Below are 72,089 nucleotides of genomic sequence, written 5' to 3' on the forward strand. Positions count from 1 at the left end.
AACATGCGTTACATCCGTCTGCCAAAGCTGCAGGGCCTTTAGGCCTCTGGGGTTTACCCCCGATGGCAGAGGTGCCGCAAGTCCGTGGCAGTCAGCGCAAGCGCTGACAATGTCCCGAGCCTCAGTGGGCGTTAAGTGGAACTGTTTCTGCAGGGTATGTGCACTTTGATGGAAGAAATTATGCGATGCCTTGGCTTGTGCGATTTTATCAGGCTGAGGTGCTACCCATGCGGGGTTAGCTAGCATGTCAGCCCTGGCGTTGCCTTCCGTTATAAAGCCTGGCAAATTAGCATGACTATGGATATGCAGGATGTAATATGGGTGAACTCGATCTTGAATTGCACACCATAAGGTTTTTAACAGAGAAAACAGAGCCACATTATTCACTTCTTTCAGAAGTGAACAATCTAAGCGTTGCGTTATATCAGCCACATAAGCAGAATCTGTGACCAAATTCAAAGGTACCTGCGAGAACCGTTGAAAGGCCATGGCAACAGCCCTCAGTTCAACCAACTGGGCTGAGCCTGACTCATGGCCTTCCAGCACCTGCCACTCAGATTCCTCCTTCCAGGTAACAATAGCTTTCCCAGTTTTCCCGGACCCATCAGTGAAGACAGTGGGTCCTTGTACTGGCACTCGGCTATTTTTTGGCCGCAAGGTAAAGCTTGTCGATCTTGCCAATTGCAGCAATTTATGGCTAGGCAGATGGTATGCAATTTGTCCTGAGAATTTTTCCAGCGCACTTTGGAGAGGAGCACTGTTAGTAAGGCTCCACTCAAAGTATTCCTGCTGTACTGGCAGAACAATTATTGCAGGATCTGCTGCCATCAATTGTAGACAGCGCTGACGGCATTTGATTATCAGACAAGCAATTAATTCAAATAGCGTAGATGCTGTCTTTTTTGGTTGGTGCAGCAAAAAGACCCATTCCAGAATATGCAAGGGGTCAGACCACTGTTTGTTCCATTGGCCAATGATACCTGTTGGATGAGAATCTGGAGTGGTAATAAAAACAGTAATATCAATGGAGGGATCTATTCGGTAAACCTGACGAGCAGAAATGGCCTGTTGAACCTCCTCTAGTGCCCGTCGCGCTTCAGAAGTCAATTTTCGAGGTGAATTCAACTCAGGGTCCCCCTTTAAAATATTAAAGAGCAGCGCAAGTTGCGCCGTGGTTAGCCCTAGATAGGGACGTAACCAATTGATGACGCCCAACAGTTTCTGAGCGTCATTCAAGGTCTTAATAGAACTCGAGAATTGCACCTCTTGGTGTTGTATAGTTTGGTCCAAAATTTTGACTCCTAAATATCTCCAAGGAGGATGCTGTTGAACTTTCTCCGGAGCCACTTGCAATCCATAAGAATGCAGAGCAGCGAGTAGCCGAGGCTGTATCTTCAGCAGCTCGTCCTGGGTGGATGCTGCTACCAGGATATCATCCATGTAATGGTAGCAGTATGCTTCAGGGAACTGCTTACGGATTCCGGACAAAGCTTGAGCAACATACCATTGACAGATAGTCGGGCTGTTCTTCATGCCCTGAGGTAGGACCTTCCATTGATATCTCTTTGCAGGTTCAGTGTTGTTAACCGCAGGTACAGTAAAGGCAAATTTTGGTTTGTCATTAGGATGTAAGGGGATCATGAAAAAACAGTCCTTCAAGTCAATGATCAAGATTTCCCACCCTGCTGGAATCATGGTGGGTGAGGGCATACCAGGCTGCAATGCCCCCATGCTTTCCATTACTGCATTGATTTTTCGGAGATCTTGTAGCAATCTCCATTTTCCTGATTTCTTCTTAATTACCAAGACAGGCATATTCCACGGACTGGTAGAAGGTTCAAGGTGTCCCTGTTGTAATTGTTCCTTAACTAGGTGATGAAGGGCGACTAATTTTTCTTTTGGTAGGGGCCACTGGGGTTGCCAGATGGGTTTGTTTGCTAACCATCGCAAAGGCAACGTAGAATACTGTGCACCCTTCAGTACAGTGGCCCCCATCAAAAATTTGTCCCAATACGTACTCCCCAGGCCGTCAAGACATCCCGCCCCCAGAGGTTGAGTGGAGCTGTAGTGACATAGGGCTGAATTGTAGCTGTTTGACCCTCTGCGTTCTTTACCACCACAGGTCGTTCGCTTCGATAACTCTGTGTGGTTCCTCCCAGTCCTGCAATGGCTGACCCCGCGGGGGCTAAAGGCCATGTAGGAGGCCATGCAGAGAAGGAGACAATTGTCACATCAGCCCCTGTGTCAATCAAACCTCGGAGCTGAATCCTGGACGGCTGGGCGTTTTGCCTTAGGAACACTTGATTTGAAGGGTACAAGTTGAGCGATCCGAGTCTTTTCCGGTATTGTGACAGGGGGGTGGGCGTGGAAATCATCGCACAAATTTGTCCTGTGATGTCAGCGTCAATAACTCCTGGGTGAACAAAGATCCCTGGAATGGTGGTACTAGATCTTCCCACCAATAATGCACTTAGCCCATGTCCTAGAGGCCCAAATGCATCCAAGGGAACCTTATAGACCCGACAGGATTCTAAGACGACTGTTGTTGCGGTGCACACATCCACCCCGGCTGATCCCTTTGTGCTGGCTGAGTAAGCCTGGGTTGGTATCATGCCCTGGGGAAACATTTCTGTCTGAGCGCACATCCCCATTGCGCTCCTGGGGAAGTTTCCCAAACATGTCAGGGGTCGGCCATTGGCATGATACAAGGATTCACAATATCTCGCAGAATGGCCTGGCTTATCGCATCTTACGCAGCGAGCAGGTCTCCTGTTATCCTTGTTTCTTCTTTGTCTCGTCTGTCTTTGTCTATTGTCCCTCTTAGGTTGTCTTTTCAGTTCCGGGTCAGCATTTTTGGGTTGTATAGGCCGTAGAATTGTGGCCAGAGCAGACTTATAGCTTTCAGATTCTAGCTTAGAGCATGCTTCGATCATTTCTGTTAGTGTAGGCTCCCCTGGCATGGAATTTATGATTTTTCTACATTCTTCATTGGCATTGTCTTTTGCCAGCTGCTTACATAGTAGTTGTCTCAGGTTTTCATCTTCGACCTGTTTTTCAAGGGCTGCAGCAACTTTCTCTACGAAAGATAAAAAGTGTTCTTTCTGCCCCTGATAAATCTTCACATACCGTGTTTTTGGGGCAGCCATATCTATGCCCTTTAATAGAGCTCCCACACCGATCTTTTGGGCTTGCTCAAGAACTTGGGGGTGCCATGTAGCTTGAAAATCGGGGTCAGCGAAAGCATTGGCTCCCAGTAGAGCATCTGCTGGAGCTCCATATCTGGGGTCAGTTGGGGGTAATTGCATATTTCCGGCTGCAGCTCTCAGCCATTCTTCTCTAATTGGCCTCAAAGACAGTATATTGTACTGGTTGAAATAATACTTGACCTAGATGTTTAATGTCAAATGGGGAGAGTAGGTCAGTATTTAATATCCTGATGATCTGCATGACCTGAGGAGAGTCTAAGCCGTATTGTGCTACCTTGGTTTGCAGGTCTTGGACTACCTTCCAGGCGATGGTTTCGTGTTTGTCAATTTGACCTGAGTTAGGAAGCGCCTTTTGTACTGGGAAGGCTTAGATAAGATCCTCTGTTCGTTCATTACTTCCCTGAACAATCTGCTCAGACCCCTTTTCAGGCAACCCAACTTTTTCTATTAGATCCCAGTCGCCAGCTTCCAGAGCCCGCCTCTTGACTTCTTCCCAGAACCGTTTTGAATTTTTTGGACGCACAGTCACCTTGCATTCGGGAAGCATCCAGGGACGGTTGTGGGCCGGCCATGTTTGTTGTTGTCTGACTGTCGCCACGGCTTCCTGCAGTGATGAAACATTATCAGGCAGGGGTGTGTCCAATGGTTTCTGACAGGATGCAGACGCTGGGCCAACGGGTCGTGTAAAGGTGGAGGCTGTGGCCGGTTGTGGAACAGTCCACGGAGATGCAGTCTGGGTTGCGGAAACTTGTGTCGGCACCACTGTCTGTGAAGGTGCCACTGCTGTTGTCAGTGGCATGCTTGGCACCACTTCCGGGGTCGTTGCTGGGCCGGTTGGCACGGCCAGCCCAGGTTGTCCCAGTACAGATTCGGCAGCAGTAACCTGCCGCAACATTTCCATCAATGCCGTTAGTTGTTGCGACATTCCTTGCAAACCTGTCATAACCTGCTGTATTATGAAATGCGTTGTTCGGGGTTGCTCCATTTGTGCCCGTGGCAGATAGCTGGGCGCTATGGGTGATGCCGCAGGACATGAAGTTGCGGTAAACCAGGGTGCCATGCCCGGGAACTGTCCTTGTGGTGCCTGGTCTGGTTGAGGGGCCAATGGCGGAGCAGTAGGAAGAACACATTCTGCTGTAATGGCTGAAGTAGCCGGTTGAGATGCAGAAGAAGGGGAGGCTGTTGGGGCAAAGGGTGGGGGACGCTCCGATGCTTTGTCTTGTCCGGAGGAGTATTCCCGCAAAAAATAACAAGGAGGACACTTGGGTTGGACATAATCTCACAGGGAGGGGTAAAGCTTCTGTGCAGTCCCCACAACTTTCTCCATATCTGAGGACAGCGGGGGCACAACTGGTGCACTACCCGTGGTCAGTCCCCTTTCAGATAACTCATCGTCCCCTTCAGAAACTTCACTTGCGGATTCATCAGAATCTGGCAATACTTTTTCCTTCCTTTCTACTGTCCATGTCTGCATTACATCATATACAGTTCCCCAAATACGTAGCAGACTAGTCAGGTTCTTTCATCCAAATACTGTTTCATAGATTAGCTTATCCCCTAGCTGCTTCCACACTTCTGAGCTAAAGGGGGTTTTGAGGTCAGTCAGGCATTCATGCTCTGCCACCCAATCTAACAGCTCACAGAGAGCTTCATCACTTATTTTGGCACCTGCGATTGTCATTGCAGGTTTGAGAATGGAAAACATCATGCTTTCTTCTGTGGAGCTTTGTCCCATCATTCTAATTTGCAGTTCATCCCTTGGAGCCCCATGTACAGAAGCACGTACCCTCAGATCTTAGTTGTGGCTGGATCACATCGGGGTCACCAGTTGTCACAGCTGGAAGGCTTCAGGCAGCTCCAAGCAGACCAATGTTCTAATGCAAAGGCTTTAGGCTCTACTCTAAGGAAAGCCCACACTCCTCCAAGGCTCAGGAAAAAATGCCTCACCTTTAGGAGTAAATGCCCTGCCTTAAATAGTCAGGAGTCACATGGTTTGCCAGATGGGTCAAGGCTATTGGTCACTTGACCATCCATCTCCCAGAGTGATTGGCTGAATACTACAGCACCTGTTTCAAGGTAACTTTCCCAGTGTAACAAGCTACAGGTGTTTCTTAGTTAGCCTGCATAGGGAAAGAACTTTCACAGGATGCTGCAGCAGCCAAAAGGTTTCTCCACACCCTAAAATTCCTGTTTTGGCTGGGCTTGCAGAGCCAAACCGTTTCCCAGCCTGGCCTGGCCTTGAGTGGACACCTGGTTGTCTCCTACTTGTTATTGTTTGAAGACAAATGTTAGTTCTTGTTAGTCCTTATCTCTTCTCTTTGTCTGTTTTTCTCCCTATGGGTCACGAGTTACAACCTTGCCATCATTTATTTTGTCTCTCTTACCGGCCTTCTTTTCGGGTAGTTAGTGTTTCAAAGCAGGGATTAGTATTTGATAACTTCTAACAATTCACAGAGCTATTTCACAGAGCTATGTATTTCCCAGAGTCTTATGCAGTCTTATGCCTATTCTTATACCTATCCATAGAAATAATAGCTAATATAGTCTTATGTAGTCTTATGCCTACTCCTATACCTATCCCCCTATCAGTATGGCTTTTGATACTGTCCCTCACAACATTCTTCTGGACAAATTGTCCAACTGTGGGATGAGCAGGTTCACAGTGCACTGAGCGAAGAACTGGCTGAATGACAGAACTCAAAGGGATGTAACGAATGGGGCTACATCTGGCTAGCGACCGGTCACCAGCAGTGTTCCTCAGGGTTCAATTCTAGGGCCAATTTTGTTTATTAAATTTATCAACAATCTGGATGCAGGAGTCAAATGCACCATTATCAAGTTTGCTGATGATACCAAACTGAGAGGTGCTATTGACTTTCAAGGGACAAGAGGCCTTGCAGAGGGATCTAGATTGGAGCATTGGGCAATCATTAATGGGATGAAATTTAACAAGTCAAAATTCTGAATTCTGCAGCTAGGATGGAGTAACACCATGCACAAGTATAAATTGGGAGAGGAGTGGCTGGAGAGCAGCCCTGCAGAAAGGGATCTGGGGGTGCTGGCTGACAGCAGGCTCAATAGGAGTCAGCAGTGTGCCCTGGCAGCCAAGAGGGCAAACCGCATCCTGGGGTGCATCAAACACCGTATAACCAGCCGGTCAAAAGAGATGATTAACCCACTGTGTTTAGTGTTTGTGCGACCTCACCTTGAGTACTGTGTGCAGTTCTGGACCACAATTTAAGAAAGATGTGAAGGTCCTTATATGCGTCCAGAGGAGGGCAACAAAGCTGGTGCTGGAAGGAATGTCCTATGTAGTAGCTAAGAAGGAATGTCCTATGTAGTAGCTAAGAACTCTGGGTTCATCTAGTTTGGAGAAAAGAAGGCTGAGACATGACCTCATTGCTCTCTACAGCTTCTTGAGGAGGGGAAGTGGAGAGGGAGGTGCTGATCTCTTCTCCCTAGTATCAAGTGATAGGACACACAGGAATGGTTCAAAGCTGAGTCAGGGGAGGTTAGACTGGACATTAGGAAGCATTTCTTTACCGAGAGGGTGATCAAACACTGGAACAGGCTTCCTAGAGAGGTGGTCAAGGCCTGTCAGTGTTTGAGGCATTTGGACAATGCCCTTAATAACGTGCTTTAACTTGGTCAGCCCTGAAGTGTTCAGGCAGTTCGTCTAAATGATCGTTGTAGGTCCCTTCCAACTGAAATAGTCTGTTCTAAATGTATGATTTGCTGGTGGTCAAAATCAATTAATGGAGGAAAGAAAGCTTGAAGAGTTTGCAGAGCAGATATATATCCTCTTTAAATATAGATGAACTATCTACAGTCTGATGAAAGTAAAAATAAGTAGTTAATCTTACTGGTCGGAATGTCTCATCTACTAATATTTGTATTTTACAAGTTGTGGGCTTTTGTTAGGGGGGATATATATATAACTGCTCTTGGTATGCTCAGTTATACCAGTCTATATGACTTAATCAGCTCTTGTTCAGAGTGCAAAAACTACATTTGACATAGGTGCTGAAAAAGAGCAGTCTGTGGTGGAAAAATATTCATTAGTTTTCATGATATATCATATAGAAATGAATTATTTAGCAGTTCTGTGACTACTTTAAAAGACTTTATTTGGCAGTATATAAAAAAAAATTCATACTTAATTTTACTTTAAGCTCTTACTCACTAGGAACTCGGATGTTGCCTCTAGTTTTATCAACATATTTAGAGAAATTATCTGAGAGACAAATGGATGTTATTTGTAGATGATCTTATTAAACTTAGGTATTATCATTTTTTAATGTGCATGCCTGGTGTCTTTTGTGGTACACATCTATCTCTATTGTACAAAAATTTTTTTGTGATCTCAAAATCTTTATCTAGAAGCCACAGAAGAAGTTTCGTTGGACAGTCCAGAGAGGGATCCAGTACTTTCACCAGAACCTACTCCTGCAATCACTCCTGTAACACCTACTACATTAGTAGCTCCCAGAATTGAATCGAAAAGTGTAACAGCCCCTGTGATTTTTGATAGATACAGAGAAGAGGTACTGAGAAAAATGTTAAGTTATATTTTGATGACTATAGAAATGTCTTGTTGAGGGGAGGGGGGTGTGTAGTGCATGTTTGTTATTTTTTGGTTTTGTGGATTTTTTAATGCAGTTCCTAAATTGCTTACAGGATCATTCTTTGGTAAAGGGAAGTATGCAAGAGAACACAAGAGAACATCTATTCTGTTTATTTTGTGTATAATATGTATTTCATAGAATCATAGAATAGTTTGGGTTGGAAGGGGCCTTAAAGATCATCTAGTTCCAACCCCCCTGCCATGGACAGGGACACCTTCCCCTAGATCACTCAAAGCCTCATCCAATCTGGCCTTGAACACCTCCAGGGATGGGGCAGCCACAATTCCTCTGGGCAACCTGTTCCAGTGCCTCACCACCCTCAGAGTGAAAAATTTCTTCCTTACATCTAATTGAAATCTCCCCTCTTTCAGTTTAAAGCCATTGCCCCTTGTCCTATCACTACATGCCCTTGTAAAAAAGTCCCTCTCCAGCTTTCTCAGCCCCCTTTAGGTACTGCAAGACTGCTAGAAGGTCTCCCTGGAGCCTTCTCTTCTCCGGGCTGAACAATTTCAACTCTCTCAGCCTGTCTTCATAGGAGAGGTGCTCCAGCCCTCGGATCATCTTTGTGGCCTTCCTCTGGACTCACTCCAACAGCTCCATGTCCTCATATATATTGAATAGTCAATATCATGAGTCTTCATTGCTTAGGTGATGAGAGATCTGTAGTGTGAGGAGTAACATGCTCCATTCCTACAGGATAGGTATTGTAAAAGTGCATGAAGGGAGCAAGTGTTGAGCTAGATGGAAGAGAAATGTTAAAGATGTGTATTAATAAATACTAGCATGTTACAGGTTTTAATTTGGATTTCTGAAGCTGTTGTTAATGAGGAAATGGAGGAAACAGTTGTTAGTGTTATTCTGCATACTAACAAACAGCTGAGGCTGGTCGTAGTTTTACCTCTTAATTTACTATTTACATTTGGCATTCCATTCAAAGTCTGTGCATTGACTGTTGTAGGTTAGGCCGCTCTGGCAACCAAACCCTACATAGTTGCTCACTTACCCTCCCCCACCCCCAGGGATGAGGGAGAGAATTAAAGGATAAACGAGAAACCCGTGGGTTGAGATAAGAACAATTTAATACAGATGATTTAATACACAGTGTAGATGCTCACCACCCCCTCTTATCCGCAGCCCGTCTCGTCCCGAAGCTGCAATCCCGGACTAACGCGAGGCCCCGAGATAGAGAGGGGCAGAGAGAGAGAGATAGTACTCCGAGAGTGGGAGTACTGGGAGAGAGAAAAAGAAAAAAAAAGCAATAGAGCAAAAGTGCAGCAAGCGCAAAAGAGCAAAAGTGGCGAAAGAGCCAAAGCGTAAAAGCCCTTCTTTCTGGCTGACCCTCACTTTTATACTGGGCATGACGCTGCATGATATGGAATACTAATTGGCCAGTTTGGCCCTCAGTCTTAAGTTCCACCACAAATCACAAGGGGAATCGTGTCCCCCTTGTCCCGGCTATGCTCCCCCCTTATCGCACTGTGCTTCTGCACTCCGGCCAGGACATGGCACACTGAAAAGTCCTTGGAGTTTCCCTTCCAACCACAAACATCAGCTTGCTATCTACATTCTTCTTAGAGCGAGCCTCTGAGTAGAACCAAAACAGAGCTCTTCTAGCTGCTAAAAAGAAGAGCTAACTCTGTCCCAGCTAAAACCAGGACAGACAAATACCATTCATTCTAGAATATGCTTCTAGAAAACATCATTGATTAATGAGGTTCAGCAAACAAGACTTGCCTGGGACTCAATGATGGGTGCTTCTCCAGGTGTTCTAAGCTGACGTTTCATTCTGATTTTCTTCCTCTTCAACCTTAGCACACTGTCTGTTCTGCCATGGTGTTTCTTAACTACTTCTGTTCTATCAAACTTATGTATATTGAATGAAAGATTATTAAATTCTGTGATCACATAGCTCAGGCAAGTATCTGAAAATTCCATAGTTGTTGCTTTCCCCATCTCCAACTCTCCAAATACAGATACCATTAATAATGAGGAATATATCTGTCTTTTGATTAGAAGCTTATAAAAACATTGCAAGTGAGAGCATTTTTGAACCTCTGTGCCTGCTGAAGTTGGAGGAGATAAAATGAGTATTTCCTCGGCCAAAACCAGAACACCCCAAGATAAATGTTTACTAAAACTCTGAGACCAACAAGTCTGAAGAAGAGGTTGCCACACTAAAAAAATTTTCAGGAAGGCTCAAAATTAGAAAACAAGGTGTGAAATTATATTCCACTTAAAATTGGAAGGTGGGTCTAGAAGAGCTTTTTAGTCATTGAGACATACTGACTCTTCCTTCGCCTGTATCCTTATCTTTGTACCCATACGTAGTATGGATGCACATTAGCTTGTTAAATATGGCATACATTTTTTTTCTAGATTGAAGAGGAAGCAAACGGAGATTTGCTTGATATAGAAATCAATGTATCAGACCCAGAGAAAGTTGGTAAGTTACTTGAACCTAGTAAGTCATATGTTAGGCTGTCATATCTCTTAGAGACTATTCTGAGATTTTAGCATAATTCCTTATTCAGTTATCTTTTGATGGTTTTTAGTATGTAAATAAAAAGCTATTTAATGTGTATTTTGGGGGGAAAAAAACGTGTGGAGGGATTAAAGTAACTTGCCTTAGGATAAGTATTTTAATTTTCTTACAGGGGATGGCATGAATGCTTATATGGCATACAGAGTAACAACAAAGGTAACTAGTGCAACAAATATATTTGCAAACAACTTTATATCATAGCTGAGTAGATGCATCAGTAAGTCATAACCTAAAATGACTTTTTTTTTTTAGACATCCCTTTCCATGTTTCACAAAAATGAATTCTCTGTTAAAAGAAGATTCAGTGATTTCCTTGGGTTGCACAGCAAATTAGCAATGAAGTACATGCATATTGGTTACATTGTGCCTCCTGCTCCAGAAAAAAGTATTGTAGGTAAGGCTGCTTTCTGTAAGGTTGAATGTATGCATATGATTTCAGTACTGTAATATAAATGAAATATTTTAATATCAATTCTGCTTGTAAAATAAATATACATGGAACTTGGTAAAATGATGGGACTTACTGTTATGTAAGCAAGCTCTGGGTGTGACTTAAGGTTCTAGTGTCGAGGCTTTCTTTGTCTATGGATAAGTTGGGAAAGCTTACAGGCTCTGTAGGACCTTTTCTCCAAAGAGCACAAAGCTCCCGCTTTAAACTTGAACTGTCTACCCTTCGGTGCTTGAGTAGTATTTAGTTCCATCTAAAAGTGTATAGTCCACATGCTTACAATTTTGGAGAGAAGGAAAAATACGGTTTTCTAGGCTGCTTTAAAATGAGGCATCTTAAAGCAGAGAGCTGGCAAAACAGCTGGAAGTAGATGGCATGCATTTACACTACACACATGTTTATTTTTTTTTTACTTTTTAAGTCTGAACTCTTAATATGGAATGTCCTACTGTCATGGTTTAACCCTGGTAGACAGCTAAGCACCACACAGCTGCTTGCCCAGTCCCCCTGCTGAGAGAATCAGAAGGGTAAGAGTGAGAAAACTCATGGGTTGAGATGATAAAGATAATTTAATAAGAAAAAAAGGAAGGAAAAAAACCCATAAAAGCCAACACATAAATAAAAATAAAGCTAAGATGAACAAGTGATGCAAAAAACCCAAATTGCTCACCACCAACTGACTGATGCCCAGCCTCTCTCTGAGCAACAGCAGCCCTGGCAACATGCACCTCACCTCCGCCTCAGTTTTTATTGCTGAGAGTGATGTCATATGTTATGGAATATCCCTTTGGTCAGTTGGGGTCAGCTGTCCCGGCTGTGTCCCCTCCCAACTTCTTGTGCACCCCCAGCCTACTCACTGAGAAGCAGAAAAGGCCTTGAGGCTGTGTAAGCACTGCTCAGTAATAACGAAAACATCCCTATATTAGCAACAGTTTTCATCACAAATTCAAAACATAGCATGGTATGAGCTGCTATGAAGAAAATTAACTCCATCCCAGCCAGACCTGGTACAATCTCCACCCCTTATTCCACACCACTTACATCATGCTCAGGTCCCACACTATCCAATCCATTGTTAACTACCACCATCCTTCCTATCCTTTGATATATACACAGATATCATTCTCTTAGTCTATGGGCCATCCCTGTAAAATGTCCATAAAATGCTGGTAAAAATAGCCGTTGAGTTCATTTACTCCATGACTTTTGGGTCCATCTGTTATGGTGGTCGCTCAGGACAGGAGGGATGGTGTGTTGTGTTGGATTGTTGTGTAAGGAATCCAGCTCAGGTTGTGTCACTGCTGCGTTTGCCTAGTTCCTCATGAGATTCATTCTTCATTGGTTCAGGTGAGCCCTGCTATAATATCTTTGACACAGCAGTGGCGACATACAGCATCATAAAACACTGGCATCATACAGCAAGCCCACAATGGAGGGATCTTCCAAGAGGCCAGGCAGGGTAGATAGCTGTTTAATCTTATCCGTACTCAAGGCATCTATACCAAAATCCCACCTTAAGTACTCTCTCCTGAGGTAGTCTGTGCCAAGGATGCATGTACCCTCCTGGCCAGTCACAATAGGATGCTTTTGCCACTCATTCACAGTTAGATTTACCTCAGCCTTCAACACAGACAGCTGTTTGGATCCCCCTCTCAGTCCAGAAATACAAATGGGTTGTGCCCCTTTGTAACTCGATGGCATTAGGGTACACTGTGCACTGGTGTCAACCACAGCCTTATACTCCTTTGAGTCTGGTGTGCCAGGCCATTGATCCCACACAGTCCAGTAAACCCAATTGTCGCTTTCCTCTGCCTGGCTGGAGGCAAGGCCCATTTATTCCTGGTTGGAGTATTTATTACTTGATTTTTGTAACTGCAAACCAGAAATCCCTTCATCAGGGTCAGAAGTAAGATTGGCCCTTCTACTCTGCCCAACAGAAACTGGAGCAGTTATTTTCCTGTCTGGACGCCTTTTGGCTGTTGCGGGCAAAACAGACTTGACTTCAGGAATTTAACTTAAAACATTTAAGTACTGATTTGGGTATTGGAGGAAAAAAGAAGACAAGCTGTCGTGATTTAGGTCAGCTGGCAACTAAACTCCACACAGCCGCTCGCTCACCCTTCCCCACCCCCAGGGGATGGGGAAGAGAATTAAAGGAGAAAAGGGAAAGAGACCTGTGGGTTGAGATAAGAACAATTTAATACTACTGCTAATAATATATGAATATATATATGTACAATGATAATAATATATACAAACAAGCGATGCACAGTGTAATTGCTCACCACCCCTTGACCAAGGCCTGGCCTGTCCCGGACTAATGATCCTGAAACAGATAAGTCCCGACATAGCAATCCTGGATGAGCGAGAGGCCCAAAAAAAGAGAGAGAGAGAAAGAACTCCAAGAGTCCAAAAGTGAGAGCCCTGGAAGAGCAAAGGCCCTTCTTTCCAACTGACCCTCATTTTATACTGGGCATGACGCTGCATGATATGGAATACTTCATTGGCCAATTTGGCCCTCAATCCTAATCTATGTACAATCCTCAATCTATGTACAAATCATAAGGAGAGTCATGGACTCTGTGTCCCAGCTATGCTCTCCCCTATCCTGTTGTGCTCCTGCACACTGGCAAGAACATGGCAGCTGAAAAGTCCTTGAGGCCTCAGTGCCAACTATAAACATCAGTGCGCTGTCAGCGTTCTTCTCAGAGCAAGTCTCAGACTAAAACCAAAACACAGAGCTCTTGTAGCTGCTAAAAAGAACTAACTCTGTCCCAGCTGAAACCAGGACACAAACACTTAAGAAAAACACTTTTCTTCTCCCTTTCCCAGGCTCAACTTCATCCCAGACACCTCTCATACCCCCTTCATAGTCTCTACTCCCATTTTTATCCATGCATCTTACACTCAGTCCCTTCACAGTGAGGCCACAGGTGATGCAGGAGGTTGGGGTCAGGACATAGCAGTTTCTTTCTGCCACTCCTTGTTCCTTACTCTTATCTTCCACTGCTCTTTCCTTTTATTCATTTCCTCTGCTCCAGCATGGGTTCCTCCACAGGCTGCAGTCCCTTCAGGGGTGTACCTGCTTCGACGTGGAGTTCCCTCTACTGCTCTGGCCTTGTTTCTTTTTTCCCTTGATATTTACCATCCTTTCTTAAATATGTTTTCATAGAAGCACCATAAACTTCTCTGGCTCAGCTTTGGCCTGTGGTGGGTTCATTTTTAAGCCAGCTGGAACCAGCCATGACTGGCATAGGGTAGCCTCTAACCTCCTCCCACAGAGATCACCTCTGCAGGGTCTGCCCCCTCCTCCCCCCGAAACCTTGGCATTTATATCCAATACGTTAATTAAAAAGAAACCCTAAAAAACAACCCAAACAAACAAAAAATCCCACACACTTATTTTTAGAAATTAGAAAATACTAGAATGAAAATATTAGTTATGAGCATATCGATCAATAGACTTATAAATTAAGATTTAATTTCTTGTTCTGTTTTGTTAGAGTAACTGTTTTCTCCTGAACACAAGTGTCCAGTAAGACTGTGACCTTTATTTAGATTGTCTTCGTAAATGCAAATTAAACTAGTTTTTTAATAACTTTAATCACAATAGAAGTATTACAGGAAATTGCATGTTTCATGGATGTTTCCCACAAAAGCGTGCAGCATGCGGTGTTTGTGTTCTTTGTATTGTTCTGTGGTGCTTTTCATTGTAATTTAGCTTAAACTTAGCTGAGCTTAATCTTCTAATCGTATCAGTTATGTTAATTATTTCTTCATGATAACGTAAAATCAATATGGTGCAATTTTCTTCAAAGGCATGACCAAAGTTAAAGTAGGCAAGGAAGATTCTTCATCTACTGAATTCATAGAAAAAAGAAGAGCAGCATTAGAAAGGTAATGTATGTATCTAACTAAAACTAAAGCTTGCTTAGCATCAAAATGAATTTTAATATACTACATGGGCTCTGTAACTGGGATCTAGACCATTTGTACTTAGGTGGATTCTGGAATCTGTATGCAGCTGTCCAATTTTTGTGTAGAAATGGAACAATTCCCGTTAATAATAGGAAATGTAGACTTATTCATAGGGAGAATTATAGTTGCCTCTTTTCAAAGAGGTCACTTCTTAAAATTGAGGTTGTAGAAAACCAGTAAGCAAAACTTTCTTCATCAGCTTACTTGCACATTGTGATTCATTAATTCACTTCAGTGCAACTATTTCATATAAAATTGACTGTTGGGCAGAGGGAAGGATGAAAGAAACCTTTAGTCAGTTGAAACTATAATGGCCTTCTGATGACTTACAATGCATTAGTGTAGCTAGCTGTATTTTGATGTAAGAGATAGCAGATCTCTATCACCCAGCACTGGCATACAACTAGTATTGTTCAAATACTTTTGCTATGAAAGGGTGTCACAGGAGAAGAGTCAGAGATCACAGAAAAATTTAATCTATTAGTTAGTTTATTGATTTCTAATCAGTAAATTTAGGTATGTAAAATATTTAATAAGTACAGGCAGTCAATACTCTACTGTTTACTACACTTAAAGTTAGTATGGGATACAAAGATCATCGTGTAAGCTTACTATACATATCTAAATGTTACATGCATGTAAAAAATGTCACTTACCAACCCATCAATGCCTGATATCTGGTAAGGGATCTCTCAGCCTCGAGGGGTAACCTTGAGAGCCATCCCTACTCAAGGGGAGATCACTGCTGCGCAGCCAGCTGCTATGGAGGGAGAGGTCAATGGACTCTGATGACTGCAGATATTTATAGTGTAAAGTGGTTGACTTGTAGTCAGGTTTTCAGCTGTGTTCATGCAGTTTCTGCCACTTATCAGCCCAGTCTCCAGCCAAACCATTTTTGTGGTTTTGGTGCTGAGTTCTCGCTGATAGCCTTGCACAATAGGATTAATTTTGGTTATGCCTATTTGTTGAGCATCTTCCTGGACCAAAGTTCAGTTAGTTCAAACAGGAGGAGTGCACCCATCACAAAGGGTACTGTCACTGGTGTGCTGCATCATCCCTTCCTGTTGACATGGCTGGTAAAGCCTTTAGAAAGCAACTAGTAAAACTATAACTGTCGTGTTTTTAGGCTGATCCAGCAACTAAAACTCACACAGTTTCTCCTTCTCCAGTAAAGTGGAGAGGAGAAAAATATAATAAAGGGACTGAGGGATGAGACAAGAACAGAGGGAGCACCCACCAACCATGGTCCTGGGCAAAACAGACTTGGATTTCTTAAAAGCAAAACAATTTATTGACGGTTACTTAAAAGGACAAAGGGAAACAAAACCGGTTACGTGAGAGGATAAAAAAAGAAACAAAGCCAGATCTTAAAAACTGACACCTTCCCCTCCCCCACCCCCCAGCGGCGCAGAGAGCAGGGACTGGGGGAGTGCAGGTCAGTTCATTCCGTGCTGTTACTGCTGCTTCTCTCTTAAAGGAGGAGGAGTCCTTATACTCTTTTCCCCTGCTCCAGTGGATCCCCTACTCACGAGGAAAAATCCACAAACTTTTCCAGCGTGAGTCCAGCCCACAGGAAGCAATCCTTCCCCATCGGATTTGCCCCAGTGTGGGCTTTACCACAGTCTCGGATACTTAGGAAGCTGTAGCCACTCGCTCTGGCATGGGTCGTCACGCATGTTGCTCACCAGCCTGGGCTGCAGCACCAAGGACGCTGTTGTATCTTCCGCAGCCAGGAGGAAATGGCCTGCCTCTTGTAGGCAGGATCAGTACCTTGAGTTAGTTAATTAATTCATTATCTTTAACTCAGTCCAGCTGGGTAATAATGATCTGATGCCATAATTCCCCCTTTTTGTTTTACAATTTTTTGTTTTCACGAAGGCTTTAAGGTGAGCAGAGACCTAGTCCATTCATCCAACTCCAGCACGCTTCCCTCTCGCGAATACCACGTCGGGGCTTGCGGCTTTACCTTCTTCTCCGAAGGACTCTCACTCGGGCTCCCGGCTCTGGCTCTGGCTCTTTTGGCTTGGGCTCTCGGCTCCGGCGAGGGAGTTGGGGCTTCCCAGGGTCTCACCGAGGTATCAAGTCGGCGTCACCAGTTGTTGCTCACCAGCCTGGGCTGCAGCACCAAGGACACTGTTGCATCTTCCGCAGCCAGGAGGAAATGGCCTGCCTCTTGTAGGCAGGATCAGTACCTTGAGTTAGTTAATTAATTCATTATCTTTAACTCAGTCCAGCTGGGTAATAATGATCTGATGCCATACACGCAGACTCCAGATGCCTCTCTGCCTTGCTGTGCGTCCCAACACGACCATCCTCAGGCTCAGGCATCTCCTCTCCACGGGCTGCGAGTGGGTCTCTACTCCACCGAGGCCGTCCTGGTTGCAGGGGGGCCGCCTGCCATCTCGCCACCAGCCGCAGGGGAAACTCAGCTCCGGCACACCTCCTCCCGCTCCATCCTCACTGACCTGGTGTCGATGCAGCTGTTTCTCTTAGATCTCAGTCCTCTCTGGGTGAACTCAGCCCAGTGGGCACCCCAGGAGTGGGGTGCTCCCGAGTTCCCCAGCCAGCTCCGCCGCCACCATTCTCCGTGGGTGGCGCCGGCCCAACGCAGGCAGCTGCCCGGCCGGGAGCCAGGGAGCAGGGGCAGTGCCCTCCTCCCTTCTCTCCTCACTCCAGGGCAAAGCACCTTTTCCAGTTCCTTTGTCCCAACTTAAATAGGGCAATTCTCAGAGGCGCTGATTGGCTCAAGCCTGAGGGGGATGGGAGTCTGATCTGGTGGCCAGAACCAGGTCTGACCCAGTTCCAAAACCAGGGAGGTCACAGGGAGCAAAGCCCCTCTCCTGCCACCAGAACCCCCACCCCCTCCACATCAAACCATGACAATAACTTATGGTCACATACAGCTGAGTCAAGTATACAGACTTAATTTTGGTATGATTTTACAAAATGTCTGTTGCTGTGATGTGATTCTATGTGATTATTACATCATATGAAAACAATACACCATTTAACAGTTTCAGTTAAACTAGAAAATTAATAGAAATCAAAGGTTTTTGATTGCATGTCAAAGAGCATATCTAACATAATGTATGAAGCTCTTGAGCTTTTGGAGTTCCAGAAACAATCTTAATTGGAAAAATATCTCTTCAGAATCTTTTTGCTACCATCCTTCCATTTCTTAATTAATAGAACATCTGAACTGATGTTGACCCTCAAAATACTAATAGGTTGTTCTGTCTTACAGCTGTCCATCACTATTGGTATACAGCTTAACGTTTGCTACTTAAAATTGCACCCTGAAGTTACTGAAGTAGTTCTGTCACTTGGAGCAAACTCCGAAACACATCCTGGCTATACAACAAGCCTGTTGCTGAAAGAGTGGTGTTATAAGATACGGAGACTTGGAATAACAGCTGGGATTGGAGTAATTAGACTTAGAAAACTGAACAACCACTTCCAGGCAACTTTAGGTCTCTGTCTGTGATAGAGATGACTGATTTCCTCCTTGGTTGGTCACTTGAACAACAGAACTCAGATTAGGAAAAGTTTGATTCACAAATTTGTGCGCATGCTTTAAGTGTTGCTTTTTCATTTATTTGTTAAAGGAGTTAAACTAGTATACCACTTTCAGTGGATGTTAAGCACTCTTCCCATACTGGGGAAGAGACTCCTCAGTACTTTTGACAGTGTTGGGAAGGCTTCACGGTTTCTTTTTTCAAAAAGACCATGAAAGTCTTATTTGGCAACAAGCAACTTTTTCATCATGTTCCTAAGCCAATTTTAGCTAGCTTTTCCATTCAGAACCAAAAAGTCACCTACCTACTGAGATATTCAAAAGCTATTTAGAGGCGGTGGTTATAGAATCATAGAATCATAGAATGGTTAGGGCTGGAAGGGACCTGGTTGGACCATCTAGTCCAACCCCCCTGCAAGGAACAGGGACATCTCCAACTAGATCAGGTTGCTCAGGGCCTCGTCCAACCTGGCCTTGAACGTCTCCAGGGATGGAGCATCCACCACCTCTCTGGGCAACCTGTTCCAGTGTTCTACAACTCTCATGGTAAAAAATTTTTTCCTAATATCCAATCTGAATCTACCTCCCTCTATTTTAAAACCATTACCCCTTGTCCTATCACAACAGGCCCTCCTGAACAGCCTCTCCCCATCTTTCTTGTAGGCCCCCTTGAGGTACTGGAAGACCGCTATAAGGTCACCCCGGAGCCTCCTCTTCTCCAGGCTGAACAGCCCCAACTCTTTCAGCCTGTCCTCATAGGAAAGGTGCTCCAGCCCTCTTATCATCTTCGTGGCCCTCCTCTGGACCCTCTCCAACTGGTCCATGTCCTTCTTATGTTGGGGGCTCCAGAACTGGACACAGTACTCCAAGTGAGGTCTCACGAGGGCAGAGTAGAGGGGGAGAATCACCTCCCTCGACCTACTGGCCACACTCCTCTTGATGCAGCCCAGGATGCGGTTGGCTTTCTGGGCCGCAAGAGCACATTGCCGGCTCATATTGAGCTTCTCGTCCACCAGTACTCCCAAGTCCTTCTCCTCAGGGCTGCTCTCGATCCATTCACCACCCAGTCTGTATTTGTGCCTGGGATTGCCACGACCCAGATGTAGGACCTTGCATTTGGCCTGGTTGAACTTCATGAGGTTGACACGGGCCCACCTTTCCAGCCTGTCGAGGTCCCTCTGGATGGCATCCCTCCCTTCCAGCGTGTCGACGGCACCACACAGCTTGGTGTCATCAGCGAACTTGCTGAGGGTGCACTCCATGCCACTGTCCACGTCACCAACAAAGATGTTGAAGAGGGCCGGGCCCAACACGGACCCCTGAGGGATGCCACTCGTGACCAGTCTCCACTTGGACATCGAGCCGTTGACCACCACTCTCCGAGTGCGGCCATTCAGCCAATTCCTTATCCACCGAGTGGTCCATCCATCAAACCCATGCCTCTCTAGTTTAGAGAGAAGAATGTTGTGCGGGACAGTGTCAAAAGCTTTGCACAAGTTACGTTACTGTTTCCTAAAGCCAAGGAAAACATATTAATGTGCCCTAGAAAGACCAAAGAAATCTGTTCTAGATTGCTCTTTCTAGATTGCCCAGAGCTATGGGGAAAGTGGGCAGGAAAGCAATGTGCCTTTTTTATTGAGTTCACTGAAGTTTATGCCTTAGAATAGTGAACTTAAGTACTACAAGTCTGACAAGTGTCTTCAAGTATACCTCTAGTTGTCTCCAGTGAAAATGTTAGTTATCTCCCTTGGAGTAAGTGCTATTCTCTAGCAACAAAGTTCTAAAGAAAAAGCTCTTTGCCACATCAACTTTAACTTGTACTTGCTATTGACCATTAGAACAAGCAAGGAAAAATTGAGCAATCTAATGTATGAAATAGTTTCACTACAACTCTTAACTTCTTTAGGAAGAAAAATAAGGATCTGGTGGCTATATCTAATGGAGGATGGAGAAAATACATTGTGTTACAATATCAATGTACTCAAACTTTCAGTTAAGTCCCAGTCTATATAACTCTCTAGGACAGTTTCCAAGCAATTTGTGACTGTAATGGGGCAGTTCTGGTACTTTACAGCTGAGGCTTGAGCAAAACTAAAGCTTTGCAAAAAGTACAAATACTGTTAATGGTATTCTGTTAGTACATCTTAATTGGCAATATTGCATACTTTCTCATGATCTTTTGAGGTATTAAGTTTCTGTAAAGCATTCTTGTAAATATCGGACACTTTCCATTAATACATAATATTAAAATCAGTTATGACAAACTTGCAGCAGTTTTTAGTGAATGAACACTGTAGAAATTTCCCTCTTCAACTCATATTTGTACAATCAATAGTTTTTAGATCCAAGCAGAAATGCAAAAAATTACAAAAGGAAGGAGTTGCACTAATTTAACTTCTGGGTGGATGAGTCCTATAGAACTAATACAGGTTGAAGGCTGTCTAGCCAGTGAATAAATAGTTCATACCCAGAACAAGATCAGCTTACTTCTCTAAGACTTCCTTTAATTCTAAAACAAGCCAGCCAGAATTAGCTGTAACAAAAAGCCTGTTCACTGCACTGTATAAGAATGTGTTTAAACAAACCCATCTATTTTCTGGCTTAAATTGGTTGTTGTTACAGCAGGAAGCCTTCACTGAGGTGTTAAAAATATCAAATATATTATTTTAATACTGTGCAACATAGATTTATGGCAAATTATGACACCTTAAGAAGCTTGATGTAAACAGGCTAGGTTAGAAACCACTGCCATCAACTTATCTTTAGAGGTGAATTTACAAGTGTTCAAATCCCATTAGATAATGAAGAGAGGCTACATGCTGCCTGCATTGTACCCATTCTTTAGCTAAAGGACACTTTCCAATGCTGTCAAGCACATGGAGTCTGTTTTGTTATCTAATATTTTAACTTTTTTAAATCATAGGTATCTACAAAGAACAGTAAAACACCCTACCTTGTTGCAGGATCCAGATTTAAGGCAGTTCTTGGAAAGTTCTGAGGTATTTACATTCTTTTAAGTTCCTTATTTGTTTCCAGATATAGTAATGTACAAAGTAATATACTGTTTGTATTGAGACCTAATCTCCTAAATTCATATGAAAACAAATTGGATTGTACCCATCATGAGATAGAGTGACAAAAGGCTACTTAGGTAACCATGTACAAAATCTATTGCGTCTACCTCTGATAAATCTTAGGTTGGTAATGACCAAAAGCTATCTGCTGTTCAATGACTTTTGCCAAGTGAGTTGATCTGTCCAGTTCTGAGTGAAGCTCATTATACATAGAGTGAAAATCCATAATCAGTGCTACTGAGGGTTAATTAAGATAATGAATTAAACTGTCTTGGAAACAGTTCTTGCCTCTAGGACTCAATCTTGAGGTTTATTGACATGATAATGTGAACAGGCATGCAGTGCTGCTGGCCATGCTAGATGTTTTGTGGATAGAGGACTTCAGTCACCAGTGCTATCAGTCTGGCACCTTTCACAAAATGAAATATATTGCAGAACAGATTATCTGTTATGTCTCCAAAAACATAAGTCTATAAATGTGCATAGTGGATTTGCTGTAATAGTGGATTGTCTTCTGGCCAATGTCAATATCTTAACTATGCTAATAAGTCACAGAGGCCACGATACTGACAAAACCATAATTGATAGATAACTTAAAGTGTCAATACTGCTGACATAAAGTATCAGATACAAAGAGTAAATGGCCTGACATTGGGGCCACTTGGTACAGCATATTTAGACTAACGTTAACAAAGAATAATATCAGTTTAAAGTTTGTTAACTTACTCCTGAGGATTTCTAAGTACCTCACAAATGCACAGTTCTCGCAATACTCATGAGGTAGATTTTGAAACTTGATCTATATTTAAAAGCAAAAAGACATCAACTTTTTATGATCTGTACACAGTGTGAATCTTGCATTATAATTAAGTGTTTTACAGAATTTCTGTATCTTATTGTAAATATAAGCTTTTCTGTTTCTGTAGTGACAGCTTGTTCTCTATAGTATATAGGTGACTAGTTCATAACTTTTGAAAAGTAGGTTGTTTGTTCCATTTAAATGTAAAGATGTAGAAGAAAAGTAAATAGTCTATATTGTTAAGCTTTCCTCTGAGAATGTACAAATAGTAAAACTGAGAAATTAGATTCTGCTATATTGTAACACATAGGAGTAAATAAAATAGTCTATCCTTTTCTTTCTCCCTTGTACCCAATTAAACCTCCAGCTTTTTAACCAGTCTGTTTGCCATTATTTATCATTCATTTCCAGCTGCCGCGAGCAGTTAACACTCAGGCACTGAGTGGAGCAGGAATATTGAGGATGGTAAACAAGGCTGCTGATGCTGTCAACAAAATGACAATCAAGATGAATGAATCAGATGCAGTAAGAGCTGATGGGTTTACTTGAATAATGAGTTGAATTAATGCATTTAAAGTTGTAGAAGAAATGAGATAGTTATTTGCTTATTGGCTTGGATTCTTAGCTGTATCAGTTGACCATCCTAGCAATAAATTGATAATTTACTTTTTTAAAACAAGAAATGCTGTTGGTAATCTAAATTATAACGCTAGACTCTTTCCTCTTTTGTCAGTGGTTTGAAGAAAAACAGCAGCAATTTGAGAATCTGGATCAGCAATTCAGGAAACTTCATGCCAGTGTCGAAGCATTAGTCTGCCACAGAAAAGGTAACTTTACTTTTATGTGACTGCATGAGCTTAAGTGCTTAGAGCTTTAGCAAACGTTAATGAAACAGGAACTTAGTATGTCAGAGCTCTTAACTAATGAGTAGTTAGTTTTACAGTAAATTTTAATGCAAAAGTTTTCTAACTCTACCTTTTAGTGTAAACAGCTCTTTTTAATCTTAATTTTGTCCAGATTACATATCATTCCTTCTGTTGAACTTGGAAGTTACTATATTGATTAGCATTAATTTTTTTTCTTGCAGAGATTTAATACCATAACTAGCAAGTGATATGCTACAGTAGACATCTATAAATGTATCTAGATCTCATGGTGTCACCTGACACCAAGGGGACAGACAGGTTCTTTTAGGGATCCTTGGCAGAATGATGATGGCACTAAGTTGTAGTTACAATTAAAGCTTTATTTTTCTTAACAGGATTTTATGATTATTATAGCATAGAATTTATAATCAGAATAGCACAAGATTTCTATAAGCAGAATCAGTGTTTTATAAGTAGCGTAACACCGAATTTTATAGCACAGCTTAGCTTATGGTTTCTTATCACCTGGACCCTCTGCAGATCAGGTCAAATCTTAATACTTTATTTTCTGTATCAACATAACAATCATAATCTAGATTCCAAAAACATATAAAAGAATATGATTGACTCAATCCTCAGAGGAAACAGATGACAGTGGAGACGTCCCTGGCCACTGGGAGGTCACGGGTCTCACTGTCCAGCAGCAGTTCTGGTCTAAGTTTCCACATAGGACTTGTAACTGCTTAATTTTATAGACCGTGCTCTGTGTGCTGTTATGCTTCCCTGTTCTGTGCTGGGGTCATCACCACCACCTGGTTGACTGGGTGCCTGGGACCTTCAAGGCCAGTAAGGAAGGGAGTAGTCAGCCTGGCACCCAAGAATCTTGAGGCTGACAGGGTGAGGATTAAGAAATCTATCCGGATCATCTACTTGGTTCACAGGACCTTCAGGGCGTGATAACGATGTGAAAGGGGACTAATACATGACCAGCTCAGTCACAGAGAATGGCTGTTTGCCTTGTAAAATAGCATTAGTTATGTGCTAACCATATTACCAGGGGTCAGGAGCAGGAGGTACCAGTCACGCCCCACCCCCTGACACTGTCACAAACAGGGAAGGACACCAGTGGTGGTGGTGGTACCGTCACCTCTTGCCCACAACCTACAGCTTAGTAATGGGGTCATAAGGAGAACTTCATGGCAATAACGGCCTGCTTGTTGTCCGAAGGCTGTTCATCCGAGGAAGGAGGAGAGTATAAAACACTGATTTTTAGTAATTGATATGCATAAAGATTTAAAGCAAGATAAAACACAAAATAACATAATTCCAGCACCCATAATAAGAGCTAATATTAACAAAACATGACAGGCCTATGCTCGGAAGTCAGATAACCAAGACCACAGCCAAAACCAGGCAGTTGATAGACCTTCTGACAAGGGTTGCTCTAATTATTTGGTGAAAGGTACAATCTTTTCTTTGAATGATATTTATATATTTTATTTGTTTAGATTCATTAGCATAAACCAAAGTGATGTTTGATAGTACACATACACCTTGTGACACTAGAAGATAATCTATGGCCCAACGGTTTTGAATAGCTAATTGCAAAAGTGAACTAATTTCAGATTGCAAATTATTTAAAGCATCTACAGTAGCATTTTGGACAATTTCAAGCACAGCAGAAATATTTATGATAGCTTTTTCCAACTCAATAATACCTAAACTTGGAAACAATGCACACAAATTGATGGAATCTCATTAGTCTTTTTACCAGGGGATCAATCACGAAACACTTATGGCAGGCATACAGGGTAATGGTTATATAAAAAGGTAGTAGTTAAATTTTTGGTTTAAAACGCATAGAGTGCAAGATGTGCTATGGTACAAGTACTTCCCACTGTGGTGGAAGACTTATATGCATTTGTGCTACAGAGCCAGAACCATCCGGATGCTAGAATGGTAGGCCACCAATTTGATTTCATAAGAATGTAAAATGTAGAATTAGGACTAGTGAAATTATCCTGAAGGGATAATTTATCCTGAAGGGCTCTAACATTCTGACTCCAACGGAGACTTGAAATTTAGTCTCTGCTGGTAGAAGGAACAGGTTGATGGCCAAAGTCATTATTTCCATTAGAAGGATCATTCGATTGATGATCCGTGTTCTGGCCATCGTTCAAACGTTGCCTGTTCTGTTTCTGATGCTGCAGGTCAGGGCGGACGCATCTCGCGGGTAGCCATCGTATCCCAGTATCTGTGGAAACGCAAGCATACCCACGACCCCAAGCAATAAGCTCACACGGGCCCTCCCACATCTTAGTGAGTAGGTCCCGTACCCAGACTTTCACTCGGGGCAGGTGCATCTCACCTGAAGACTGCAATGAAAGAAAATGATTCAAAATAACGGGATTATTTGAATTTAGTGGCACCATAAGATAGTTAATTGCATATAATGCTTTTTCTAGGCAACTCTGTGGGGTTTCTCCATGCATTCCCCCTTTTTGTTTTTCTAAAACACGCTTCAAGGTGCCATGAGCGCGTTCAACAATGGCTTGGCCAGTAGGAGAATGTGGAATACCCAAGGTACGATTTACACCCCATAGTTGTAAAAACTGCCGCGTCTTCTGTGAGACATAGGCCGGGCCATTATTGGTTTTCACAGAAAAAGGCACACCCAAGACCGCAAAAGTGAGTTTCCAATGGGCAATGACATCACGACTTTTCCCCCCAGTATGAGCAGATGCCCACATAGCTGAGGAGAAAGTGTCAATAGACACATGCACATACTTAAACCTGCCAAATTCAAGAACGTGCATTACATCCATCTGCCAAAGCTGCAGGGCCTTTAGGCCCCTGGGGTTTACCTCTGATGGCAGAGGAGCCGCAAGTCCGTGGCAGTCAGCGCTAGCACTGACAATGTCCAGAGCCTCAGTGGGCGTTAAGTGGAACTGCTTCTGCAGGGTATGTGCACTTTGATGGAAGAAATTGTGCAATGCCTTGGCTTGTGCGATTTTACCGGGCTGAGGTGTTACCCATGCGGGGTTAGCTAGCATGTCAGCCCTGGCGTTGCCTTCTGTTATAAAACCTGGCAAATTAGTATGACTATGGATATGCAGAATATAATATGGGTAAACTCAAGCTTGAATTGCACACCATAAAGTTTTTAATAGAGAAAACAGAGCCGCATTATTTACTTCTCTCAGAAGCAAACAATCTAAGCATTGCGCTATATCTGCCACATAAGCAGAATCAGTGACCAAATTCAAAGGTACCTGTGAGAACCATTGAAAGGCCATGGCAACAGCCCTTAGTTCAACCAACTGGGCTGAACCTGACTCATGGCCTTCCAGCACCTGCCACTCAGATTCTTCCTTCCAGGTAACAATAGCTTCCCCAGTTTTCCCAGACCCATCAGTGAAGACAGTGGGTCCTTGCACTGGCACTCGGCTATTTTTTGGTCGCAAGGTAAAGCTCGTCGATTTTGCCAATTGCAGTAATTTATGGCTGGGCAGATGATATGCAATTTGTCCTGTGGAAACTTTCCAGCACACTTTGCAGAGGAGCACTGTTAGTAAGGCTCCACTCAAAGTATTCCTGCTGTACTGGAAGAACAATTGTTGCAGGACCTGCTGCCATCAATTGTAAACACTGCTGACAGCATTTGATTATCAGACAAGCAATTAATTCAAATAACATAGATGCTGTCTTTTTTGGTTGATGCGGCAAAAAGACCCATTCCAGAATATGCAAGGGGTCAGACCACTGTTTGTTCCATTGGTCAATGATACCTGTTGGATGAGAATCTGGAGTGGTAATAAAAACAGTAATATCAATGGAGGGATCTACTCGGTAAACCTGACGAGCAGAAATAGCCTGTTGAACCTCCTCTAGTGCCCGTCGCGCTTCAGGAGTCAATTTTCGAGGTGAATTCAACTCGGGGTCCCCCTTTAAAATATTAAAGAGCGGCACAAGTTGCGCCGTGGTTAGCCCTAGATAGGGACGTAACCAATTGATGATACCCAGCAATTTCTGAGCATCATTCAAGGTCTTAATAGAACCTGAGAATTGCACCTCTTGGTGTTGTATAGCTTGGTCCAGAATTTTGACTCCTAAATATTTCCAAGGAGGATGCTGTTGAACTTTCTCCAGAGCCACTTGCAATCCATAAGAATGCAGAGCAGCAAGCAGCCAAGGCTGTATCCTCAGCATCTCGTCCTGGGTGGATGCTGCTACCAGGATGTCATCCATGTAATGGTAGCAGTACACTTCAGGAAACTGCTCATGGATTCCAGATAAAGCTTGAGCAACGTACCATTGACAGATAGTCGGGCTGTTCTTCATGCCCTGAGGTAGGACCTTCCATTGATATCTATTTGCAGGTTCAGTGTTGTTAACCGCAGGCACAGTAAAGGCAAACTTTGGTTTGTCATCACGATGTAAGGGGATTGTGAAAAAACAGTCCTTCAAATCAATGATCAAGATTTCCCACCCTGCTGGAATCATGGTGGGTGAGGGCATACCAGGCTGCAATGCCCCCATGCTTTCCATAACTGCATTGATTTTTCAGAGATCTTGTAGCAATCTCCATTTTCCTGATTTCTTCTTAATTACAAAGACAGGAGTATTCCAGGGACTAGTAGAAGGTTCAAGGTGTCCCTGTTGTAACTGTTCCTTAACTAGGTGATGAAGGGCGACTAATTTTTCTTTCAGTAGGGGCCACTGGGGTTGTCAGATGGGTTTGTTTGCTATCCACCGCAAAGGCAACGTAGGATACTGTGTGCCCTTCAGTACAGTGGCCCCCATCAAAAATTTGTCCCGATTCGTACTCCCCAGGCTGCCAAGACATCCTGCCCCCAGAGGTTAAGCGGAGCTGTAGTGACATAGGGCCGAATCGTAGCTGTTTGACCTTCTGCATTCTTCACCACCACAGGTCATTCACTTAGATAACTCTGTGCAGTTCCTCCCAGTCCTGCAATGGCTGACCCCACAGGGGCTAAAGGCCACATAGGAGGCCATGCAGAGGAGATGATAGTCACATCAGCACCCATGTCAAACAAACCTCGGAGCCGAATCCTGGACAGCTGGGCATTTAGCAATATTAAGGTGCAGGTCATATGTGGCTTTTGGCAGGAGATATCTGCAGTCCAATAAACTTGCAGAAGTCCTATGGAACCAAAGCCACCACCTTCACGACTTCATCATTTTGCCTTAGGAACACATGATTTGAAGGGCACAAGTTGAGCAATCCAAGTTTTTTCCAGTATTGCGACAGGGGAGGTGGGCGTGAAAACCATAGCACAAATTTGTCCTGTGAAGTCAGCGTTGATAATTCCTGGGTGCACAAAGATCCCTTGAATGGTGGTACTAGATCTTCCCACCAACAATGCACTCAGCCCGTGTCCTAGAGGCCCAAATGCATCCAAGGGAACCTTATAGACACAACAGGATTCTAAGACAACTGTTGTTGCGGTGCACACATCCACCCCGGCTGATCCCTTTGTGCTGGCTGTAAGCTGGCTGAGTAAGCCTGAGTTGATACCATGCCCTGGGGAAACATTTCTGTCTGAGCCCACATCCCCATTGTGCTCCTGGGGAAGTTTCCCAAACATGTCAGGGGTCAACCATTGGCATGGTACAAGGATTCACAGTATCTTGCAGAGTGGCCTGGCTTATCACATCTTATACAGCAAGCAGGTCTCCTGTTATCCTTGTTTCTTCTTTTTTGTCTGGTCTTTGTCTATTGTCTCTCTTAGGTTGTGTTTTTGGTTCCGGATCAGAGTTTTTGAGTTGAATAGGCTGTAGAATTGTAGCCAGAGCAGACTTATAACTTTCGGATTCCAGCTTAGAACAAGCTTCAATCACTTCTGTCAGTGTGGGTTCCCCTGGCATGGAATTTATGCTTTTTCTACATTCTTCATTGGTGTTGTCTTTTGCCAGCTGCTTGCATAATAGCTGTCTCAAGTTTTCATCTTCAACCTGTTTTTTCAAGGGCTGCAGCAGTTTTCTCTACAAAGGAGAAAAAAACATTCTTTCTGCCCCTGATATATCTTCACATACCGTGTTTTCGGGGCAGCCATATCTATGCTCCCATGCCAATCTTTTGAGCTTGCTCAAGAACTTGAGGATGCCATGTAGCTTGGAAATCGGGATCGGAAAAAAGCATTAGCTCCCAGTAGAGCATCTGCTGGAGCTCCATATCTAGGGTCAGTTGGAGGTAACTGCATATTCCCAGCTGCAGCTCTCTCAGCCATTCTTCTCCAATTGGCCTCGAAGACAGTATATTGTACTGGTTGAAATAATACCTGACCTAGATGTTTAATGTCAAATGGGGAGAGTAGGTCAGTATTCAATATCCTGATAATCTGCATGACCTGAGGAGAGTCTAGTCCATATTGCGCTACTTTGGTTTGCAGGTCTTGGACTACTTTCCAGGCAATAGTTTCATGTTTGTCAGTTTGGCCTGAGTTGGGAAGCACTTTTTGTACCGGAAAGGCTTGGATAAGATCCTCTGTTAGTTCATTACTTCCCTGAACAGCCTGTTCAGGCCCCTTTTCAGGCAACCTGACTTTTTCTATTAGGTCCCAATCCCCAGCCTCCAGAGCCCGCCTCTTGACTTCTTCCCAGAACTGTTTTGAATTTTTTGGACGTACGGTCACCTTACATTCAGGAAGCGTCCAGGGACGGTTGTGGGCCAGCCATGTTTGCTGTCATCTGACCGTCACCACAGCTTCCTGCAGTGTCAAAACATCATCAGGCAGGGGTGTGTCCAATGGCTTTTGATAGGGTGCAGACGCTGGGCCAATGGGTGGTGTGAAGGCAGAGGCTGTGATCAGTTGTGGAGCAGCCCACGGAGATGCAGTTCGGGTTGTAGAAGCTTGTGGCGGCACCGCTGTCTGTGAAGGTGCCACTGCCAGAGCTGTCAGTGGCATGCTTGGTGCCACTTCCGGGGCCATTGCTGAGCCAGTTGGCACAGCCAGCCCAGGTTGTCCCGGCACGGATCCAGCAGCAGTAACCTGCTGCAACATCTCCATCAATGCTGTTAGTTGTTGTGACATTCCTTGCAATGCTGCCATAACCTGGTATATTATGAAACACGTTGTTGGGGGTTGCTCCATTTGTGCCCATGGCAGATAGCCGGGCGCTATGGGTGATGGCGCAGGATATGAAGTTGCAGAAAACCAGGGTGCCATGCCCAGGAACGGTCCTTGTGGTGCCCGGCCTGGTTGAGGGGCAAGTTGCAGAGCAGTAGGAAGAACAGGTTCTGCTGTATTGGCCAAAGTAACCAGCTGAGATGCAGAAGAGGAAGGGGGGGGCTGTTGGGGCAAAGGGTGGGGGACACTCTGATGCTTTGTCCTGTCCAGAGGAATATTCCGACATCATAAAAATCACAAGGAGGAAGATACTTGGGCTGGACATAATCTCACAGAGAGGAGTAAAGCCTCCATGCAGTCCCCACAACTTTCTCCATATCTGAGGACAGCAGGGGCACAACTGGTGCACTGCCCATGCTGTCCAGGGTCAGTCCCCCTTCAGATAACTCATCATCCCCTTCAAAAACTTCACTTGCAGATTCATCAGAATCTGGCAATTCTTTTTCCTTTCTTTCTACTGTCCATCTCTGCATTACATCATATACAGTCCCCCAAATACATAATAGGCCAGTCAGGTTCTTTCATCCAAGCACAGTTTCATAAATTAACTTATCCCCTAGCTGCTTCCCTGCTTCTGAGCTAAAGGGGGTGTTAAGGTCAGCCAGGCATTCATGCTCTGCCACCCAATTTAGCAGCTCACAGAGAGCTTCATCACTTATTTTAGCACCTGCAACTGTCATTGCAGATTTAAGGATGGGAAACATCATGCTCTCTTTTGCAGAGTTTTGTCCCATCATTCTGATCTAGAGTTCATCCCTTGGAGCCCCATGTACAGAAGCACATACCTTCTGATATTAGTTGCAGCCAGATCACATCAGGGTCACCAGATGTCACAACAGGAAGGCTTCAGGCAGCTCCAAGCAGACCAATAATTCCAACACAATGGGAAGGCTTCAGGCTCTACTCTAAAGCAAACCCCCACCCAAAGCTCAGAAAAAAATGCCTCACCCATTGGAGTAAACACCCCGCCTTAAATAGTCAGGAGTCACATGGTTTACTAGATGGGTCAAGGCTATTGGTCACTTGACCATCCATCTCCCAGAGTGATTGGCTGAATGCTACAGCACCTGTTTCAAGGCAACTTTCCCAGTGTAACGAGCCACAGGTGTTTCTTAGTTAGCCTGCACAGGGAAAGAACTTTCACAGGATGCTGCAGCAGCCAAAAGATTTCTCCACAATGGCTCGTTTCTCTTACCCACGTTGAATTAGTATGTTCAGGTATTCTAATGCACCGTGGGGTTTTATCATATGAATGTGTCTTAAAAGGTTGGGTTTGATAAGTTGGAGGGTTGGGAAGTGAGTATGCCAATTTAGATTGGTACCAAGATGTTTCAGGAACAGGTTCGGCTAACCACCTGGAATTAGTATCTGAAGATTGAGGATGGTGTAAACAATACCAGCAGTTTGATTCATTACCCATTTGAGAGATGACGTTCATGAACTGAATGACACAGTTATTGTTCCAGTCATGAAATAAGGAGGAACAGGGTACAAATAAGGATAAGTACAATTCAATGGGTGCTATGATAATAATTTTTCTGCAGTTGGAATTTCCACAAAGGTAAACTGACGATTCCTTGGGTGCATTCCAGGTTTATTCAGGCCTAAGAATCCATCCAAGTATAGTTCATTACCTGAAGCAAGAAGAAATGATCTGGTCTTGGAAATTATCCAAGCCTCAGTGATAATTAGAGGGAGCCCCCATTTAGAAATGATTTTACATATGCCCTTTTCTCAGGGAGTTAGTAAAGTGACAGATATTTTAACCATTGAAAAGTAGTTAATAAGAACAGTGTCACCCTGAGAAAATTGACAGTGGGGGTTTTAAAGGTTTTGTTGGTTGGAGAGCAGAAAAATGAGCTCATTCCACCAGGCATCTGGTGGATGTCTGTTGGTTATTTAAGCGTCGGACAGCCTCAGGTAGGACTTTACCCCATTTTCTTATATATAAATTTTGCCCTAGAGTTCGTTTTAGTAGACCATTCCATCTCTTGAGCATGCCATTACTTTGGAGTCTGTAGGGCAGGTGGAACACCCCAGGCAACTCCGTTACGTTCACACTATTCTTGTACAATTTTATTTTTGAAATGAGAGCCATTGTCAGACTGCACAGCAGAAGGCATGAGAGTGTCAGCAAACCATCCATTAAGTCCCGCCACAGTGGTAAGACTATCAGCTTTCCTGCAAGGAAAAACTTTCCCTAAGCCTGATATTATTTCAACTCCAGTAAGGATAAAAAGCCACCCCTCAGGTGTTCGAGGGAGAGGTCCAACATAATCAATTTGCCAAATGGACCAGAGGACTTATTTCCTACCCCCTATCCATTTGGTCCTGAAAAACGTAACCTGAATGGGGCCCTGGCATTGTTTCTTCATCAGTTGTTTCAAAAGCCCATTTAGTGTTGCCCTGTATCCAGCTTTTGCCTCACAGAATATCCATGCACAATATATTTAGGTATCCTAGTATCATTTAGTATTTTGGGGTGAGGGGGGCACGCAAAAGGGAAGTTCCAATTTTACAATTTTACCTTAACAATTGAATAAGGAACCACTACTCCATTTACTCCGTTTACTAATATTTTCTGATGTTTCAGAGGGATGGCTCCAGGATATGATTCTGCTTTAATCATGGATAATTGTACTCCAGTATCTATGAGAAAATCAGGTTTTAATTTATCATTTACTATGGCCTCTGCCAGTCTGAGTCCCTGGTCTAGTTTCCTCAATACTGCTTTCTGATAGGAGACAAATCAGGATATTTTTGTGGTTTGAAGGGTTTTCCCTGTATGGGAGGAGCACTATGCAAAGATGTAGATAACTTTTTCTCCTTTTCTCTTTCTTTCACTACCAATTTTAGTTTTTGAGAGAAGAAATGTCCATAAGCTTAATATTTTAATCACCTATGTAGTTGTTTTGTCAAGACTGCTTTCCACCAGATATTTTATTTTTTTTTAATACGAATTAAATAAATCAAAATTTGATTGTAGTACACAAAAGACCATAAATGTACCTTCTGACACAGATGCATTATGTTTAAGTATGGGGTCACCTTTCAACTCTGCCCTTTTAAAAGTACATGAATGTGTCTTAAGTTGCTTTCTCATACCTCTACCAGGAATTATTATCTGTAGAAGCAAATGTCTCTGAGATCAGATGTCCTCAAGGTTAAAGCGTATTTTAAGAAGTAATGAAAATAGGAATGTATCTGATTACTGCTGATTTGACATCTGCTCTTAGATTTCAAGAAATGCTTTTTTTAAAGAATGGTATTTAAATTGTGATAGTTTTAAATATCTGAAGACTTTTCTTCTACAAATATTTCTGATGTTCTGATGATTCTGCAAAAGCAGCACAGTTATAAACAAACCTGTGCTTTCAATCCTTAACTAAGTTGGATTACAATGAGATTTTGTTCAAAGGTCCTTCATAGGAGTTAACATTGTACACGATGACTTAACATGAGGTTTGATAAGACAGTTGCCTCAGTGTTTGTTAATGAATAAGCTCAAAACTTCAGCTTCATGGATGCCAGCCACAAAGTCACCTGCCCTTTTTTTTTTTTTAAGGCATGTCAAAGCATGACAATATATTGCAGTATACACAGTTTTGTTAAAGATACTTTAGTCAATAGAACAGTATAATGGAAGTGAATTCCACTCTGGTGTTGATGTTCTCATTGGATAATTCTTTTCCTCTTCTTCCTCCCCTCCCACAACTGCATGAAACGACTTCACTACAGACCAGTTAAGATTGTCTTGAATTTGCTGTATAGGTGACTTGACTTTTGTTTTGTGGGCTTGGACTTTTTCTGAACTAAGCAGTTCAATAATACTGAAGTGACAGTTTCTTTCATGTATTTTCCAAGATACAATAGGCATCACATAACAGGCTCAGCAAAACATTTACTGATGTTGGAGAGTTTTGGGTGTACTATATTCTCCTAAATGTGGTTTCCTTGTGATCTCCTTGTATATTTTATTGTGAGCTTTGGGAAATATAGTTTATATTTTTCAGTTGGTAAAGTTAGGGTTGCTGTAGGGCAGAGGTCTACTTGGTTGATCTATCTTGAAAAGTAATATAACAAATTAACTTCATTGTACTGGATCTCACTCCTGTATTTCAGAGCTTTCAGCCAACACAGCTGCCTTTGCTAAAAGTGCTGCCATGTTAGGTAATTCTGAGGACCACACTGCTCTATCTAGAGCTTTGTCTCAGCTTGCAGAGGTTGAGGAGAAGATAGATCAGTTGCATCAAGAACAAGCTTTTGTTGATTTTTATGTGTTCTCAGAACTGCTTGGTGACTACATTCGTCTTATTGCTGCAGTAAAAGTAAGTACTGCTAGGAAAAATACTTAATTTTTGTGTTTAGGGTCACACTTTGCAGTTTGTATATTTAAAGTAAATGACCAGGTTGAATGGGGCTTTTAGCAACCTGATCTAGTGGAAGGTGTCCCTGCCCATGACAGGGGGGTTGGAACTAGATGATCTTTAAGGTTCCTTCCAACCCAAACCATTCTATGATTCTATGAATGTTTGTATGCATTTGCACACTTCATGTTGGGATAAAATGTTGGGATAAAAAAATGAGCATGGATTAATAGGATCCAGAAAAAATCTAAATGGTGAATACCTTCTAATTAGAGCAATATTAATTGTGCAGAGTATTTAGGGACACCATATTAGTTAGCATGCTGTACATGTTTCTTTCAGGTAACTGATTTTTACAGTATGCTCATAAAATGTTTCCAAGAACATAATTTGGCCGTATTAGATAGCCAATAATTTCAGTAAATAAGCAACAAATATCACTTGGGGATCTACATCTGTCATGGTTTAGCCCAGCTGGCAGCTAAGCCACCACGTGGTCGCTCGATCACTCCTTTCCCTCAGTGCAGTGAAGAGAAGAAAAATGTAACAAAAGGCCTGAGGGGGGAGATAAGAGCAGGGAGGGATCACCCACCAACCATGGTCCTGGGCAAAACAGACTCAGCTTGGGAACAAATCAGTTTAATTCCTTAACAGTTACTTGAGAGGATAAAAGAAACAAAGCCAGATCTGAAAAACAACACCTTCCCCACCCCCCTCACCCCCCCTTCCTTTCTTCCCGGTTCTACCTTGTCCTGGGGGAGTTGCAGGTTCAGTTTGTCACACATTGCTTCTGCTGCTCTTTTCTTAAAGGAGGAGGATTCCTGACACTCCTTTCCTCTGCTCCAGTGGATTCCCTCCTCACAGGACAGTTCTCAGATTTCTCCAACATGAGTCCTTCCTGCAGTATGCAATCCTTACCCATCACATTGCTCCAGCACGGGCTTCTTCCCCACAGAGTCACACCTTCTTAGGGAGCTGCCACCTGCTCTGGCATGGGGTTTTTCCACAGACTTCAGATGAATCTCTACTTCGTCGTGAGTCTCATTCTCTACGACCTCCTTCAGGCACAGCCATCTCTGCTCCAGCGTGGGCTTTTTCACGGGCTGCAGGTGGGTCTCTGCTCCACCGTGTCTCTCATGAGCTGCAGGGGAATCTCAGCTCCGGCACTCCTCCTCCCGCTCCATCTTCACTGATCTTGTTGTCTGTGTGGCCATTTCTCTCAGTTCTCAGTCCTCTCTCCACTGCAGCCATGCCGGGCCCAACTAAGCTTGGCAGTCCCAGCAGGATAAACGCTGCCCAGCAGGTGCCCCAGGAGCGGGGAGCTTCGGAGCTCTCCAAGCTGGGCCACCACAGCCATCTCCAGTTGGGTGGCGCCAGCCCAGCACGGGCAGCCTCTCGCCTCTCTTCACTGCAGGTCCCAGCCCCCTCTTCAGACTACTTTGTCCCCATCTTAAATAGGACATTATCAGAGGTGCTGATTGGCTTGGCCCTGGCCTGAGGGGATGGGGGTCCGACCTGACCAGAGACCTGTCCGACTGGTTTTGGAGCCTGAGAAGTTACAGAGGCTGCAGCCTCTCCCCTGCTGCCAAAACCCCATCACATAAACCCAGCACAACATCTCATTTTAATGAAAGTATTCAATTTTGGTGTACAGCATGATTAGGTTTTGACATGATTAGGACCTGTTGAAACGAGTCCAGAGGAGGGCCACAAAGATGATCCGAGGGCTGGAGCACCTCTCCTATGAAGACAGACTGAGAGAGTTGGGGTTGTTCAGCCTGGAGAAGAGAAGACTCCAGAGTGATCTTATAGCAGTCTTGCAGTACCTGAAGGGGGCCTACAGGAAAGCTGGAGAGGGACTTTTTACAAGGGCATGTAGTGATAGGACAAGAGGCAATGGCTTTAAAATGAAAGAGGGAAGATTTAGATTAGATATAAGGAAGAAGTTTTTTACAATGAGAGTGGTGAAGCACTAGCACAGGTTGCCCAGAGAAGTTGTGGATGCCCCATCCCCGGAAGTGTTCAAGGCCAGGTTGGATGAGGCTTTGAGCAACCTGGTGTAGTGGAGGGTGTCCCTGTCCCTGGCAGGGGGTTGGAACTAGATGATCTTTGAGGTCCCTTCCAACCCAAACCATTCTATGATTCTATGATTCTTTGACACGGGGAGGGGTTGTATTGGGTTTATGCGGCAAGGTTTTGGTAGTGGGGGGGGGGGGGCTTCAGGGGTAGCCTCTGTGAGAAGAGGCCAGGGTCTGCCCCGTGCGAGACACAGCTGGTTCCAGACAGCTCCCCAATGGACCCACCGCTGGTCAAAACTGAGCCATTCAGCAAAGCTGGTGTTACCCCTGTGAAAACGTATTTAAGAAAGGACAAATTGTTGCTCAGCAGAGTGTGTGCATGATAGGAGTGTAAGAAACAATCTTGCAGACACCAAGGTCAGAGAAGAAGGAGGGGGAGGAGGTACTCTAGGTGCTGGAGCAGGTATTTCCCTGTAGCCTGTGGAGAGGACCTCACCCGAGCAAGTGAATATGCCCTGAAGGAAGATGCGGTCCTGGAGAGCTCACAGGGAAGCAGGCTCCTGACTGGAACTGTGGCCTGTGGAGAGGAGCCCATGCAGGAGCAGTTCTTGAAGGACTGCAGCCCAGGGGGAGGACTTATGCTAGAGCAGGGGAAAAGTGTGAGGAGGAAGGAGAGGCAGAGACAAAGCGTTATGAACTGACCGCAACCCCTCATTCCTCCTGTGCTGCTCATGCAGGGGGAAGGTAGAAGAGTTGGGAATGAAGGAGTGAAGTTGAGCTTGGGAAGAAGGGGTGGATGGAGGGAAGGTGTTTTAGTTTTTGTCCTTGTTTCTAACCATCCTACTCTGTTTTTAATTGTTGATAAAATAATATTCCCCAAATTGAGGCAGTTTTGCCTGTGATGGTAATTGGTAAGTGATCTCCCTGTCTTTATCCTGACCCATGAGCTTTTTTTCATCTTATTTTCTCCCCCTGTCCTGTTGAGGAGAGAGAATGAGAGAGCAGCTGTGGGTGGGGGTCTGGCAGCCAGCCAAGGGTCAACCCATCACAAGGGTGTCTAAAAATTTTATCCAGACATATCTCTGAACTTGTCAGGCTGTTGGGAATATATTTTAATATTTTATATATATACACACACATAATATATAGTTATAGTCTACATGTTATTATATATATTGTTATTCTACATATTATATAGAATACATAATATATATAAAAATGTATACTTTAATTCTACTACCTCCATCCATTGCTAACAAAAATGTACTGCTAGTTATGCATATAGTCAATTAAAAAGTTTGCTAGAATCTGTATTTAGAGAAGCATTTGTGTAATATAGCACTTTGCAGTGGTCACTTTGGTAGTATTGTGATGGAACAAGGAACACAAAATAAATGATTTGGAGCACCAAGGCATCTGCTCTAAAGAGGCTTCTTGAATGTCCTCTGTTATTTTTAGACGGTATTTAGCTGTGCAAGCATGCTGTCAAATGAAATCCAAGACAGTGAAATTTCTTTTGAGTACACATGTTCCAGTTTTATCCAGAAATATCTTTTCCTAATAGGAATGTAGATACCTTTAACGATTGCAATTGCTTAATAAATACCCATACTTACAGAGCGTGTTTGATCATCGAATGAAATGCTGGCGGAAATGGCAAGATGCTCAGGTCACTTTACAAAAAAAACATGAAGCTGAAGCAAAGCTCCAACTTGCCAACAGACCTGATAAACTGCAGCAAGCTGAAGACGATATAAAAGAGGTAATGTTGTCAAGTATTTATGTTATTCTGGAGGCCAGACTTTTTGTACTGATTCATTCAGTCCCCATTAATACACTATTTTATAGAGTTTTGTTTATAAATCATATATTTACTATTTTCCCTATTTACTGAAATTGTTAAAAGGAATTTATTTAAAATATGAGATGTGCACAATTGTTACCCATTCTGCGATATGTAAGGCAGTCGAATACTGTCTCTATGGAGTCTGGGAGATGGGAGGAGAGGAACATGAACAAGTTTAAAAATGCTTTTAACTGTTGCAGATGACTTGGGTAGTCAGAAGAACATCTCTTGTCTTCTAAAGCTAAAATCTAGCTAAAAAGACTAACGGAGAACTGTTCTCATGTTTTGCTTAGTGATCCAGCATATATACTTTTTAAAATATACATATATATACACATATATTATAATTTCATAAAAATCTAACATATCGGAGTTTCATAAATTATGCACTTTTTCTAACATGCTTTACTAAGGAAATTGAAGAGGTAGGACAGCTTAATTATTTAACATTAATGCATTCTAGTTATGCATCACTATTGTCTCATGAAATAAAGAACATCATTGCAGATTTCAATCTCTTATGCACTTTATTTTATTTGACTACCTCATTGGTCACTAACCCAAGCTGCTTTGTTCTTTCTGCACTTCAATATATTTTACGTACAGTGTTGAAGTTGCTCATTAACGTGGCTTTCTTTTTTTCTTTAAAAAGGCCCTTGTTGACTGGGGAAAAAAGTGTCACTCTTTTGTGACCACATTCTTGCTGGTTGGCTCTCTTGATGTCATCCATCTGCCATGCAACAAATGAGCTGGAACTCATTGGCAAAACTAATTCCTGACCATTTGGAGTAGAAGGAAATACTCAATGACCCTTTCTCATTCTTAATATAAAAAGAATTAATGATGTTGTTCCTGAAGGATTTATTTTTCCTACTTTATCGTGAGTTTAGAGAAGGCTGTTAGTAAACCCAGAATTTGAATATGCTGGCAGAAAATTATTACTTCCACTGAAATATATTCAGAGTGTCTGAATTCTTTAATAGTAGTCCTTTTGACAGAGATATCAAAAAGTGGAAGCCTACGCAGGTTGAGTTTCATCTGTGACTCAGTTCCTTTATGCAGATAAAAGGTAAAAAGAGTAGTCCTCAAAACACCATATTAAACAAGGGGAAGATTTTTTCTTGTCAGAAACTGTAAGATGGTAAACTTATCCAGTGATAATTCCTACAAACCCTGATGTTTGGATATAATGAAACTGGTATGTGGGTCCATAGGCCTATAGAGGTTTTCTCTGAAGTCTCAGGCACCTCTAAGCTGCTGTAATAGGAAGGCGCAAGTTATTTCAAAGCAGTCTTAATCTCTCTTTTCCTGGACTGAATTTTATATTGGTTTAGTTATTAGCTAACTCTCTAGGCTGTGCACATATTAGTGTTTCCCTGAAGCACATCCTGTTATGACTTATTGCATAGCTCCATAAGTGTACATCTGAAAAGACAATAAGGGAACTTTGAATAAATTCAGACTAAAAACATAAATATGTTCATTACATATCACAACAGTAAGATGACACTGCATCACAAAATGCTCTTGTGATTAAATAGCACCGTTAGATTGCTAGCAGGAAATATGCTATATTGGTGTACGTTGCTTCCTGGCTGCTTTTTTCTGAGGAAGATAACTGTTACCAGATCTATTAACTCCCATAATTCAGTTAGTATGTTGAGATTAACAGATACAGTTGCATTTTTAGAATGTCTGTTAGCATGCATATGTCAAGTGTCACGATGATAGCTTTTTTCATAATATGATTACACAGATGGTTTAAATTTAGCAATATAATAGTTGCACAAACGCAGGTGCAAAGGAAAGTCTAGTAATGATAAGGTAATATAACTGGTGATACTTTCTTAATTGTATAGCTGGATGTCTTTTGACATAAAATAAGGATAAACATGACCAAGTGTTTTGTAGTATTGATATTAATGCCTTGTTCCCAGTACGGCAAAACCCTACAAGCAGCTTCAATTCCTCTGAATTTTTCTTCTGTGCTCTTACCTGCAATTTTTTATTATTTTCTTTTTTTTGAATTACTGCTGTCTCTTAAAAGAGTCCACACTGAGCAAGAGAGATTGTGCTTTGGCTTGCCTAAATAACATATGTTCTGACCAATAAACACATCCTCATTAGCTTGTCATCTGCAGCAGAAATATGACAAAGATAAGCATTTACTTGACCATAGGCAGAGATGAAGATTTAATAATCTCTTCTGTGAGTAGGAAAGTACAGGCAACTATTTTTTGAGACTTTTTCACATTTGATTGAACAGGTAAGAAAACTTAAAGATTTAGGTTCCTTTTATAGAAGTATTTGTAAAGGGAATAGCTAATAAAGCTTGAGAGATCCTTTTTCTTTGCTAAAGAATCTTTAAATTTTTTGTTACTAAATATTAATTAATAGCAATATTAAGATATTTTTTATATTTGGTATACAGATAACATTACCTTAGATATATCATTGTTTTAACTAATCTGATGACATCCTTCTTTATAAATGTTGTTTTGAAATTACTGTACTGAGACTTTCCCTTAAGTATGTCAAAAATCAAATAGGTGCTTTTCAACTCTTGAATAGCTATCACTAATATACTAAAAAAAAGTTCAGATACTGATAGAATGAACAGCGAACACAGTCTTATCTCTACATGTTTTTCCTTTGCCAGTGGGAGACAAAAGTTCAGCAAGGGGAAAAAGATTTTGAACAGATCTCCAAAACCATTCATGAGGAAGTGCAAAGATTTGAGGCACGTATAATTTTGTCCAAATAAACAACAGTTTTGCTTTAGATAATATTGATATTCCAAGCAAACTTGGTTAAGAGGTTAATCTGCCATAATTATTTACTTTATTAACAGAGGGAACGAGTGAAAGACTTTAAAACTGTTATTATCAAGTACTTAGAATCGTTAGTGCAAACACAACAGCAGGTAAAAAATTTTAAATTTTTTTTACAAGTTAATACTTAATATGTTCCATATTAGGTTTAGTTAAAAAAAGGCAGGCTTTAAGTATATCAGTTTCTAAAACACAGAGAACTAACTCTAGTCTGTAATATATTGCAGGAGAACATAGTGATTGCTGTTTCCCAGCTATTACTGTTCTCACTTGCATAGCCCTAATTCAGGGGAGCAAGAGAGAAGCTTAGTCAGGGTAGGGGGTGGGGGGTGGAGGGTCTTGTCTATTCAAGTAATACTTTTATTTGTAGATTGGAGTAAAATGCATTAAATATGTGCTTAGGCTTACTGAAGAGACTCGAATGAATACTCAAATGCTTATCTGCTTTAAAAAAAATTGTAAAAAGTACTGAATATTATACAGCAGTAAAACAGCTTTCAGTGACTCAGAAGTAGGCCTGGTTTCCAAATGAGTGTCTGGAATCTTTCCTTTTTTCAATCTGGGAATATAACCCTCCAGCTTTGTTTAATAAAAATAAAATAAAATAATAAAATAAAATAAAATAAAACCATAACAAAACACCTTTAGAGGTAAGAATGGCAAACTCATCATGCAAACAAATTCTGTATAACTATATTCTGTGGCAATGTGCTCGGTGTGTAAGAATAACTCTGTTTGCATGAGCAGATTTGTGTATTTACTACTTGTGTTTTTCTTGCATCATGTAATAATGTAAATGGATAATTAATGAATGGACAATGGGTAATGTGAATGGAAGCATCTGTGTTCTTACTTTGTCCAGTGGAGACAAATTCAGTACAAGAGGAAGAAGGTGTATGTGTGTTCTTTTCCAACATTCAGTACTTAAAGTAAGGTGTGTTTTTTTTTTTCTCTGCAAGCTAATAAAATACTGGGAGGCATTCCTACCTGAAGCCAAATCCATAGACTAAAAGAAGACTATTCCAAATAACAAGAGACTCTGGATGTTTGACCTGGATAAAAACTAAATTCCACACTGAAATCACTTCAAAATCATCCAAATAAACCACTATATATTTTATTAATTAACATGTAGTGGTTTTATACACCACAACATTTTATTAACAAGCTGCATGTCATGATCCTCTTTGAAGTGGACTGTGGCATGACGTTCTGCAATACATTGCTGAATTGAACACTATTGTGTCTTAATACTTGCACCAAAATGTGAACCGTAAGGCCAGAAAGCAGATTTTTTTTTCTTTACAATACAATGTTCTGTAGTACGTTTACCTGATCTTTGAAACAAATTTAATTGCATTGATTAGTGTTCACTTACACATTCCTGTACAAAATCATGTTTCTGTGATTACTATAATAAAGAAATGTATCTTGTGAAACATCAAACTCTTATTTTGTTTCTCTATATATTTACCAGTGTTCTTAAAAGTAGTGTTTATAACAGATTGAGATTATATCAAAGGCAGCAATACATAGAATCATAGAATGGTTTGGGTTGGAAGGGATTTTTTAGAGATCATCTAGTCCAACCCCCTTGCAGTACATCAGTTGTCATGCATTGAGCACGCCAGCTTCACACAATATCATTTGCTTGCAAATAGACCTGGCCTCAGCACTGAGACACATTCTTTGGTATCTAGTTCTTGGCCTGTGACTTGTCCTGTCTCTAGTGCTATCAGCATAAAGTAATTTTAATAGATTCTGATAGTTTGCTTGTGGAAGGTAAAGAATGCACTACAGATTGTGTCAGGTAGCTTTCTATGGCATGTAACATGGTGTCCTGGGTTTGGCTGGGATAGAGTTAACTTTTCACAAGAAAACTGGGAGGGGGCACAGCGTGGGCAGCTGACTGGAATTAGTCAGAGGGCTATTCAATACCATATGACATCACGCCCAGAGAATATATATTGGGGAAGCTAAATAAGGGAGAGGCTTTTTTGCATCTTTGCCTATCACAAGTAGTCTGGGCTTCTGGAGTTTTGGGTTCTGCATGGTGAGTGTTTGTACTACTTGTTTGGTACTTGCTTTTTTCATTAATATTATTGTTGTTATTACTTGTTTCTTGGGTTTTTTTGCACTGTTCTATTAAATTGTCCTTATCCCAACCCATGAGTTTTACTCCTTTCTTCTGATTTTTCTTCTCCCATCCCACTGAGGGGGAGGAGTGAGTGAGGCATGCTTTCTTAGCTACTGGCTGGGCTAAGCCATGACACATGATAGAGGCCCTCATGACGTTGATAGTCAAACAAAGAGCATGGAAAAATAAGAACCCTATTTTGAGTGGGTCTTAATTACCCTCCTCAACACCCTGCTGTGGATAGCTTTGCTAACTCAGTGTCATGGTTTGAAGTGGGGGGGGAGGTCCAGGTGGCAGAAGCTGCCTATCAGACCGGACTCCCGTCCCCCTCGGGGCTTGAGCCAATCGGCGCCTCTGCGAATTGCCCTATTTACGTCGGACAAAGGAACTGGAAAGGTGTGCCTTTGCCCAGGAGCAAGGAGACCGGAGAGGGGCACGCCCCCGCTCCCGGCTGGGACGGTGCCCGCCCCGTCGAGGATGGCGGTGGTGGAGGCGCTTGGGGAACTCGGGGAGAGCTCCGCTCTCGGGGTGTCCATCGGGCCGAGTTCACCCAGAAAGGACTGAGATCTGAGAAAACGGCCACACAGATAAGAGGTCAGTGAAGATGGAACGGAACAACGAGTGCCGCGGCTGAGTCCCCCTTGCGAGCAGCCCCTTGCAGCCAGTCCTCGGTGGAGCAAGCAGAGACCCACTCGCAGCCCGTGGAGGATCCACGTTGAGAAGAGATGCCAGAGCCTGAGCACGGTACGCATCTAGAGTCCGTGGGATGACCCCCGCCGATGGGGAGGTATTTTGTTAAAGGAGATGCCTGAGCCTGAGACTATTGTGAATCATGGGCACAGGTCGAGGCGCATTTATGCATCTAAGTCTGTATGGAGGCGCATTTAAGGTCGATATGACGACCCACGCCGGAGCACATTTAAAGTCTGTATGATGACCCACGCCAGAGCGAGTGGCTACAGCTCCTTAAAAGTCCAGGACTGGTAAAGCCCACACTTGGGGCAAATCCGATGGGGTAAGGATTTGCCCCCCAGCGGGTAGGATTCACGCTTTCGCCGTGAGTAGGGGATCTACTGGAGCAAGGGACAATGGTGTAAGGACTTCTTTTCCTTTAAGAGAAGTGGCAGTAACAACTTGGAATGAACTGACCTGCACTCCCCCATTCCCTGCCCCCCTGGGGGGAGGAGGTAGAGCCGGGAAGAAGAGGCAAAGAGGGGGGAGTGGTGTTGGTTTTTTAAGACCTGGCCTTGTTTTCTTGTTATCCTCTCAAGTAACCGTTTTTGTTTGCTTTTCTCTTTCTAGGTAGCTGTTAATAAATAGTTTTGCTTTAAGAAAAAAGCCTCTTTTGCCTGGGACCGTGGTTGGTGGGTTCTTCTCTGTTCCTGTCTCGACCCTCAGCTCTTTTATTACATTTTTCTCCTCTCCATTTTACTGGGGTGGGAGAGCTGCGTGGGGTTTAGTTGCCGGATCGGCCTAACCCACGACACTCAGCAGGTTCAAAAACTTAGCTGTTTTACAAAGCAATGCTATTTGTGCTTAATAGTTGTTCACAGGTGGAATATATAGACAAAAAATCAGTGGCATTGTTTCTCCCTATTCAAAAAGAAAAATTCTCAAGAGATGTAAACATATTAAGTAATCTCCAGGGACTAAAATATGTATTTGATGCTTTTTTCTCAGTATTTAAGTTGGTGTGTGTGGCAAGGTTTTGGTAGCAGGCAGGAGGTCTGCAGGGGTGACTTCTGAGGGAAGAGACCAGGGGCTGCCTCTGTGCTGGACACAGCTGGTTTCAGAAGGTTCTGCAACAGACCCACCACGGGCCGAGGCTGAGCACATCAGCAAAGCTGGTGGTGCCTCTGAAAAGAAACTGTAGAAAAGGCCAGACAGGGAGAGGAGGAGGGAACACCAAGGTCTCAAAGAAGGAGGAGCATGCGGTGCTCTATGGCAGAGCAGATATTCCCTGCAACCTGTGGAGGACTCATGATGGACCTGTTGTATATTCCAGAAGGAACTGCAGCCCATGGAGAACCCATGCCGGAGCACAGCAAAAGCGTGAGAAGAAAGGAGCAGCAGAGACAAACCATTATATACTGAGCAGAACCCCTCCACACCCCTATTCCACCTGCATCACTAAGGGGTAGAGGAATCTGGGGTGAAGTTGAGCTGGGGAAAGGGGAGAGGAAAAGTGTTGTTTAAATGTTTGTCTTTTTGTTTCTGGCTACCTGAATCTGACTAAATATCTATTTTAATTGGCAATAAATTAAGTTAGTTTTCCCTAAGTAGAGTCTGGTTTGCCTATCATGGTAATTGGTAAGCAATCTCCCCATCTTTATCTTGACCCAAGAGCTTTCTTGTTCCTGTTCTTCCTATTTTCTCTCCCTCTCTGCCCAGCCCTGCTGAAGGAGGGAGCGAGTGAGCTGCTAGGTGAGAGTTTGACTGTTAGCCAAGGCTAACCCACCACAGCCAATGTTAATTATTTGGAGATTAAGTATTCCCGAAGTTATATTCTTTAACGCTGTAAAAAAGAAAAAAGCTTGTATAATTAATACAGAAATTTATTTATATACTCTAGAATATAGATCTGTGAAGTTACTTCATAAATTTTTATTATAATAGTTATTTGTGAATTGTTGGATAACTAAATCTTTTGACTGTTTAGAATAATTTACTTACATTATGAAATAAGTATATGGCATATTTTTTACTCTTTCTTTGATACCACTGAGATGAGATTATTTTGCCATTGATGACTCTGATCATTTCTTTTCACCTGACTTCCTTAATTGATTACTTTTTGGTGTTGGAGCCTACAGAACAGATCTTGAGAATTCTGCTGGCATCAATTGATTAATGTGAAGTTATTAATGTTAGTGATTTCATCTAAGAAACATTGAAAACCATGTCAGCAATCTGTTCTTAAAAACTGTCAGATAGAATCATACAGAATCATAGAATGGTTAGGGTTGGAAGGGACCTCAAAGATCATCTAGTTCCAACCCCCTGCCGTGGGCAGGGAAACCCCCCACTACACCAGGTTGCCCAAAGCCTCATCCAACCTGGCCTTGAACACTGCCAGGGATGGGGCATCTACAACTTCTCTGGGCAACCTGTTCCAGTGCCTCACCACCCTCTGAGTGAAAAATGTCTTCCTTAGATCTAATCTGAATCTGCCCTCTTTCAGTTTAAAGCCATTGCCCCTTGTCCTATCACTACACGCCCTTGCAAAAAGTCCCTCTCCAGGTTTCTTGTAGGCCCCCTTTAAGTACTGGAAGGCTGCTATAAGATCACCCCGGAGCCTTCTCTTCTCTGGGCTGAACAGCCCCAACTCTCTCAGCCTGTCTTCATAGCAGAGATGCTTCAGCCCTTGAATCATCTTTGTGGCCCTCCTCTGGACTCGTTTCAGCAGCTCCATGTCCTTCTTGTGTTGGGGACTCCAAAGCTGAATGCAGTATTCCAGGTGGGGTCTCATGAGAGCAGAGGGGCAGAATCACCTCCCTCGACCTGCTGGCCATACTTCTTTTGATGCAGCCTGGGATACGGTTGGCTTTCTGGGCTGTCAGCGCACATTGCTGGCTCATGTTGAGCTTCTCATCCACCAGCACTCCCAAGTCCTTTTCCTCAGGGCTGCTCTCAATCCGTTCTCCGCCTAGCCTGTACTTGTGCTTGGGATTGCCCTGACCCATGTGCAGGACCTTACACTTGGCCTTGTTGAACTTCATTAGGTTCTCATAGGCTCACCTCTCCAGCCTGTCAAGGTCCCTCTGGATGGCATCCCTTCCCTCCAGCGTGTCCACAACACCACACAATTTGGTGTCATCTGCAAACTTGCTGAGGGTGCACTCAATCCCACTGTCCGTGTCACCGACGAAGATGTTAAACAGCACTGGATCCCTGAGGAACATCACTCGTCACTGGCCTCCACGTGGACATTGAACCGTTGACCACAACTCTTTGAGTGTGACCATCCAGCCAATTCCTTATCCACCGAGTAGTCCATCCATCAAAACCATGTCTTTCCAGTTTAGAGAGAGTCGTGTGGGACAGTATCAAATGCTTTGGATAAGTCCAGGTAGACAATGTCAGTTGCTCTTCCCCTATCCATCAATGCTGTAACCCCATCATAGAAGGTCACCAAATTAGTCAGGCAGGATTTGCCTTTAGTGAAGCCATGTTGGCTGTCACCAATTGCTTCCTTATTTTTTATGTGCCTTAGCATCATTGACCCTTGTTAGTTTGTACCATGTTAGTTTGAGTTAACAAGGATTTATCTGGAAAGCAAAAAATATTTTGGTGAGCCCTGTGGGAAGATTGGATTTTTATTCGGTTGTTGTACAGTAGTATGGCATACATGCCCATACTTTAAGTATTTTACTGTTTTAAAAAATATTCTTATTATTCTTCATGGTATCTCTGAGAAATATATAAAACTGCTTAAACAGAAACCATTTCTTCTTAGTTTTACATAGGGAATTTCTAACAGCAGTGTAACTGAGCACTCCACTAGCAAGTCTGTGTAAGTCTGTTGTTTTCTTACACACTTCATCTTCCATATTTGCTTAGCAGTTTTCCTTGACTAAGCAAAATTTTAAAATGAACCTGCATTTTTCTTACTGTTCTAAATATATTTTTTTAAATACTATCGTGTTATACAATTCCTTAGAGGAATTCTGGATTAGGATCAGAGCTCACTGTCATTATCGTAAATGAAAAGAGAAAAGGGAAGTTGTGGGGCTTTTTTGTTTCATTTTGGTTTTAAGCTTGAGGTAGATCAAATGTTGGAAATGTGTTTTGGTTTTCATTCTTGGTGGGTTTTTTTTGTAGGATGATTTCTTAAAAGTTAAAATAGATCTTTGCAATGTGATAACTGAGGTGTTATATGTGCATCAATAAAACAGCTCTGCCATATTTTCTAGTTAAAAAATGCTATCAGTTAGTTGAGGAAGGTACAAGTTAGTTGATTCCAGTGCAAATGCTATTTACACTTTAAAGTTTTGTTTGTATTGGAGGAAAGCTGAATGAGTGTGATGGGTTGATGTAAAGGGGTTCTGGTGGCAGGAGAGGGGATTTGCTCCCTGTGACCTCCCTGCTTTTGGAACCGGGTCAGACCCGGTTCTGGCCACCAGATCGGACTCCCATCCCCCTCGGGGTTGAGCCAATCTGCACCTCTGTGAATTGCCGTATTTAAGTTGGGACAAAGGATCCGGAAAGAGATGCTTTGCCCGGGGGTGAGGAGAGAAGGGAGGAGGGCACTGCCCCCGCTCCCTGGCTCCCGGTCAGGCGGCTGCCTGCGCCGGGCTGGCGCCACCCGCTGAGGATGGCTGCAGCAGAGCTGCTTGGGGAACTCGGGAGCACCCTACTCCCGGGGTGCTGCTAGGCTGAGTTCACCCAGAGAGGACTAAGATCTGAGAGAAATGGCCACACAGATAACAGGTCAGTAAAGACTGAACGGGACGAGGTGTGCTGGAGCTGAGTTTCCCCTGCAACCGGTGGCAAGAAGGCAGGTGGCCCCCCTGCAGCCTGGACAGACTCGGTGGAGCAGAGACCAACTCACAGCCTGTGGAGAAGCCCACGTTGGAGAAGGGATGCCTGAGGATGGTCGTGGAGCATGGGATGCACTACACAGTAGAGACCCATCTAGAGTCTGTGGGACGACGCACGCCGGAGCAAGTGGCAACAGCTCCCTAAGAATCGGGGACTGTGGTAAAGCCCGCACTGGAGCAGTCCGATGGGGAAGGATTGCATCCTGCAGGTAGGACTCACTCTGGAGAAGTCTGTGGATTTTCCTCGTGAGTAGGGGATCCACTGGAGCAAGGGAAAAGGGTGTAAGGACTCCTCCTTCTTTAAGAAAAGGAGCAGCAGGAACAACATGGGATGAACTGACCTGCACTCCCCCCTTCCCTGTCCCCCTGCGCCGCTGGGGGAGGAGGTAGAGCCGGGAAGAAAAGGAAAGGTGGGGAGATGTTGTTTTTAAGACGGGGCTTTGTTTCTTTTTATCCTCTCAAGTAACTAGTTTTGTTTCTCTTTATTATTGAGGAGGTGGACAGACTGAGGAGCATCAGGGTGTGTGAGCGGGAGATTGATTACTGGGACAGCATCCTGCCTTCCCTGGGACAGACCCTGCTGACTACAGAAACGCAAGATACTGAAGGCTCCCTGTCCCATCTTCACCGGGGTGAACATAATGATCAGGATGATGAGGGGCAATGGCAACAAGTTCGTGCCCAACGTAGCAGGCGTGTTGCCTTAGCAAGTCCCTCACCCTTCCAGGTGCCCATAAGTAATAGATATGAGGCTCTGCAGGTTGAGTCAACCAACCACAAGAGCGAGAACTCATTAAGAAGGGAAACTTCAATTAGGATCAATCAAAATAAGCCTAACTTAAAAACTGCTGCAACAAAGAAGAAACGTCGGGTCATTGTCATAGGTGACTCTCTTCTGAAGGGAACTGAGGGCCCAATATGCAGACCTGACCCACTGCGCAGGGAGGTCTGTTGCCTGCCCGGGGTCTGAGTTAGAGATGTGGTGAGGAAGCTTCCAACTCTTGTGCAGCCTGCTGATTATTACCCACTACTAACATTCCAACTAGGCAGTGATGAAATTTCCCAAGCAAGAAGCCTGAGAAAAATCAAAAGAGACTTCAGGGCCCTTGGGAGACTGCTTAAGGGATCAGGAGCGCAAGTGGTGTTCTCCTCAATCCCTTTAATGGCAGGGAATGAAGAGGGAATAAACAGAAAGACCCACCAGGTCAACACCTGGCTTCGAGCCTGGTGTCTTGCACAGGGCTTCGGGTTCTTTGATCATGGGTTGCTTTTTACTGCACCAGGTTTGCTGGCATCTGATGGGGTACACCTGGCAAATAAGGGGAGGAGGATCCTTGCACAGGAGTTGTCAGGGCTCATTGATAGGCTTTTAAACTAGATTCGAAGGGGGAAGGGGATACAGTCTGGCTTGCTGGGACTAAACCTAAGAGCTGCACAACATTGTTAATCGGACAATGTCCCAGAGAGGTACGTGGGTATGCTGCACCAGCAGAGACTGAGTGCACTATGTTTGGAGATAGGTCAGACCCAATGGTCACTGGCCTGCCAGGTGTCGAGGCAGTGACAGGGAGAGGTCAAACAGGAGTCAGGCCTTCTCCTGTCAAGGAAAAGGCAAAGAGATCACTAGCCCAGTTAAAGTGCTTCTACACCAATGCACGCAGCATGGGCAACAAACAGGAAGAGCTGGAAGCCATTGTGCAAAAGGAAAACTATGATATAATTGCCATCATGGAGACATGGTGGGATGATACACACAACTGGAGTGCTGTGTTGGATGGCTACAAGCTCTTCAGGAGAGATAGGCCAGGCAGGAGAGGAGGGGGAGTGGCTCTGTATGTTAGGGAGGGTTTTGAATTTCTGGAGATCAGCAATGGTGATGAAAGGGTAGAATGCTTGTGGATCAAAATAAGGGGGAAGGCCAATAGGGCTGGCATCACAGTGGGAGTCTGCTATAGACCACCCACTCAGGAAGAAGATGTAGATGAAATATTCTACAAACAATTAGAGGAAATCTCACAGTCACAGCCACTAGTTCTTGTGGGTGACTTCAACCTACCAGATATTTGCTGGAATTTGAATACGGCAGTGAGGAAACAGTCCAGGAGGTTCCTAGAGTGTCTGGAAGACAACTTCCTGATACAGCTGGTGAGGGAACCAACCAGGGAAGGCTCCCTGCTGGACCTGCTGTTTACCAACAGAGAAGGACTCATAGATGGTGTTAAGGTTGGAGGCTGTCTTGGTCATAGTGACCATGAAATAATAGAATTTTCAGTCACAGAAGCAGTAGGGAGAGGGGTCAGCAGAACTGCTGCCTTGGACTTCCAGAGGGCAGACTTCAACCTTCTTAGGAGACTGGTTGGAAGGGTCCCTTGGGAGTTGGTCCTGAAAGGCAAAGGGGTCCAGGAAGCTTGGACAATTCTCAAGAGGGAAATCTTCAGAGCCCAGGAGCAGGCTGTCCCAGTGAACCGCAAGACGAGCCGGAAGGGCAGAAGACCAGCCTGGATGAACAGAGAGCTCTGGCTAGAGCTCAGGAAGAAAAAGAAAGACTATGACCTATGGAAAAAGGGGCTAATCACTCATGAAAACTACAAGGATTCTGTGAGACGATGCAGGGAGAAAATTAGAAAGGCAAAAGCCCAGCTGGAGCTTAATCTGGCAGCTAACATAAAAGACAATAAGAAATGTTTCTATAAATACCTTAACAGTAAAAGGAGGGTTAGGGAGAATCTCCACCCCTTGCTAAATGCAATGGGAGAAATAGTGACTGAGGATGAAGAAAAGGCTGAGGTACTCAATGCCTTCTTTGCTTCAGTCTTTAATGGCCAGACCAACTCACTGGGTGATATGCCTTTAGAACCAAATGGTGGAGATGGAGAGCTTTATCAAGGTTTCTTTCAAGAGGAAACTGTAAGCGAACTGCTGCATAGCTTAAATGTGCAGAAGTCTATGGGGCCGGATGAGATCCACGCAAGAGTTCTGAGGGAGCTGGTGGAAGTGCTCACCAAGCCACTTTCCATCATTTACCAACAATCCTGGCTAACAGGGGAGGTACCAGCTGACTGGAGGTTGGCAAACGTGACGCCGATCTACAAGAAAGGTAAGAGGGAAGACCCAGGGAACTACAGGCCTGTCAGTCTGACCTCAGTGCCAGGTAAACTCATGGAACAGATCATCCTTAGTGTTATCATGTGTCATGTACAAGACAGTCAGATGATGAGGCCCAGTCAACATGGATTTATGAAGGGCAGGTCTTGTTTGACCAACCTGATCTCGTTCTATGATAAAATGACCTGTTTAGTGGATGAGGGAAGAACTGTGGATGTTTACCTCGATTTTAGCAAGGCCTTTGACACTGTTTCCCATAACATTCTTCTGCAGAAGCTGGCTGCCTATGGCTTGCACGGGTGTACGCTTTGCTGGATCAAAAACTGGCTGGACAGCCGGGCCCAGAGAGTGGTGGTGAATGGAGTTAAATCTAGCTGGCGGCCAGTCATCAGTGGTGTTCCACAGGGCTCAGTGTTGGGACCTGTTCTCTTTACCATCTTTATCAATGATCTGGATGAGGGGATCGAGTGCACCCTCAGCAAGTTTGCAGATGACACTAAATTGGGAGGTAGTGTTGATCTACCTGAGGATCGGGAGGCTCTACAGAGGGACCTGGACAGACTGGATCGATGGGCTGAGGCTAACTGTATGAAATTCAACAAGACCAAGTGCCAGGTCCTGCACTTGGGCCACAACAACCCCCTGCAGCATTACAGGCTTGGGGAAGTGTGGCTGGAAAGCTGCACAGCAGAGAAGGACCTGGGGGTGCTGGTCGACAGCCGATTGAACATGAGCCAGCAGTGTGCCCAAGCAGCCAAGAAAGCCAATGGAATCCTGGCATGTATCAAAAACAGTGTGGCCAGCAGGAGCAGGGAAGTGATTGTCCCCCTATACTCAGCACTGGTGAGGCCACACCTGGAGTACTGTGTCCAGTTTTGGGCCCCTCACTTCAAGAAGGACGTTGAGGTGCTGGAGTGGGTTCAGAGAAGGGCAACAAAACTAGTGAAGGGTTTAGAGAACTTGTCCTATGAGGAGTGGCTGAGGGAGCTGAGACTGTTTAGTCTGGAGAAGAGGAGGCTCAGGGGGGACCTTATCGCTCTCTACAATTACCTGAAAGGAAGTTGTAGGGAGATGGAGGTTGGTCTCTTCTCCCACGTTATGAATGACAGGACGAGAGGGAATGGCCTCAAGTTGCGCCAGGGGAAATTTAGGTTAGATATCAGGAAGAATTTCTTTACAGAGAGGGTTGTGAAGTATTGGAACAGGCTGCCCAGGGAGGTGGTGGAGTCCTCATCCCTGGAGGTATTGAAAAACTGTGTAGATTTTGGTGTTGAGCAATATGGTTTAGGGACCCTGACAGTGCAGGGTGAATGGTTGGACTCGATGATCTTGAAGGTCTCTTCCAACCAGATGATTCTATGATTCTGACACCGCACACCATCTCTCCTGACCTAAAAGACTGTTATGACAGATGGAGCCTCAAAGTCATGGATTAAATGAACTCAACAGACATGTTAAAGGGATGGCCCATAGACGAAGAGGATAATATCTGCATATGTGTGTGTATATATATATATATATAAAAAAAGACAGGATCAGTGGTGGTGATTAATAGGAAAATATGATATGAGCATAACGCAAATGGTATAGAATAAGGGGTGGATAATGTCCTGGGTTTGGCTGGGATAGAGTTAACCTTTCACAGGAAAAGTGGGAGAGGGCACAGCTTGGGCAACTGACTGGAATCAGTCAGATTCGTCATGGCCCAAGTCTATAAATTGAGGGAGCTAGCCAAGGGAGGGGCTTCTTCGCATCTTCGGCAGTCCCAAGCTGGGCTGGGCTGCATGGGGGCTCCGGTTCCAGGTTCCGCGGTCAATGTGGTAAGCATTTTTATCACTCCTTTTGTACTGCTCTCTTTTTATTGTTTTTGTTATTACTCTTTTCTCGTTTTGTTTTTTTTTATTTTTTTTTTCACTTTTCTGTTAAATAGTCCTTATCTCAACCCACGTGTTTTACTCTCTTTCTTCTGCTTTTCTCCTCCCATCCCGCCGAGGGGGAGGAGTGAGCGAGCAGAGACGTGATTGCTTAGGTACTGGCTGGGCTAAACCACAACAATGTTTTACAGAAGTTCCTTGAGAGGATAACAGTCCTCGTTTCTTCCATATGGCTCCGTGAGCATGTACAGCTACAAATGCATACTTAAAATCAGCATAGATATTTACTCATTTTCCAGAGCTCTTGTGAGAGCAATCAATTCTGCTTTCTGTGCAGAGGTATTGTCCTGGTTTTAGCTGGGACAGTTATCTCTTCTTTTTAGCAGCTAGAAGAGCTCCGTGTTTTGGTTTTACTCAGAGGCTCACTCTGAGAAGAATGCTGATAGCAAGCTGATGTTTGTGGTTGGACGTGAGACTGCAAGGACTTTTCAGTGTGCCGGAGTGCAGAAGCACAGCGGGATAAGGGGGGAGCATAGCTGGGACAAGGGGGCCACGATTCCCCTTGTGATTTGTGGTGGAACTTAAGATTGAGGGCCAAACTGGCCAATTAGTATTCCATATCATGCAGCGTCATGCCCAGTATAAAAGTGAAGGACAGCTGGAAGGAAGGGCTTTTTCTGCGCTTTGGCTCTTTTGCCGCTTTTGCTCTTTTGCACTTCTGCGCTTTTGCTCTATTGCCTTTTTTTCTCTTTCTTCCAGTACTCCCACTCTCGGAGTACTATCTCTCTCTCCCCCCCTCTCTATTTTGGGGCTTCGTGTTCATCTGGGATTGCAGCTTCGGGACGAGACGGGCTTCGCATACGAGGGGGTGGTGAGCATCTACACTGTGTATTAAATCATCTGTATTAAATTGTTCTTATCTCAACCCACGGGTTTCCCGTTTCTCCTTTAATTCTCTCCCTCATCCCTGGGGCTGGGAGAGGGTGCGTGAATGACTTGGGTGGGGGAGTGGTTTGGTTGCCGGAGAGGCCTAACCCACGACAGTCTTAATTGGCGCCCAACATGGGGCACAAAGGGGTTGAGATAACGATGTTGCTGGCTGGAATGCTGTTTGTTATGCTTGCATACATGTTACCGGACATTTATAATTTATTGCCTTATTTATCTTATATGATGTTAGGCGGAATGTGTATGCGGTTTTCTGGCTCTGGTTGTTGGACCGGCATGAAAAGTATGTTATCGGTAATTAAGGGTTTTGCTATACTGTACAGTGTAACACTGATAAGATCATCGGTGCTGGGACCGGCTCAGTCTCTGTATTCGGCGGTGCAGAGGAGGATGGTGATGTGGAGCTTGTTTATTAATTTTGAGCGTCACCTGGTGGATGTCATCGCCAATTATACCGGTGACTTTTCATTTACAAAAGCTTACGTTGATTTTGATAATGCTGAACATCATTGGAATAATTTGACCGGTTTGATTGTCCTGCAAGGTCTCCTGAAGATATGTTTAATTATTTATATATTCAAAGTCAATCGGCCATTTAGGGGTGTATACCAATTTATTTCTCGGATTATTGTGCTTGCCACCTCGACTCCCATGACAAGCACTATAGCTACTCAGACTACAACGGTATCAGTTGCCCCCGTAAGGAAAAGAAAATGTATACAAAAGTTAGAAGACAAGAAGAGCAACCAGAGGCCATCACAACGATTGGAGGAAGAGCAACCGAGGAATTGTGTACGAAAGTCAGAACACAGAGGAGAGGATGATGATGATGAAGAGCAACCAGGGCCATCACGAGAGATGAAGCTGGAGACGTTCTGTTTCGCCCCAGAGAAAATCTCAATGGAGGAGAAGTGACATCATAGATGAGACTATAACCACCAGATCTCTAAAAATGAGCGAGCTGCGAGATATTCGAAAAAGATTATGGCCGTCTTAGAGGTGAGCCCATTGTCACTTGGTTGCTCAGATGCTGGGACATGGGAGCCAATAGTCTGGAGTTAGATGGTAACGAAGCCAGGCAGCTAGGAGCCCTTGCTATGGATGGAGGCATTGATAAAGCAATTGGAAAACAGACACAAGTTCGCAGCCTCTGGAGACGGCTCCTGGCAGCTATAAAGGAAAGGTATCCCTACAAGGACGAGGTGCCATGTAATGTAAGCAAGTGGACCAACATAGAGAAAGCTATTCAGTATCTGAGAGAACTGGCTGTGCGAGAGTTGATTTATCTTGACTCGAGAAGCGGACCAAGACTCAAAGATCCAGATGACGTCCGGTGCACACGACCAATGTGGCAGAAGATTCTACGGAGTGTGCCATCAGCATATTCCACCTCATTGGCAATAATGGACTTCGGAGACGATGATACACCACTATCCGTAGGTAATCTGGTCACCTACCTCCGACGATATGATGATAATACTTCTATACGAACCTGTGTTGCGGCTGTGGAAAAGCTGTCTGAGGAGGTCCGAGAATTAAGAGAAAAAGTAGATTTCCCACCACCTGAACGTTCTAGAATTTCAGCTGTCAGAACCAGGCGTTACCCTCCTCGAGAGAGACAAGAGAGACGGTACAGATCACGGAGCGAGCTGTGGTTCTGCCTGCGTGATCATGGAGAAGACATGAAGAGGTGGGATGGAAAACCCACCTCAGTCTTAGAGTCAAGGGTACGCCAGTTGGGAGGAAGAGCCAACAGAAATGGAATTTTCTCCAGTTCCTCCAGGACAGCTGTTGCCCCAGTCTACAGTGAGCAGTCCACTAGTCAAAATGGGAGGGCTGATCCTCCTAGCCACCCTGACTCTAATCTTGCTGATTCCTCTGATGAATATGATAACAGGCACTAGAGGGGCCCTGCCTCCAGCCAGGTGGAGGAAAGGGACAATCGAGTTTACTGGACTGTGTGGATTCGGTGGCCTGGCACATCATACTCCCAAAAGTATAAGGCTCTAGTGGATACTGGTGCCCAATGCACCTTGATACCATCGAACTTTAGAGGGGCAGAATCCATCTGTATTTCTGGAGTGACAGGGGGGTCTCAACAACTGACTGTGTTAGAGGCTGAAGTGAGCCTAACTGGAGAGCAGTAGCAAAAACACCCTATTGTAACTGGCCCAGAAGCGCCGTGCATCCTTGGCATAGATTATCTTAAGAGAGGGTATTACAAGGACCCAAAAGGGTATCGGTGGGCTTTTGGCATAGCTGCAATAGAGACAGAAGAAGGCAGACAGCTGTCTACTTTGCCTGGTCTCTCAACGGACCCTTCTGCTGTGGGATTACTGAGGGTCGAAGAACAACAGGTGCCAATTGCTACTACAACAGTGCACCGACGGCAATATCGTACCAACCGAGACTCTCTAATTCCTATCCATAAGTTGATTCGTCAACTGGAGAGTCAAGGAGTCATCACAAAGACCCGCTCACCTTTTAACAGCCCTATATGGCCTGTACGTAAGTCCAATGGCGAGTGGAGGCTGACGGTAGACTATCGTGGCTTGAATGAAGTTACACCACCATTGAGTGCTGCCGTGCCAGATATGCTGGAACTTCAGTATGAACTGGAGTCAAAGGCAGCCAAGTGGTACGCTACAATTGATATCGCTAATGCGTTTTTCTCAATTCCTTTGGCACCGGAATGCAGGCCACAGTTTGCTTTCACTTGGAGGGGCATCCAGTATACCTGGAATCGACTGCCCCAGGGGTGGAAACACAGCCCTACTATTTGCCATGGACTGATCCAGACCACACTGGAACAGGGTGAAGCCCCAGAACATTTGCAATACATTGATGACATCATTGTATGGGGCAACACAGCAGAAGAAGTTTTTGAGAAAGGTGAAAAGATAATCCAAATCCTTCTGAAAGCAGGCTTTGCCATAAAACAGAGTAAGGTCAAGGGACCTGCCCAGGAGATTCAGTTTTTGGGAATAAAATGGCAAGATGGGCGTCGTCAGATTCCGATGGACGTGATTAATAAAATAACAGCTATGTCCCCACCAACCAACAAAAAGGAAGCACAAGCTTTCTTAGGCATTGTGGGTTTCTGGCGAATGCATATTCCAGATTACAGCCAGATTGTAAAACCCCTCTATCAAATAACCCGAAAGAAGAACAATTTTGAATGGGGCCCAGAGCAAAAACAAGCCTTTGAACAAATTAAACAAGAAATAGTCCATGCGGTAGCCCTGGGACCAGTCCGGACAGGACAAGATGTCAAAAACGTGCTCTACACTGCAGCCGGGGAGAACGGTCCTACCTGGAGTCTCTGGCAAAAAGCACCAGGGGAGACGCGAGGTCGACCTCTTGGGTTTTGGAGTCGAGGATACAAAGGATCCGAAGCCACTATACTCCAACTGAAAAAGAGATACTGGCAGCATATGAAGGAGTCCGAGCTGCTTCTGAAGTGATTGGTACGGAAGCACAGTTGCTCCTGGCACCCCGATTGCCAGTGCTCGGCTGGATGTTCAAAGGGAGCGTCCCGTCTACACACCACGCAACTGATGCCACATGGAGCAAGTGGATCGCACTGATCACACAAAGAGCTCGGATAGGAAACCTCAATCGCCCAGGAATTTTGGAAGTGATTACTAACTGGACTGAAGGTAAAGACTTTGGAATGTCACCAGAGGAGGAGGAGGTGACACGTGCTGAGGAGGCTCCACCTTATAATGAACTATCAGACAATGAGAAGAAATACGCTCTGTTTACTGACGGATCCTGTCGCCTTGTAGGAAAACATCGAAAATGGAAAGCTGCTGTATGGAGTCCTACTCGACGGGTCGCAGAAGCTACCGAAGGAGAAGGCGAATCAAGTCAGTTTGCAGAGGTGAAAGCCATCCAACTGGCTTTAGACATCGCTGAACGAGAAAAGTGGCCAATGCTCTATCTCTATACCGACTCTTGGATGGTAGCAAATGCCCTGTGGGGATGGCTACGGCAATGGAAGCAGAGCAGCTGGCAACGCAGAGGTAAACCCATCTGGGCTGCCCCATTGTGGAAAGACATTGCTGCTCGAGTAGAGAAGCTGGTTGTAAAAGTACGACATGTAGATGCCCATGTACCCAAGAGTCGGGCCACAGAAGAACATGAAAACAATCAACAGGTGGATCAGGCCGCCAAGATTAAAGTGGCTCAGGTGGATCTGGACTGGCAACATAAAGGTGAAAAATTTCTAGCTCGTTGGGCCCATGATGCCTCAGGCCATCAAGGAAGGGACGCAACATACAAATGGGCTCGCGATCGAGGGGTGGACCTAACTATGGACACTATTGCAGAGGTGATCCATGAATGTGAAACGTGCTGCAATCAAGCAAGCCAAGCGGTTAAAACCTCTTTGGTATGGAGGGCGTTGGTTGAAATATCAATATGGAGAGGCTTGGCAAATTGATTATATCACACTTCCACAAAGTCGCAGTGGCAAGCGTTACGTGCTTACAATGGTGGAAGCAACCACTGGATGGCTGGAAACCTATGCTGTGCCCCTTGCCACCGCCCGGAACACTATCTTGGGCCTTGAAAAGCAAGTCTTGTGGCGGCATGGCACCCCAGAAAGAACTGAGTCAGACAACGGGACTCATTTCCGTAACAATCTTATAGACACCTGGGCCAAAGAGCATGGCATCGAGTGGATATATCACATCCCCTATCATGCACCAGCTTCTGGGAAGATTGAACGACATAATGGATTGCTAAAAATCACACTGAAAGCAATGGGTGGTGGAACCTTCAAACATTGGGATACACATTTAGCAAAAGCCACCTGGCTAGTCAACACTAGAGGATCTGCCAATCGAGCTGGTCCTGCCGAATCAGAACTTCTGCGTATTGTAGGAGATAAAGTCCCTGTAGTGCACATGAGGAATATACTTGGGAAGACAGTTTGGTTTATTCCTGCCTCGGGTAAAGGTAAACCCATTCGTGGGATTGCTTTTGCTCAAGGACCTGGGTGTACTTGGTGGGTGATGCAGAAGGACGGGGAAGTCCGATGTGTACCTCAAGGGGATTTGATGTTGGGTGAAAATAGATGATAAAATGAATTGAATTGTGTGATATTAATTGCTGAATAACCTTGTCCCTGCATACTATCATCGCTATGGTTGTCACATTGTACTAATGTCATTATATTAAGAATCATCCAGGTTAATGAAGAATGAACTTCGTCAGAATCAGAACTGATTCCAAACACCCAATAACTTCTTCGAGATCAACATCTTCAACCTGCAGACAGCGGCTGGATACACCAACTACGAGCTCCAGATGCCACATGCAACAAAGATTACATGTCATCCATTCTACTGACTGAGCGAATTCCACATCATCTTTCCTGCCCTGAGAGACTGCTGTAACAGATGAAGACACATTTTTGAGGGATGACCCATGGCTAAGGGAATAATATATATGTAAGGTTTGAGCATGACGTGCATGGTATGGAATAAGGGGTGTACGCTGTTCTAGTTTTAGCTGGGACAGTGTTAGCTCTTCTTTTTTTAACAGCTAGAAGAGCTCCGTGTTTCAGTTTTACTCAGAGGCTCACTCTGAGAAGAATGCTGATAGCAAGTTGATGTTTGAGACTCCAAAGACTTTTCAGTGTGCCGGAGTGCAAAAGCATGGCGGGATAAGGGGGGAGCATAGCTGGGACAAGGGAGACACGATTCCCCTTGTGATTTGTGGTGGAATTTAAGATTGAGGGCCAAACTGGCCAATTAGTATTCCATATCATGCAGCGTCATGTCCAGTATAAAAGTGAGGGACAGCTGGAAAGAAGGGCTTTTGTGCTTTGGCTCTTTCACCTCTTTTGCGCTTGCTGCGCTTTTGCTCTATTGCCTTTTTTTCTTTTTTTTTCTCTCTCTTCCAGTACTCCTACTCTCTGAGTACTATCTCTCTCTGCCCCTCTCTATTTTGGGGCCTTGCGTTCGTCTGGGGTTGCAGCTTCGGGACGAGACAGGCTGTGGATAAGAGGGGGTGGTGAGCATCTACACTGTGTATTAAATCATCTGTATTAAATTGTTCTTATCTCAACCCACGGGTTTTCTGTTTCTCCTTTAATTCTCTCCCTCATTCCTGGGGGAGGGTGAGTGAACGACTGTGTGTGGGTTCGGTTGTTGGAGCGGCCTAACCCATGACAGGTATTTAGCAGAAGAGGGTGCTCCTCCACCTCCTCTCCCAAGGTTACTACTGCATATCCAGCTTTTTGTTCTCCCCCCGAAAAGAAGCTACTACTGTCCATAAACAGAGTCCAGTCCGAATCCTTCAGGGGAACATCTTTCAAATCTGGCAGGTAATAAGGTTGCTAGATTGAAAGTAGATGATGTTTTTAGTGTTACATCAATTGTGATACTGAACCATTCTACTTGGGGATAGCCAATGATGTTCTTTTTGTTCCAGGAATGCCAGTACTGCATGTGGAACAAATACAATGACCTTTTGTCCTGTAGTTAATTTTCACGCTTCTTGGATCAATAATACTGTGGCAGCAACTGCTCGAAGGCATGCAGACCATGCCTTGCTTGCTTCCTTCTTCCAATTGTTTTGATATATGCTACAGGTCTTATCCAATCTCTCAATGTCTGGGTCAAAATTTCTAAAGCCACTTGTAATCTTTCACGTCAGTCTTAAGGCAGGAGCTATCATTAAAGTCTTTTTGATATCATCAGAGCCTTTCTGGCACTCTGGTGTCCGCTCCAGGGCTTCTCCTGGTCCTTTTATGGCCTCATACAAAGATTTGGCCATCAGTCCAAAATTTGATATTCACCATCTTCACCATCCTGCCATTTCCCAATATCTCCTTAATTCCCTCTTCGACTGTGGGAGGTGGCAGTATGACATATCACCTCATTTCATTCAGTTCCCAGCTTTTCTCCTTGGGAAATTTCAAATCTTAGATATGTAACAGTCTTCTGTATCACTTGTGCCTTTTTCTTAGACACCTGGTACCCTGCCAGTCCCAGATAATTTAGTAAACCGATAGTTGCTTCTTTACACTGTGGTTCTGTATTTGTTCCCAGAAGTATATCATCCGCATATTGTAAGAGAGTAATAGCAGAATTCTTATCTTGCCAGTGTTCTAGTTCTTTAGTCAATTATGCTGGGTTTATGGGAGGGGCTGTGGAAATGGCCCCTGTAAGTAGCTGTGAAAAAGCTGAATGTGCTGGCTTTACATGATGGGGTTTTGACAACATGGAAGGGGCTGCAGAAATGGGCCCTGTAAGTAGCTGTGAAAAGCTTCCCCCCCCTCAAAACCGGTTAGACTGGTGAGATGCTCCCCATCCCCTCAGGCCAGGGCTGAGCCAATCAGCACCTTTGCAAACACCCTATTTAAGATGGGGACAAAGGAGCCTGAATGGAGGCTGGACCTACACTGAAGACAGAGGAGGTGGAGGCTAGCCCTCCGGCCTCCTGGGTGGGTGGCTGCCCACGCTGGGCCACTGCTACCTGACTGGAGATGGCTGCAGCAGCATAGCTCAGAGAGCTTCAATGCACCTCGCTCCCAGGGCACCCTCTGTGAGGAGTTCGTCTTGCCAGGACTGCTGAGGTTTGTCGAGAGGACTGAGATCTGAGAGAAATGGCCATGTAGACACCAAGGACAGAAAAGATGGAACGGGAGGAGGTTTGCCACAGCTGAGATTCCCCTGTAACCGGTGGTGAGACAGCAGGTGGCCCCCCTGCTGCCCGTGGAGATTAACAGTGGAGCAGAGATCCATCTGCAGCTCTTGGAGGACCCCACGCTGGAGCAGAGATGCCCGTGTGTGGAAAAATAACAGAAATTGGGGAGAATGGGAGAATGTTATCCCCCAAAGTTCAGCTTACGTCTTAACATGAGCTGTAATATTAGAGCAGCCTTGAGATAAGACACAGTTGCTGCTCCCAGGAACAGAACGCACTTGGAACAGACAAGGCCTGCATCTAGTCAGACAGAATGCGCAATATCTGTGATGTGGGGAACAGAGTGGTACGGAGGTACCACGGCTCATCCCTGTTATCATGGATACAGAACGTCCAGCGAAGATAACCACATATTTACTATCAAGGAAGATGGATCACAACTACTGCCTCAGCAACGATGGTGAAATCATGTTCTGAAGCTGAACTTTGCTCAGTATAACGTCAATATAATACCAAAATATACCTCCACCTCAAAAGCTACCCACCTCCGGGCTGCGCAAAAGTATGTATGACTAAAGTCACTCAAGCTCCACCTAAAAGAAATGAAATAGTATAAAATGGCAGAAGAGAAGGGGGATGTTAGGGAGAAGACCTCCATCGAAATGTCTGGGATCAGTTGACAGGCTGAACCTCTCTTCTCCCCCCCCCCCCCCCCATAGGGACACCTATTGGGTAAGAGCTCTGTGTTATGTGCATTTACTTAATAACACCTTGCTAGCTATTTAGTATTATAATTGATCAGTAATAGTTTTAGATTATGTCGAGGTTTAGGCTGATCCAGCAACTAAACTCCACACAACCGCTCTCTCACTCCTTCTCCAGTAAAGTGGAGAGGAGAAAAATATAATAAAAGAACTGAGGGTCAAGACAAGAACAGAGAGAGCACCCACCGACCATGGTCCCGGGCAAAACAGACTCGGCTTTCTTAAAGCAAAACAATTTATTAACAGTTACTTAAAAGAATAAAGACAAGCAAAACCAGTTACTTGAGAGGATAACAAGAAACAAAGCCAGATCTTAAAAACAACACCTTCCCACCCACCTTTCCTTTTCTTCCTGGCTCTACCTTCTCCCCCAGCGGCGCAGGGGGACAGGGAATGGGGGAGTGCAGGTCAGTTCATTCCACGTTGTTACTGCCACTCCATTTCTCAAAGAAGGAGGAGTCCTTACACCCTTTTTTCCTTTGCTCCAGTGGATCCCCTACTCATGAGGAAAATCCACAAACTTCTCCAGCATCAGTCCTACCCACAGGATGCAATCCTTCCCCATCGGATTGCTCCGGTGCAGACTTTACCACAGTCACGGATTCTTAGGGAGTTGTTTCCACTCGCTCCGGCGTGGGTCGTCACACAGACTCTAAACACATCTCTACCTTGTTGTGCGTCCCATGCTTCACGACCATCCTCAGGCCCAGGCATCTCTTCTCCAACGTGGGCTTCTCCACAGGCCGCGAGTGGGTCTCTGCTCCACTGAGACCGTCCTGGCTGCAGGGGGGCTGCCTGCCTTCTCGCCACTGGTTGCAGGGGAAACTCAGCTCCAGCACACCTCGTCCTGTTCCATCTTTACTGACCTGGTATCTGTGTAGCCGTTTCTCTCAGATCTCAGTTCTCTCTGGGTGAACTTGGCCTGGTGGGCACCCTGGGAGCGGGGCTCTCCCCAAGTTCCCCAAGCGGCTCTGCCATGGCCATCCTCAGTGGGTGGTGCTGGCCCGACACGGGCAGCCGCCTGGCCAGGAGCCGGGTAGCGGGGGAAGCGCCCCCCTCCCCTCTCCTGGGCAAAGGCACACCTTTCCACTTCCTTTGTCCCAGCTTAAATAGGACAATTTGCAGAGGCGCCGATTGGCTCAAACCCCAAGGGGGATGGGAGTCCGATCTGGTGGCCAGCTCCTGCCACCAGAACTCCCCCCGACATCAAACTATCACAATTATTATAACTAAAGTTGTTTTTGTAGTCAGTCACTATCACTGGCTATCTACGAATCTATATCCTGTCACAAATAAAGTTATATATACATGTTTCTGGAAACTTTTGAATTATTATAAGGAGTTTGGGCCATAGTACTACTGCTGTTGACCTATAGGTGGGTGATTCACCCTCTGACTAACTGTGGCTGCCAAGGGAGGGCAGGGGGAGTCAGACCCAAGGGTCTTGTCACATTTGGGAAAACCGGTATACTAGCCAAAGTTATCTCCCGTCTATTGGTGTTGAGTCCCACGCTCTGACTTGAGATGCTGATAGACCGGTCTTTTGATCTCTTAACGTGACACCATGCCTGAAGGAAGTTGTAGAGAATGGTCTCCATGAGCTACTGGAGGCTGACAATGAGGTGGAGAGGCATCTGAAGACCATGGAGAACCCCATGCCAGAGCAGGTGGCAGCTCCCGAAGAAGCTGTGATTCTGTGGGGAAGAAGCCCATGCTGAAGCAATGTGATGGGCAAGGATTGCATCCTGCATGAAAGACTCATGTTGGAGAAGTCTGTGGACTGTCCCATGAGTAGGGGGTATCCTGGGCAGGGGAAAAGAGTGTAAGGAGTCCTCCTCCTTTAGGAAAGGAGCTGCAGAAACAACATGTGATGAACTGTCCTTCAACCTGCCCATTTCCTTGCCCCCCTGTACTGCTGTGTTGCTCACCAGCCTGGGCTGCGGCTCCAAGGATGCCATTGCATCTGCCACAGCCAGGAGGAAATGGCCCGCCTTTTGTAGGCAGGGTCTAAACCTTAGTTAATTACATATTCAATTCAATTCAAGCCAGCTGGGTAATAATAATAGGATGCCATAATTCCCCCTTTTTGTTTTACAGTTTTTTGTTTTCAAGAAGGCTTTGCAGTGAGCAGAGACCCAGTCCATTCATTCCAACTCCAGCACGCTTCCCTCCCACAAATATCACATCGGGGCTTGCGGCTTTACCTTCTTTACCGAAGGACTCTCACTCCAGCCCTGGCTACTCTGGCTCTGGCAAGGGAGTTATGGTCCTCAGAGGTATCACATCAGGGTCACCAGATGTTGCTCACCAGTCTGGGCTGCAGCTCCAAGAATGCCATTGCACCTTCCACAGCCAGGAGGAAATGGCCCACCTTTTGTAGGCAGGGTCTAAACCTTAGTTAATTAATTACATATTCAATTCAATTCAAGCCAGCTGGGTAATAATAATAGGATGCCATACTGCTGGGGGTGGAGGTAGAGTCGGGAAGAAGGGAGGGGTGGGGGGAAGGTGTTTTTTGAGATCTGGCTTCATTTCTTATTATCCTCTCTGAATGAGCCATTAGTGAATTAAATTGATTTGTCCCCAAACTGAGTGTTTTGCTTGGGGCCATGGTTGGTGGGTGATCTCTCCCTGTTCTTGTCTTGACCCTCAGGCCTTTTGTTACATTTTTCTCCTCTCCACCTCACTGAGGGGGAGGAGTGAGGGAGGAACTTCGTGGTGACTTAGCTGCTGGATGGGCTAAACCAGGACACCAATACATTACCGAACACGGTAGGACTATTCTTGAATCCTTGCAGTAGCACTGTCCAACAAAGCTGCATTTTTCACCCGGTGGTTGGGCTTTCCCATTCAAAAGCAAACAACTGTTAACTTTCTGTCTCCACAGGTATGCAAAAGAAAGCGTCCTTTACATTGAGGCTGAGGTACTCAATGAATTTTTTGCCTCAGTCTTCACTGATAAAGCCTCTTGTCTTACCACCCAAGCTGTGGAAAGAACTAGCAGGGACTGTGAGGATGAACCACCGCCCACTGTACTTGAAGAGCAGGTTCGGGAACATCTGAGGAACTTGAAGGTGCACAAGTCCATGGGACCTGATGAGATCCATCCGCGGGTCCTGAAGGAACTGGCGGATGAAGTTGCCAAGCCACTGGCCATTGTATTTGAGAAGTTGTGGCGGTCTGGCGAGGTCCCCGATGACTGGAAGAGAGGGAACATAACCCCCATATTTAAAAAGGGGAACAAGGAGGACCTGGGCAACTACAGGCCGGTCAGCCTCACCTCTGTGCCTGGCAAGGTCATGGAGCAGATTCTCCTGGGAACCATGCTAAGGCACATGGAGAGCAAGGAGGTGGTGGGTGACAGCCAACATGGCTTCACCAAAGGCAGATCGTGCCTGACCAACTTGGTGGCCTTTTACGATGGGGTGACAGCATCGGTGGACAAGGGTCGACCAACGGATATCATCTACCTGGACTTGTGCAAAGCTTTTGACACTGTCCCGCACGACATTCTTCTCTCTAAACTAGAGAGGCATGGGTTTGATGGATGGACCACTCGGTGGATAAGGAATTGGCTCAATGGCCGCACTCAGAGAGTAGTGGTCAACGGCTCGATGTCCAAGTGGAGACCGGTCACGAGTGGTGTCCCTCAGGGGTCCGTGTTGGGCCCGGCCCTCTTCAACATCTTTGTCGGTGACGTGGACAGTGGCATGGAGTGCACCCTCAGCAAGTTCGCCGATGACACCAAGCTGTGTGGTGCCGTCGACACGGTGGAAGGGAGGGATGCCATCCAGAGGGACCTTGACAGGCTGGAGAGGTGGGCCCGTGTCAACCTCATGAAGTTTAACCAGGCCAAATGCAAGGTCCTACATCTGGGTCGTGGCAATCCCAGGCACAAATACAGACTGGGCGGAGAATGGATCGAGAGCAGCCCTGAGGAGAAGGACTTGGGAGTACTGGTGGACGAGAAGCTCAATATGAGCCGGCAATGTGCTCTTGCGGCCCAGAAGGCCAACCGCATCCTGGGCTGCATCAAGGGGAGCATGGCCAGCAGGTCGAGAGAGGTGATTCTCCCCCTCTACTCTGCCCTCGTGAGACCTCACTTGGAGTATTGCGTCCAGTTCTGGAGTCCCCAACATAAGAAGGACATGGACCAGTTGGAGAGGGTCCAGAGGAGGGCCACGAAGATGATAAGAGGGCTGGAGCACCTTTCCTATGAGGACAGGCTGAAAGAGTTGGGGCTGTTCAGCCTGGAGAAGAGGAGGCTCCGGGGTGACCTTATAGCGGTCTTCCAGTACCTCAAGGGGGCCTACAAGAAAGATGGGGAGAGGCTGTTCAGGAGGGCCTGTTGTGATAGGACAAGGGGTAATGGTTTTAAAATAGAGGGAGGTAGATTCAGGTTGGATATTAGGAAAAAATTTTTTACCATGAGAGTTGTAGAACACTGGAACAGGTTGCCCAGAGAGGTGGTGGATGCTCCATCCCTGGAGACGTTCAAGGCCCGGTTGGATGAGGCCCTGAGCAACCTGATCTAGTTGGAGATATCCCTGTTCCTTGCAGGGGGGTTGGACTAGATGGCCTTTGAAGGTCCCTTCCAGCCCTAACGATTCTATGATTCTATGTTTCTATATCTAACACAGTAAAATAGATGTTACTTTCAGAAATCGCAGACAATAACGTGTATGGATTCAGTTCCACAGGGTGTACATCAAGTACAATTTGATTAATTGCTCTTAAATCCTGCACCAACCAGTACTCCTGAGATTGGGGCTTCTTCACTGGCAATATTGGAGTATTATATTCAGACTGACATTCTCACAGAAGTCCATGTTTTAGGTTCTAACCCCAGCCACGCTTCTAATTTCGTAGAGTATTGCTTTTTTCTTCTTACTGGTCTGGCATCAGGTTTCAGTTCCATTTTCACAGGCCCTGCAGCCTTTGCCTTCCCGGGTACCTTTGTAGTCCAGACTGTAGGAATAACAGCATTCAGAATTTCTTTGTATACCTCAGAATTTTCAACTTCTTCTTCCTGTAACAGACACAGCTGGGCTCTCCAAGCATTATTTTGTGGGATATGAAGTTGAATCAAATCATTAGAAAAAATTACTTATGCTCCGAATTTGTTTAATCAGTCTCGACCCAGGAGAGGTACTGGACATTCAGGCATATAGACAACCTTATTCCCAATTTTGCATTCCATTGATCAAAAAAAAAGGTTTTACCTCAAGCTTTCCCATGACCCCAACAACTGGCACAGAGAATTTACTTAAAGGTCCCTTACAACTAGTCACTACTGAGTAGGTTGCCCCAGTATCAATCAAGAAGTTAATAATTTCATTCCCCAGCTGTGTTGGAACCAGGGGATCTGCTGGAGAGGCTTTTAAATTCACCCTCAGTCCCCCTCATTCAGAATCATAATTTCCCATCATCAGTAAATCTGCCTCAGGTGTTTGCCCCCCCCCCCCCCCCCCCTTTTTTTTGTGTGTGTGTGATCTTATTCCCTGATTCTTCAATTTCACACAATCCTTTTTCCAATTACCTTCTTCCCTACAGCATACACACTGATTATGCTCAATCAGGGCATTACTTGAGGGTAGAGGAATATATCCTTGACTTCTTCCTCTAGGAGCATTTCTCCTAAAATTTCTTCCTTTCCCTCTGTTTGAGGCATCTACTGTTGCAGCAGTTAACAGGCTCACCTGCAATTTTCTGTCCTTATGTTTTTCTCTCTGTTTACTAACAGCATCCTGTACAACACTTTGCTCTCCTCTCGCACCATTATCACATGCAGAACACCACCTCTGTCTCTGTTTAATACAAGTCCCCACTAGGCAGTTCTTCCCCACTGATTCCTGCTTCCTTCCAGTCACTGACTGCTTCTTCTTGCCTTCGTCCCCTTTCTCCTACCCTCTGCACATTACCAATACCATCATTGTCATCAATGTCTCCCCACCTCTGTCAGGGAGCAACCATCAACTCCAAATCCTCTTTCTAGCCACTACACTTCAAATATCTCTTTCCAATGCTACTTGCTGAACAACATCTTTTCAATTTTTCATTTCCCCTTTCTTTTTCTAATGCCAATTGTCATGTTTTGAGGTCAAAAGACCAGTCTATCAGTGTCCCAAGTCAGGCGAGACCCTTGGTGTGGGACCCAATCACCAATAGACGAACAGGAGGTAATTTTGGCTAGTATACCAGTTTCCCAAGTCCGATGAGACCCTTGGGTCCGACTCCCCCAACCTTCCCTTGGCAGCCCGGTGAGTCGGAGGGTGATTTGCCCACTTATTGGAGACCAACACCAGTAGTACTATGGCCCAAACTCCTTATAATAATTCAAAAGTTTCCGGAAACATGTATATATAATTTTATTCATGACAGGATATAGATTCGTAGATAGCCGGTGGTAGTGACTGACTACAAAAACAACTTCGATTAAAATACTGCAGTGATAATACTAACTAGCTAGCAAGGTGTTAATAACTAAATGCGCATAACACAGAGCTCTTGCCCAATAGGCGTCCCTATGAGGGGGGGGGAAGAGAGGTTCAGCCCATCAACTGATCCCAGACGTTTCAATGGAGGTCTTCTCCCTAACATCCCCTTTGTCTTTTGCTATTTTATACTATTTCATTACTTTTAGGTGGAGCTTGAGTGACTCTAGTCATACATACCTTTGTTAGGATTGGTGTAAATTTTCCCTGCTTCGATTTAAAGGTACAGGCAAAAAGAAATTCAGGGTGCCTGCTCAGTGAGGGGTGGTCGCAGCCCGGAGGCGGGTAGCCTTCGAGGTGGAGGTGTGTTTTAGTATTATAATGACATTATAATGAGCAATGTTCACCCAAAGGCTAGCCATTTGTCAGCTTGTTAAATATTAACAGGCCCAAATGGCCTAGGTGAATGCTTGGCTAGTTTCACCATTATTGAGGCGAGTGCTGCGATTCGTCTTCCTTGACAGTTGGTGATTGCCTTTGCCAGCCATTCTTTGATCCCTGAGCACAGGGACAAGCCGTGATACCTCCATACCACTCTGCTCCCCATTTCAAGGATATTGCACGTTCTATTCAGCTAGGGCAGGCCTTTGTTCATACCAACTGCATTGTGTTCCTGGGAGCAACAGCCACACCTTGCCTCAGGGCTACCTTTAATATTGCAGCTTTTGAGCTGAACTTTGCGAAGCAGCATTTTCACATTTTCCCCAATTTGGGTTGTTTTCCTATACCAATATCATAGGGTCCTGTGGAACATATCCACAATTCCTCTGCCACTCTGGAAGATTCCTTAATGTAAAGAACAAATCCACTTCCCTTCTCGCCTACAAAACAGCATTAATGGTAAAAGAGTATTATGTCTCATAGTGCCATTCTTAGGTCACTTTTCCTGGCTCTCCAAAATACACAACGACCACCAATGATCACAATATTCTATTATTTTTTTTGTTAGAGGGTCTCCCCCAAGATCTTTCCAGTGCTTCAGAATACATCCTAAGGGAGATTTCTTTAAAATCCCCCCTTCCGCCAAATGCTTATTTCCCATTACTAAAGATAGAAGCAATAACACAGAAATAACAACTACAACAAATGTAACAAACACAGCCAGCGCAAGCAACACGAATTGGTAGAAGTGGAGGGGTCAGTATGAGACACAGAATACAATACTAAGACATGAAACACAGAGTACAATACCAGAATACATCTCAATGGAGATTTCTTGGGGATGTTGTTTTCAGACAATGATGATGACGACCCAGCCTCCATGGCTTAATACCTTAATACAGAGCGCTTAAATTAAACCAACCAAACCAAACCAGACCAACCCTGGGTACCCAAATAGCCCAACCCTGCGGAGCTTTTGTCCCCATCTCACAGGCAGGCCACCAGACCAAAACCCAGAAAGAATGTCTTTAAAATCTTTAAAATTTACTCACCACTCAGGGTCTTGTCTTGGATGTCATCAGTCCAGGGATCAGGGTTTCCCCAAGAATCCCTCGGTGCCAACTGGAACTCCTCTTGATCCCAGCACTGTCAACTTTCACAAGCGAAGTCCCACCTGTGTTGCCAAAATGATACTGTAAAATTCAGAAGAGAAATACCCTCTAAGACGTATTTTGAAGTTTTATAAGGCAGGCATTCTTTATTGCAGTGCTGGAGACACGAGGGATAATTCCTCCAAATATGTCTGCTGCAGGTCGTGACAAAGTTTATATTGCTCAACTATATGCATATACATTAGATTTCCCAGAACAGTTATACATATTCATTCTGTTTCCGAGAACTAATTGTAATACTTGCATTTTAATTACACATGCATTTTAAGTCCTTTGGGGTCTTCTGCGAGGATCTTTGGGTTCTTCAGGACCCCCTGGTGATTGTTTTCTTAGTGTCCTTTGGTTTAACTTTTCTTTGAGGCCTGCACAGTGTGGGCCAACCCAGGTGGCTCGAGCCTTCTTTGTGGTTAATTGTCTCTGACTGGTTCTCATCGCATGGCTCAAGGCGCTTTTGAGTCCCTTATCTATCTATGCATATCAAAGTTTCAAAATCACCTCAAGCCAGCATGAGTTACGTACATCATGCCCACTACAAAGGCACAGTGGAATCTTTTAACTTTTATTCAAGGTAACAGTATATCACTTGTATTTGGGCAATCTGCACTTTTCCTCTGGATACTTTATATCCGACTTGTCCTAAGAAATTCAACAAACTGATTGTTAAAGATATGCATTTTTCCCTGGTATCAATGGGAAAAAGGAGATCATCCACATATTGGAGTAGTGTAATTTCCTCATTTTCTTCTTTCC

The 72,089-nt window shown here is 44.4% G+C and overlaps 1 protein-coding gene across 1 annotated transcript; it reads left to right on the forward strand.

The window, feature by feature from the left end:
• Window positions 1–7,579: 7,579 nt before the first annotated feature.
• Window positions 7,580–42,456, forward strand: LOC147526185 (sorting nexin-2-like; the record flags this gene model as incomplete). Its single annotated transcript, XM_086630180.1, has 14 exons — window positions 7,580–7,750; window positions 10,208–10,274; window positions 10,486–10,529; window positions 10,626–10,767; window positions 14,640–14,718; window positions 21,237–21,312; window positions 22,598–22,711; window positions 22,920–23,013; window positions 34,326–34,531; window positions 38,207–38,350; window positions 38,848–38,859; window positions 41,094–41,174; window positions 41,286–41,357; window positions 42,225–42,456. Coding segments are annotated over 14 exons (1,353 nt in total), but the record flags the coding sequence as incomplete, so codon positions are not given.
• Between the last annotated feature and the right edge of the window lie 29,633 nt (window positions 42,457–72,089).

The sequence above is a fragment of the Tauraco erythrolophus genome, chromosome W (assembly GCF_009769465.1).
Source record: "Tauraco erythrolophus isolate bTauEry1 chromosome W, bTauEry1.pri, whole genome shotgun sequence".
Taxonomy (NCBI): domain Eukaryota; kingdom Metazoa; phylum Chordata; class Aves; order Musophagiformes; family Musophagidae; genus Tauraco; species Tauraco erythrolophus.